At 51.0% G+C, this 69049-nt stretch overlaps 3 protein-coding genes and 1 long non-coding RNA gene across 9 annotated transcripts; 2 read left to right on the top strand and 2 right to left on the bottom strand.

Annotated features, from left to right (window-relative positions):
* Nucleotides 1-20358: 20358 nt before the first annotated feature.
* Sp2 (Sp2 transcription factor) lies at nt 20359-46295 on the top strand. 3 transcript variants are annotated; one of them, XM_036195845.1, is made up of 7 exons: nt 20359-20420; nt 35318-35394; nt 36688-37662; nt 41603-41915; nt 43128-43302; nt 43490-43683; nt 45055-46295. In XM_036195845.1, exons 1-7 carry the CDS (start codon nt 20414-20416, stop codon nt 45153-45155), a joined length of 1842 nt encoding a protein of 613 aa, XP_036051738.1. In that variant the 5' UTR covers nt 20359-20413; the 3' UTR covers nt 45156-46295. The 3 variants fall into 3 exon arrangements, with proteins under 3 accessions (XP_036051738.1, XP_036051740.1, XP_036051739.1); XM_036195847.1 differs by lacking the exon at nt 20359-20420 and adding an exon at nt 20501-20669; XM_036195846.1 differs by lacking the exon at nt 20359-20420 and adding an exon at nt 30483-31296.
* Nucleotides 22597-53524, bottom strand: LOC118589026. Of its 4 annotated transcripts, none has more exons than XR_004945633.1 (5): nt 53256-53524; nt 52726-52780; nt 47171-47275; nt 37709-37843; nt 22597-23760 (listed from the first exon to the last, which is right to left on the bottom strand). It is a non-coding gene; the product is annotated as an uncharacterized LOC118589026 (long non-coding RNA). The 4 variants fall into 4 exon arrangements; XR_004945632.1 differs by lacking the exon at nt 22597-23760 and adding an exon at nt 36094-36598; XR_004945634.1 differs by lacking the exon at nt 37709-37843.
* Nucleotides 53525-53725: 201 nt separating this feature from the next.
* On the top strand, nt 53726-59236 carry Pnpo (pyridoxamine 5'-phosphate oxidase). The gene is made up of 7 exons (XM_036198204.1): nt 53726-54005; nt 55548-55672; nt 56746-56845; nt 57672-57725; nt 57981-58109; nt 58421-58491; nt 58666-59236. Exons 1-7 carry the CDS (start codon nt 53871-53873, stop codon nt 58832-58834), a joined length of 783 nt encoding a protein of 260 aa, XP_036054097.1. The 5' UTR covers nt 53726-53870; the 3' UTR covers nt 58835-59236.
* Nucleotides 59237-63206: 3970 nt separating this feature from the next.
* Prr15l (proline rich 15 like) lies at nt 63207-63509 on the bottom strand. Its single transcript, XM_036195133.1, has one exon. The coding sequence runs from the start codon at nt 63507-63509 to the stop codon at nt 63207-63209; it is 303 nt and encodes a 100-aa protein (XP_036051026.1).
* Nucleotides 63510-69049: the final 5540 nt, after the last annotated feature.

Raw genomic sequence — 69049 nt, 5'->3', positions numbered from 1 at the left:
AGGGCCTCCCGGGACTCCCCCTGGGTTGTTCCTCCAAGGAGTCTAGGGAAAGTCGGAGGAGGCCTCCGCCCGCGGAGTTCCAGGCCAGCCCAAGAACCAGCACGGAGCTCCCCACCAGGCCTGGCCTGGGGAGGCCTCCTGCACGCCGGGCTGGGAAGTGAGGAAGGCCGCGGACCCAGGCCCACGAAGGGCCTAAGGAATTTGCTTGGTCTTGGGGAAGCCAGCGGCCAATTTATGAACCCACTTTCTCCAGCCATGGCCACACAACGGGCAACTAGGAGGCTCTCAGGCAGGTGGGGAACCACAGCCGAGGAAGCAGGAGCCAGGGAGATTCCAGAGCACGTGGCCTGGAATTCACACAATTGACATGTAAATCACATGTAAATTTACCTTCGCTTTTCCCTCACCCCTAATCCTTAGATCAAGGTCTTTCGTGAGAAGTCCCTCTTCCTCTCTGGGCCCTGCTGGTTTCCTTCCCTGTTGTCCGTCCCATCCATCCATTCATCCATCCATCCATCCATCCATCCATCCATCCATCCATCCATCCCTACCAGAGAACTAAGCAAATCCTGCCAGCAGCACGGCTTCCTGAAAAGGACTTTCCCCTCTTTAGATGAAAGCCCAAAGTACAGATGGGGAAAAAGAGGCCTTCAGAGATGAAGGTACTTTCCCCGTGCTCTAACAGCCCACCCTGGGGATGACAGGCTCCAGGAACCTTCTCACAACAGCCCAAGGTTATCAAAGCATATGCCAGCTGGAGGGGGAACAGCCCTGGCAGTCTTGAAGTCTGGTTTCTGGTTTCCGCTTTGTGGTGAGCTGCGAGGTGATGTTGAGCACGTCTCTTGTCTTCTTTGAACCTGTTTCTCTAAAGGCCAAGTGGACATCTCCGAGGGAGGTGCCGGGCAGGGGCTCTTCCTACGTGAAGTCCTCTTCTGTGTCACTGCCTTCCAACATTGCTGCCCCTTGAGCCTCCCCCTAACTCCCCATCCCCTCCACCCCCCACCCCCGCTTTATGCTCCCTGCTGCAGAGGACGAGCCCCAACCCCTCCGGAGTCCTGCCTTTATCTTCAAAACCACGCTCAAGCTGTCTCATGGTGACTCAAATCCATAACTGCAGTGCTCTGGAGACTGAGGCAGGAGCATCCCTACATTTTTGGCCAGCCTGCCTTACAGATGACCTGGTGGGTAAGAACAAGGTAGGCTCTTCTTCCAGGGGCGGAGCCCAGCCCCCACAGGGCAGCCCACAACTGCCTGTAACTCCAGTTCCAGGGAATCCCACAACTTCTTCTGGCAGCTTTGGAGACCAGGCACACACATGGTGCGCAAACATACACGGAGGCAAAATACTCATAACATAGAAATAAAAACTTTGGCCAGGCGGTGGTGGCGCACCGCCTTTAATCCCAGCTCTTGAGAGGCAGAGCCAGAAGGATCTCTGTGAGTTCGAGGCCAGCCTGATCTACAGAGTGAGATCCAGGACAGGCACCAAAACTACACAGAGAAACCCTGTCTCAAAAAACCAAAGAGAGAGAGAGAGAGAGAGAGAGAGAAACTTATTTTGTTTGCTTGTTTGTGTGTTCAGATTGTCGGCTGGGCATCTCCTCTGCTACCCCTGTGGATTCTGGTTACTCCTATATGTCAAGTCCCCTCTATGTAAAAAATTCACAGAGTTGGGGATTTAGCTCAGTGGTAGAGCGCTTGCCTAGCAAGCACAAGGCCCTGGGTTCGGTCCTCAGCTCCGACAAAAAGGAAAAAAAAAATTCACTAGTTTTCAGTGCTTGCCTTGGAGCACCTATCATGTTGGCAGCATCCATTCCACCCCAGCAGGAGTGTAACCCATTGCAACCCAGCTGGAGGCAGGCCTGTCTTGCCCATTCAACTCTGGTCCTCCCAAAGATGCAGGCTATAACTTTTCCAAACCCTAGAGCTCTCTGAGAGCAGAGTTCCCACCAGAAGAGGATTGTGCCTCCATCATCAGATCAGGACTTCTCCCCGGGGTGAAGGCTCTCTCTCCTCCACCTGTTCCAAGCAGGTTCCATGGAAGCCGCTCCACAGGCCAAGGGATCTGACAGCTCGCCTCTCTGCCTTTCCCAGGTCCTTCACTGACCCTGACAGTTTCCTCAGCTTCCCTCCCAAGTCCCCTTGTCAGGCCTCTGTCACTGCTGAAGGGACAGCTTTTTGCCATCTTTCTCCCCTGCCCAGGGGCGATGCTGTCCTTTCCTTCTTCAGGAAACTCTCTTAGCATCTACCTCCTCCATTTCCTCTTCTCCTAGCCTCTTACCACTCTCATCCCTCTCCAGGGCCTCAAGGCAAGCATTTACCATCTGCCATGTAGGTGCCTTTCTGGGCTTGGCTCCCAGGCTCCCTGCTGTCCCATGGGACCTGAGAATCCTGTTTGTCCTCCCACACCACCCCAGAGCGCTTAGGTCCTTTGCTTCCCAGCCCCCACCCCGGCCCTCCTGGGGCCTATGGTGCTGGGACTCCAGATACTGTCTGTGTACTGTCCTTTCTGCCCTGGAGACTGAAGACCTACTCCAGCTGAAGGCAGCTCCCAGGGTTTCCCCGCCTCCACCTCTTCTCTGTCTTGCCTCAGGGAGACTCCTTACCTAAATTCGCTTTATACTCATTTACATTTGTTGGTCCAGCCCAAGCAAATTAATGTAAATGCAATGCAAACAAAATGCATAACCTTAAGTGGCTCTGACCCAGAAGAGGATTCCTCGTAGGAAAAAGCTCTTTTCCTCCTTTGTGGGAATACCCATCCAACACTCACGGGAACCAGAGCTTAGAGGGAAAAGCGACTTGCTTATGCGGTCCTGGCTGGGATGTCTGGTCCTTTGGGAAATTTCAAAGCCACGGGCCTGAGTTGTGCAACAGCTATGCTCTCTTGACCTTTGACCTTGTTCAACTCAACTCTTCCTTCACAAAGTTTCAGTACTTTCCTTGAAGATTTTCACCTTCCCTGCCTCTGGCCTTTGTGTCCAGCCCAGCGTAGGGCCCTCCTGAGGATGGGTAAAGGAGGTGATCCTTGTGAAATCTGTAAGTGGCTGAGGTATCCTGCCTAGTTTACTGAGTGCTCCCCTATTGGTTTGCCTTAGCACCCCAAATCCCTACCACCAGAGTGTTTCTGTGAATGCCATCTTCTGTGGATAGACATGTGACCCTGGGTCCTGGCTGGCACATTCTGATGCTAACACAGATCAGAAAGCAAGAACTTGGGGATCTTTGGTAGATTTAGGGGTTCTTAGAAAAGCTGGGGTGTGAGTGGAAAGACTAGAAACTACCTAGAAAGGCACTTAATTGCACTAGGGAGGCTGAGGCCGAAGGAGCATGACTTTGAAGCTTTGGATTATATTGTAAGACCTTGTTTCAAAAAGTCTAATGGAGGGGCTGGAGAGATGCTCAGCAGTTAAGAGCACTTGTTCTTACTGAGGGGCCAAGATGAGTAACTCCAGCTCTGGGGGATCCCATTGTCCTCTTCTGGCCTCCTTGGGCACTCTCATGCATGCACATACAGGCACGCATACACATAAAATTATTCTTTTTAAAATGGACGTTTAATAAACATCTACTGTGTCTTAGACACTGCACAGGGCTGTTGGAGGTGAGACATGTGGTTGCCCTCATCTAGGGCAATTGGCCCTTCTGAGCTTAACTTATACCAGTATGCACTGGGGTGCTCATCAAAACCTGAGTTCCCAAATCCCTCTTGATTCAGTAGGTCTCTGAGGCTCAGGAATCTGCACTTCAGTGAGTGAGCATCTCCCTTCCATTTTCCAGTGCGGTCGGGGCCAGGGAGGCAGAGAACAGAGGTAGGGTCATACATACATAGTAAGAGGGGTCATTTGGAGTGGGAGGTGGCATAGGAGGTCTTCATAGATTTGCCTTGTACTCAGGCCTCCTGGCACCCAGTTGACTCCTGTATCGGGTGGGACACAGCAGAGCACCTTCTCCCGAGTTCAGAAAGGCTGAGCAGCAGTGGGAAGAAATGGCGGAGGTTCCAGGTCACCCTTTCCTGGTGGCATCCCTTCTCCCCCAGGGCCCAGAAACCTCCTGGAGCCAGTGTTTAAGCTGAGAGACGCTTCTTCAAGAAAAGGGCTCCATAGAAACAGAACTGAAGATGCAGGAGGAGGGAGGGGAGGGAGGCCAGCCCTCCTTCCAGCGCCTGGCGTTTGATGCTGGGGCTGCTAGACATCTCCTCCACCGGAAACTCGAGGCCAGACAGATAAACACAGATGGCAGGAGAGACTCAGCTGCTTTATTTATGGGCTGGTGACAGGCCCTCTCCTGTCTCGGAGTCCCTAATCTACCAAGCGGAAGAGACACCCTTTTCTCTCCTGCCCGGGACGGGGGCTCAGACAGGCTCCAGGCCTTCCCGATGTGGGCCTTCAGAGCCAGCTCTTTTGGTCTGCCTGTCTAGGGGCTCAGGAGGTCCCCCCACTCTCCTCCCCACAGAAGAGACAGCCGGCCAGGTCTCCCCTGTTCCACATGGACTCTCAGTACTGCTGGGGAGGCTCACCCCTTAAATGTGTGTCTAGAGACCAGGCGCCTCAGGTCCTGGTTCAAGATCCTTCCAGAAGTTGCCTTCCCTTGAAAAGTCCCTGCGGAACCCCTCTGGGCTGTCCTGGCTTGGGGCCACACAAAGGAAGGAGCACGGAGTGGTGCTGTCCTAGATATGAAGGACCCCACCTCTGGGTGCTTCCTTCTCTTTTATATCCTGCTTAGCACCGAGTGGAGGGATCTCTGGGGACTCAGGTTCATTCCCCTTCACTCCACCTTCGCGTTTCTCCCTGAACCTCACACACTGCTCCTGGCTCTTTCTGGGTGGCTGGGGGAGGAGCCCCTGTGGGAGCCATGCCTTCCGCCAGGGGCAGATGAGCTTCTCAGATCTCTGTGTTCTTCTGGTTCCCTCTCCTCTGCCCTGCACCCATCCACATAGGTCCTTCATGCTGCCTCTTATACAGACTTATCCTCAAATCTCTAGAGTTGGGGGGGGGGGCTCCACTCTGCCTTATGGAAAGAATGGGTCCCTCGGGCTCCAAGATCAGAGGTCAGAGGGCACCCAAAGGGCAGGAAAAAGAAGAGGTCAGAGAAGGGGCAGATCTGTACCTGTCAGTGGCTTTGAGGCTGGACATTTGGAGTCTTTAAGAGATTCCCTGGAGATTCGGGGATTTGGCTCATGGGATCAGACTGCCTGGCTCCCTGACTCACTGTGGCCAGACCCAGACTAGGACCTGCTCAACTTGCCTCTCTCTCTTTCCTAGTTAAGCGACTTTGGGTTATCTATGGGCCAGGGAGGATCTTCACCAATATGGCAGGAACCTCCCTCCAGTTCTTACTTTTCTCCCTCCCTCCCTCCCTCCCTTCTTCCCTCCCTCCCTCCTTCCTTCCCACCATGTCCAACACAGAAGCCCATGTCTAGGAAGAGGGATGATTTGGAATCCTAGATCAGAAGTCTCAAGCAGTTTCTTTTTTGGAGACTGTCCTCATTTGGGGGTAACTGGCATTCACAAGCCTCTCCTCTCTAAATCCGTTCCATAGCTTTCTCTGGGAAGCTCTCCCCAAGTAAATGTCTTGGTTTCTTCCCTGTATTTTTTCCCTTGAGCATTCTGCTCAGCTGCTGTCTGCCCTGTTCTAGTTTCTCAGCAGATGAATCAGGCATGTGCTTGAGTCCTCTCCTTAGACTGTATCTTGATCCCTACAAGGATCTCCTTAGAACATCCAAGAGCCTGGCCCAGGACTCTGCCTGCTGGCTGCGAAGCCAACAGAAACCCCATGGGAAGTCCACTCACTTCTTCACTTGGGTTTGGTACGTTAAGTATCACTCCAAAAGCATTCTAGGTAAGGCCAGCCTGGGCAACTTAGCCAGCTTGATGCAATGTAAAAGGCAGGCTGAGAACAGTTCAATCCTGAGAAGCCAGCACAGGTGAGGTAGTCAGGAAGATCCTGGAGCTCACTGCACAGCTGTCTAGCTGAACTGACGAGCTCCGGGTTCAATAAGAGCTCTTGTCTTAGAAAAAATAAGGTAGCGAATGATTGAGGGAGATACCATCATTGACCTCTGACCTCCACATGCATGACCAATGGCTCAGTGGGTAAGAGTCTGAGTCCTAAGAACCCATGTAAACCAAGAATCCACGCACTCATGTGTGGAGGGTAGGACAGGAAAGCTGTAACTGTCGCTCAGTATAGTGTGTTTGCCTAACATGTATGAGATCTTGGGTTCAATCCTTGGGACCACAATAAAAATAAACTTTAAAAAATAGGCCCCTTGTGATGGCTCATCTGGTAAAAGGACCCAGTACATGAGCCTAATGTCCTGAGTTTGACTCCTGGATTCCACAGTTGAAGAAAAGAACTCTTCAAAGTTGTCTTCTGACCTCCATGTGAGTATGGTGACATTCAGGTGCCCAAACACACACACACACACACACACACACACACACACACACAAAATGAAAACTTTAAAACAACATTTGGGAGGACCTGGTTATCTCCTTCTACCATGGGAACAGGCTTGTGCCAACTTGTGCACCAAGGTTATCCTCAGCTATGTATCAAGTTTAAGGCTAGCCTGGGCTATATGAACCCCTGGCTCAAAAATAAAAATAAAACCAGGCATGGTGTTGCACACCTTTAATCCCAGCACTCAGGAGGAAGAGGCAGGAGGATATCCGTGAGTCCAAGGCTGGCCTGGTCTACATAGCAAGTTCCCAGACAGTCAGGACTATGTAGAGAGACCAGTTTCAAAAAAACAAAAATAAAAACACTTTCCTGTCCCACTTTCCTAATCTTTTGTTTGTTGAAACAGGGTTTTCTGTGTAATAGCCCATGCTGTAGTGGAACTCACTTTGTAGACGTGGCTGGCCTCAAATTCACAGAGACCCATCTGCTTTCGCCTCCTGAGTGCTGGAATGAAAGGCATGAGCCACCTCACCCCAGCACACTTTCTAATCTTATTTACTTTTTCTTTAACGGCCTAAAACCTTGGATGAGGAGAGGGTACTGCCCGTCTTTAAGAAAAAAAATGCCACTTTGCTGGGCAGTGGAGGTGCACACCTTTAACCCCAGCACCTAGGAGGCAGAGGCAGGTGGATCTCTGAGACTGAGGCCAGCCTGGTCTACAGAGAGAGATCCAGAACTTCCAGAGCTACACAGGCAAACTCTATCTTGAAAAACCAACCAACCAACAAAGCTCTGGTGTCGCCTCTCCTCTCACCTGCTTGTCAGGCTGCCTGAGGACCCTGGCTCCATGCCAAGTGTCAACCCGTTCAGCCCTATCCTGTCCTTACTGTGTGCTGAACTAGCTGGAGAGGCAGTCCCTCTCCTTCCTCAGGGCAGCCACCAGCTTCCAGCCACACCTACCCCCTTCCATACTGTCTAGCCTCTCCACTATCTAGGGGGAAAACAATGGTATTGAACCAGCTTGTGGACCACTCTGAACTCATCCAGACCAAGTCTACTTGTGATAGGGAAGGTGAGTGGGTGCTTATCCCAGGTGTAATATTTTTAATGATTTATGTATTTTTATTTTATGTGCATTGGTGTTTTGCCTGCATGTATGTCTGTGTGAGTGTGTTGGGTCCCCTGGAAATGGAGTTAAAGACAGTTGTGAGCTGCCATGTGGGTGTAGGAATTGAACCTGAGTCTTCTGGAAGAGCAGCCAGTGTGCTTAACCACTAAGCCATCTTTTCAGCCCCACCCAGGTGTATTTTTACCTCCTTGTCCCCTCCCCTCCTTCAGATGACTTTGGAATCCACAGTGTGAGACAGATCATGGCCTCCACAGGTCTTCCTGTGCCCCAATCCCTACAACAAACTATCACTCTGCTGGTTTGAGAATGTCACATCACCCTAGAACCCCACTCCCATGCTTGCCCTGTCTTCTGAAGCAGAGAACCTCAGAACCACTTGCCCTGCTCTGTTCTGCCTCAGGAGCTGTGTGTGTCTGAACTCCAAGACCTTGTGAGGGTGCCTGGGCTGCTCACAGGCCCCCCTGACAGCTCCTGGAATTGATGGACTTGGCCTGGCCACAGGGTTCTCAAACCGAACCAAACCAGTCAGTCCGATGGAGAAGACAAGGGACAGCCTGTGGGGGTGTGGTGGCACATGCCTGTGACCCAGGACTTGGGAGGCTGAGGCAGAAGGATCACAAGTTCTAAGCTAGTCTGGGCTACACAGTGAAACCTGAAAACCAAGGTCTAAGGACGTAGCTCCTAGGAAACGCACTTGTGGTAGGTTCGAGGCCTTGGGTTTGATTCCCGTCACTGGAGGGTATCACCAACCTTTGGGAGCTGCTGGTCTGCAAGGACGAAGTTTGAAAAATCAGTATTCACTCATATTTTCTCTCTCTCTCTCTCTCTCTCTCTCTCTCTCTCTCTCTCTCTCTGTGTGTGTGTGTGTGTGTGTGTGTGTGTGTGTGTGTGTGTGTGTGTGTTAGGATCTCATGAAACCCAGCTTTCATAGAACTCACTGTGTAGCCAAGGATGATCTTGGTTTTTGATTTTTTTTTTTTCGAGACAGACATGGTTTTTCTGTATAGTTTTGGTGCCCATCCTGGAGCTCGCTCTGTAGACCAGGCTGACCTCGAACTCACAGAGATCCTGCCTGGCTCTGCCTCCTGAGTGCTGGGATTAAAGATAGGCATCACCACTGCCTGGTTTAGAGGCCGTGTGTGTGAGTGTGTGTGTGTGTGTGTGTGTGTGTGTGTGTGTGTGTGTGTGTGTTTTCCAGACAGGGTTTCTCTGTGTAGTTTTGGAGCCTGTCATGGATCTCACTCTGTAGCCCAGGCTGGCCTCGAACTCATAGAGATGCTGTGATTAAAGGCCTGTGCCACCACCTCTTTAACTGTGATTCTAACTGTCCCAGCCCTATCCTGGAAATAAATTGAGACAATTCTTCCTGGGTTGCAAAGGACACCGCAGAGCTCTTCCATGCAGTATGTGCCAAGGCCTATGGACCTCTAGAACCCAGCTCTCTCTCTGAGACCTTCTTGTGAATGGCATCTGGGCTGCCTGGCCCAGCAGCAGGAGAGTGGCTGGGACAAACTGGAAGGTATCTTGGAATTCCGTCCTATCCCATTTCCTCTTGTTCCTCCCAGCCAAGCTCCGAGGATTATGACAGCGTGGGCAATAAAAAGTGCCTAATTGGTTGTTGTCCAGCCGAGGCTGCTCCCCGTTTCCCTGGGCGGGGGCGGAAACCGGCTGAGTCAGCTTCACTTTTGCTCTTGCGGGGTCCCTGCTGGTGGCTGGGCACTAGCGGAAGCGCCAGAGAGGTGGGAAGCTCCCCGGATGCTCAAAGAGCACAGGTTGGCAGGCTTCTCAAATGCCCAGGGCCGCCCCTGTTGGCTTCTGTAGGAGGTGAGAAGAGGTATGCAGTGGAAGCTCTTTCCCGAGAGCTTGTAGAACTTCGTGCAGTGAAGGGCGGAAGGCCGGAGCAGGCTCTGGAGCCGGCTGACTGCTGGGAGTCCTGACTTCTGTGATGTGATCCTTACTCAAAGTCACCGCGCCTCAGCCTCCCCTGTGACCTGAGGGTGAGTGGGACTGAGAAGGTAGATGCACGTGGAATCTTTGGAGCAGGTGTCTCACATGCCGCAGGCGCTCAGCAATAAATGGCGGACCCTGGCTCCACGGAGCTACTGCTGCAGCCCTCATCTGCGCTGACTTGAGCTGCCGTGGGAGTGAGGCACCAGGATGTAGGTCAACTGAGCAGGGCATGGCAGGGGTGGTGTGGTGGTGAGGTGTGAGATGACTTCCGGCTCAGAGACTGGAGTTTCCCAGCATCCTCTCTTCTGACAGGGAGCCCCTGGGGCCACATCTGCCTCCTGTCCCTTCGCCTGCGGAACCCTCTTTTCCACAGACTACTCTATCTCTCCTGGCCTTCAGCATATAAAGCACTCTTGCCTTTCCATCCCTGGTTCCAGGAAGGGCAGAGCCAGGCACCAGCCACCTTCTTACCTCTCCTGTCCAGGTTGCATCTTCTTCCCTTTGAACACAGTGTTCCCAACTCTGGAGACGCCCGGCTCTCCTCTCTGCTTCTCTCCCTGCCTTCCCCAGAATGGCACTGGGGTGCAACCCCATTTCTCTCATGCCTGCACTGGCCTGGGGTTAAACCCAGCACTTGACCCCTGCCCCATCCAGGGTGAGTGTCCCGTCTTCCCCATCAGACTGGGAAGTTAAGAACCGTGCTTCTGACAGGTGTGGTGGTACTCACCTTGTAACCTGGCACTTGGGAGGCTGAGGCTAGATTGACACAAGATTGAAGCCAGCCTGGGCTACATAAAAGGTGGGCTCAAAACAAAACACGAAGAACTGTTTCATCGCTGAGCCTATTATGAGAACATGCCTCATTTGGGGCTGCCGTCTCAGTTCCCCCCTAAAGCGCCCCCCCTTACTGTCTTCCCCACTCTTTGGGTTCCCTTCTTGGATCCAGAAAAGCAGCCTAGTCTCTGGGCTGTTGGCCACCCTCCACTGCACCTGGGGGCTTGGCAGGCAGAATACCACCTGTCTCAGGAGGCTCAGGTGGATGCTGGCACCTCGCCGCTAGAGACCCCCAGAAGCCCCTCCAACGCTGGCGGGTGGAAACAAACCAGCATCAGTCACAGGTCCGAAGGCCAGTGTGGCAGTGGCAGAGACCAAAGGAGCTGGGCAGAGAGGGTCTCTCCTCAAAGTCCTCGGGCCTCTGTTCCCTACCACTGCTCTGTAGGATCTTGGGGGGACGAAGCCTTGCCGGTGGAGTATGGAGTGGGAGGGATCCAGCGTGGCCCTCAGAGGGGCAGCGAAGATTTATGGGGCTGGATTTTTACTGGCTGGGGAGAGGCCCCAGGCAGGAGCCATGGAGCCTGCCAGAAGTAACACATGCATAAAACCTCCCTGACATGAAAGTCTGCAGCAGAGGATCAGCACCACCCCCCAGCCTGTGGGTGGTGAGAGATTTACAGATCTGGCTTGCACAAGGCCTGGAGAGGCCAAGGAGCTGCAGGGCCACTTCAGAGTCAGAACAGCTCCCCACCAAGGCCTTCACCTTTCTCCTCTAGGAAAAAAAACTTACTCACCTGATAGAACAGGTTGGAGCTGCCAGAAAGATAGCTATCACTCTATTTGGGATCCCGCCCCCTGGAGACTAGGTGGCTCCCAACTTCCTCCATTCCCTGGACTCTCTTCTCTGCCCCCAGGTCAGGGAGAGGTACTTAGGGCAAGGTGGAGGAGAGCATAGAGGGGCCACTTTCAGAGGGGTCTGTGGCCAGGCAGGTAACCCGAGCTTCTGGGCTCATGTTTACCCGACAGTCACGGCCCTGTTCCCCACATGTCCCCAGATTGTGTGTGTGAGGCAGTACACACCGGTCTAGACAATCCTAGGAGAGTCCCCAATATTTAGGCAACAAAGGGGGAAGGGGGGACTCTCTTAGAAGTCTGGACTCAGATGCAGATGGCAAAATATGGTCACGAAAATGTACAAAACTCCTGGTGTTGAGTGTCAGGGTCAAAACGCTGCAAAAGGATTCTCCCTGGTCCCTTACTTTTAACTCTTATTCAATTAAACTGGGCTGCCGGGCTTCTCCTAGGATGACCCCTACTCTTTCCACACTTAAGGAGGCTATCCACTGTCCGCCCTTGTCTGTCCTGCAGGCAACTGAACTGGTAGAGAGCTTTGCCACCTTCCAGGCTCCGTCCGTACCTGCATTGAGAAGCCCAGGACCTCAGCTGGGGATGGAGGATGCACACACACTGCTAACCACTTAAAAAGGCAGGTGAGCATCTTTCCAACAGGTGAGGACCGAGAGCTTTGAACAGAAAAGGGTGGGGCCTCTGTCTGAGGATGACGGAAACTGTGGGCCAGGGCTTGCAGCCTGGGGTGGGGTGGGGTGGGGGGGGTGCCACTATGAAGCTGGTCCCTCCTTTTCCCAGCTTGACTTTTTCTTCCTATCTGAGTCCAGACTTCTAAGAGAGTCCCACTGCTGTGGGGACAGCGACCTGAGTCACGTCTCAAGTGCTCACCTGATTGGGTGGACTTGCCCACTGTCAGGCCCCACCCTGTGTGGTCAGTGGCCACTCCCCGGGGACAGGTCAGGGGGACTGTAGGGAAAAGACAGAGAGGTTCAGTAGTAACCCAGCCCAGCAGGGTGCAATGGGGAAAAGCCCAGTGTGGGGACAAGGTGCTGAAGGCACCTACCTGGGCTTTCCTCCTGCTGTAAGTGGGTCTGCACTCTGACAGAAAAGGAAGGTAGGGAGGAAAGGTGGCTTTGCTCCCATGGCCCCCACCCCTGCCACCAGCTTCTCACTAGAGTGGACCGGGCTGGTCAGGACCTGCCTCCAGCCTGCCTTCCTCCCCAGCAGGTCGAGGGAAAATTACTCTCCTGTTAGGGCTCTTGATTTTTTGAAGCCAGATCAAAGGTGGGACCCAGCTGGGAGCCCTAGTAAAATCTCAGCAATGTGGAGCCTTGGCGTTTCAGAGGTGAAACTAGGAACCAGGAGAGAGCCCATCCCAGGCTGGGGCTGCAGGGGTCAGAAGCCAGAGGGAGAGTGGAAGCCTGGGGCAGGTGTGGGCTGGTGGGGGAGGCGCGTGGGGGTTGGGGGTGGACTAGGCCAGGAACATCAATTTAAAGGCTACTCTGATTGGTGCTGCTGTTCTTTTAATACAGAGACCCCAACAACCTTAGTGGCCAAAGCCAAACAGGAGCCTCTCTCCAGGCCAGAGTGTGACAGACAAATGCCACCCTGCTCTTACATCACTGTCCCTTTCGGTTATCAGAACTCCTTTTCATGACAGCCAGTTCTTAGCTCAGGTGACCTTTGTTCTCTCTGCTGCAAACAACACCATGATCCTGCTTCCCAGGCCTGGGGAAAAAAGTTCTCCCTTTATTTCCCAGGCCCAGCGTCCTTTCTCACTTTTGAGATCGGTCTCCTTATGTAGCACAGGTTAGCCTGAAACTCATGGTCCTTTGGCCTCAGTTGCCTGAGTATTGGGATGTTAGGTGTGCACCACCATGTGGGACTTTCCTATTTCTTCTCCACTTTTAAGATGAAAACCTAAAGCTGAAGTTCAGGCCTGGGTCCCAGCCCTGCCCCTCATTCTTTCTTGTGCTTGGAGCCCTCCCAGGTAGGCCACGTGATTGCTCTTAGCCTTCAAAAGGTCAACTTTAAAATATTCTACTTTTTTTTTTTTTTTTTGAGCTGAGGATCAAACCCAGGGCCTTGTGCTTGCTAGGCAAGTGCTCTACCACTGAGCTAAATATTCAACCAGAAATTTTCTTATTTTATTTCCTTTCCGTGCATTGGTGTCTTGCCTATGTATCTGTGCCTCACACGTGTGAGTTACAGGTGACTGTCCAGCCCTCTCAAGAGGTATTCTTGCTTCCCCTACCTTCACCTCTCTAAGGTCTGCCTGTCTCTCCCCTTCCTTCTTAGGAATGGCCTCGCTGTCTTCTAGTACTGTGGCATGGAAGATTTGACTGGAGTGTCAGGGTGGACATCTGCTCTTAAGGACGTATCACTGGGGGCCTGGGAGATGACTTGTCTGATGAAATGGTTGCTACACAAGCATGAGGACCCAGGTTCAAATCCCCGGCCCCCAAGCCAAACACCGAGTGCAGTGGTTGCACCTCTGTAGTCCAGGTGTGGGGAGCTGGAGACAGGAGAATCCCTGGGTTTGCAGGCCCCAGTCTAGCTGAATCTCCAGATTCCAGGTTCAGTGAGACACTCGGTGTCAAGAACTGGGGGTGGGGGGTGGGCTGGAGGGATGGCTCAGCAGTTGGGAGCACTGGCGGCTCTTCCAGAGGACCTGCGTTCAATTCCCAGCACCCACATGGTAGCTCACTACTCTCTGTAACTCCAGTTCCAGGGGATCCAACATCCTTACACAGATGCACCAACGCAAATAAATAAATAAATCATAAAAAATCATAAAAAGAAGGAGAAGAAGAAGGAGAAGAAGAAATGAGGTGGAAGCCAGGTGGTGGTGCGCCCACTTTTAGTCCCAGCACTTGGGAAGTGGATCTCTGATGTCAAGGCCAGTGTGGTCTACAGATCGAGTTCCAGGACAGCCAGGACTGTTGTACAGAGAAACCCTGTCTCTAAAAAAAGAACCGATGGAACGACCAAGGAGTCAACTTCTTGTCGCCACACACAAACATATGCATAGGATATGCATGTGCCAGTGCTCACACCACACATATGCCCACAGAAAAGCATATCCTTGTGCCTTTTTTTGTAGGGAGATGCTGTGTGGGGGCATCCCAAGACCCTAGCTTCCTTTTCTCAACAGTCTTGACTGGGGCCATGAAAGACTGGGAGGCATGCCCGTCAGAAATGAGCATGTCTTCAGAGCCCCCACTGCCCCTGGCCAAGCCCTCTTTAACTAAGGCCGCTGTGCTCATCACTGCAAGCAGCTATCCTTTGCCCAAGTCCTGAGTTTTCCCAGGCATTGAGATGCCCGGCTAGGCAGAGCTGGTATGGGTAGTGAGTACATGTATGTGCGTGCGTGTGGGTCTGGGTACAGAGAAAAGGACAAGCGTGCTACTCTAGAAATTCTTCTATCGCCAATTCACTGTGACCTCAGCCAACTCCAGCACCTTCTCAGGCCTCGGTTTCCCCTGGTCATAAAATATGGTATTAATTGTCCCTTCTAGGGAAGCTGGGAGGGTTAATTGGGCAATGGCTCTGAAGAGAAGGAGATCTATAAATACAAGGGATCATTAGAGGGTATTTCACAGCCATTTTGTGGCCCCGATGGTATTATTAATATGATTATTATTATTGTTATCACTATCATCGCCCACTTCCCGAGTCTCTGCCAGCTGGGTCGTGCTTCCAGGTGAAGGAACTCTGCCAATGGCCTCTGTGACCCCCCCCCCACTCTCCACACTCAAGAGTCTCAGGGGACCCCTTGGGAGGCTATTCCAGTGTGGCTTTATGGAGAGGGCAAGAGGTCCAGGTGAGAGGGGCCGGGGAGGATGCCAAGCTTGCTCATTGTATGCCTAAGTCCTTTCTATCCTGGGGACGCCTCCAGTCTGCTATGGGAAGTCGGGAAAAGACTAGCAGCTCTGTGGAGATATGTATGGCCATGGTTAAGAGAGGGCCAGTAGGAGGTGAAGTGTAGGAGCCCCGAGGTGGACTGGGATGCTGTTCTCTGGGACACTGAGAGGCTGTTGGTGACAATGTGCTTTCCTGAGGAGGCAAGTGACTCTTCTTACAGAGTCTCTTTGTAGGGGGCCCGAATACTCTCACAGCAGGGGTTGGGATGGATGGGGGTCAAGCAGGGCCTAGGCTGGCCAACAGTAGGTCCTAATAATACCAGGTTACCTGGGCCTCCTGTGGCTGTCAGGTTAAACCATGGTCACGGGCTTCTGGAAATGCCTTGGGCGCCCTCTGGTGGCAAGAACATGAAGGGCTGCAGGGGACCAATACCCGTCCAGAGAGCATCTTCTCTCTGCCCTTCGGGAAGTTGTGCAGATCCCACCCAGGAGGGCTAGCAAAGAGGAAGAACCCTATGGGAGGATGGCTGGAATGTCTTTGCTGGGAGATTCTGTGGCAGTTGGCCAGCAGCCATCACCTGGGCAGGAAAGCCAAGAGGAGTTGGGGAGTCAGGGCATGGGGCAGACAGGAGTGGTATCCCTGGGTCTGTGACAGGGCGGTTGGTGGCTGTATGTATGCACTAGGATGCAGAGTGGGGACAGCTAAAACATAACAGGGAATCTACTTTTAGCATTCCTGGAAGACTGGAGTGGCTGAGACCACAGAAATCATGGAGGAACCTATGTGGGGGAACCATGGTTCACTCAAACCAAGAGTTTTCCCATCAGGCCACTGTCAGGGTTTGTGTATCACGGAAGCAGGGCAGGCTGGGAAAGTCTTCATTCCCACAGACAGAGAGAGGATGCAGAGAGAGAAAACCAGAGGAGGAAAAGGCAGAGGCTATGGGGAGATCCTTAAGGCAAAAGTCAGCACCCTCAGAAGGCTGAGGCACCTGTAATTGAACAACTATCCTGTCAAGCTTGGGCTATAGGAGGGGGTGTGAACCAGTGTGGAGCCCAAGGCTGCCCTCTTACAAAGGCTATGCTTCTTCTAGACTGAAGGCCACAAGCATTGTCGAGCCTTGTGGATCTCTCTAGAAGCTGCCCCTGAAGCTGTCGGCAGCTTCCTGGGGACAGAGACTGTGACTCCGTGTACCTCCTTCAGTGTGTTTGGCATCCTTGGGGACCCTGGATAGACCAAGGCAGCCACATGCAGAGGCGAACAAGGAGGGCTGGGAAGTAGGAAAAGCATAAAGGGGGCTTAACAGGAGGCTGAAAGGGGGTTATGGGGGGGCAGGGGAATGTGAAAGTGGACATAGAGGAAGCTGAGCCTGAATGAGAATCGGGTAAGGCTGTGAGATGTGCAGTGACACCTGTGCACCTGCCACAGGCACTATGCTGGGAGTGGGGAGTGTGCAGTGGAGATGGAGATGAACATGGGACTGGAAGCAGGGAGAGCGAGTAACTTTGTACACTAAAAATGGGGACAGAGTGACAACTTGGACTGGGAAGAGGCTGAAAGCAGCTGGAGTCAAGAAGGGAACCAGCACTGATACCACTTGCCTCCAGGCCCATCAGGGACAAGATGGCGCCCTGGGTGACCTGGGAAGACCCGACGGGAACCAGCTGAGCACCTTTGCTCTTCAAATACCACTGCAGGTAGGGTGGGCCAAGGAGCTAGTCAGGGATGGAAGGGTCGGAGTGGGTTGGCTGACGGTCTTTGGTGAAGGAGTGTGTGCCTTGCACACACACACACACACACACACACACACACACACACACACACACACGAATGATCTGAGTATCTTCTTCATACAGACGCCTGGCTCCATCCTAGGGACTGACTTCCTGGGACAGGACAGGAGCCCAACTTCAGAACTGGAGAAAGGCTTTCTGCTGAGTCTGAAGTATGCTCAGGAGACCGGAGCTGTAGCTCAGAGGTAGAGCACTTACCCAGCATGCACAAGGCTCTGTGTTTGCTCCCATGCATGGCAAAAATAAACCGTGGCCAGGGAGAAATCCAGCACTTTGGAGCCTAGCCTCTTCCCTCACTTGGAAGAGAGGGGACAGCTTGGAAAAAGAGATCTGCGAGAAAAGAATTTGTGTGGTAGTCTGGGGGGGCTTATGAGTGAATTTTTCAAAGACTCCATTGATATGGTTCAGTGGAGCACTGGTCTAGCATGCATGAAGCCCTGGATTCAATCTCCAGTACAAGGGACACACACTCAAAAGTGTTCCCGTCTTTGCGCCTTTTTAGTAAGAGTAATAAGCCCCAAATGAAACAAACAATCAACAGGCTTTAAAAGGGCAGAATCCTTCAGTTCAAAACTACAGGTGCACCAGGCAGCGGTGGCACACACCTTTAATCCCAGCACTCAGGAGGCAGAGGCAGGCAGATCTCTGTGAGTTCAGGCCAGCCTGGGCTACAGAGTGAGTTCCAGGACAGCCAGGGCTACACAGAGAAACCTTGTCTCCAAAACCAAACAATCAACAACAAAAAAACCACTGCTGGTGCAAGTTGTGTCTGGTGGCCCATGCCTATAATCCCAGCTCTTGGGAGATGGGGGCTGGAGCATCATGAGTTTCAGGCAAGGCTGAGCTACTTGAGACCCTGTCTCAGAAAGAAAACACCAACCAACCAACCACTGGTGAATTCTAGGTTTTCTCACTGTCCCTCACCCACATGTCTCACAGGCTCTTCGTAGGGCCTCTAGGTAGGACATAGGTGACTACCTTCAATTTTTGTCCCAGAAGTGGCCTGACAGCCACCCAGCAGGATAGTCAACCCCACCTCCCCACCAAAACCCCTGTACCCTAATGCAGCTGACTCACAGAACCCGGGTGGAGTCCTCAGCTACTCCATGAAGCAAGCCAAACTGGAAACTGGCCTGGGAACAGAACATTGGGCTAAACAGGTCGTATGCAGATGTGAGTGCATGCGGACGGTCCTTCCTGAACTCTGAATTAATTTCCTGATCGTCTTGTTTGGGAGCTTCAGCCCTTCCACTATAGCTCAGTGTCTTAGGGCCGTCATGAGGGAGAGTGGAGCTCTGTGGTAAAGACTGCCTCGCATGTGGGAGGCCCTGAGTTTAATCCCTAGCACCAAAACAGACAGACAGACAGCAGCAGACAGTGTGAGAGGGATGCCCTTTACATGAGCCTGATGAAGAGTGGTTTTTTTTTGTTTTGTTTTGTTTTGTTTTTTTGAGACAGGGTTTCTCTGTATAGTCTTGGCTGTCCTGGATCTCACTCGGTAGCCCAGGCTGGCCTCGAACTCATAGAGATCCGCCCGCCTCTGCCTCCTGAGTGCTGGGATCAAAGGCGTGTGCCATCACTGCCCGGCTTGAGAAGAGATTTTGATCAGGGCCTTTAAACCTGAGCTTACCAGGCTTACCTAAGGGGAAAGGGGACTAGTTAGGAAGAGACCTATGTGTTTAGGGACTGTGACACCTTTCCTTGAGAGAAAAGACTACACAAAGTAGGAGGTATAGAGTGTGGAGGGCGTTGGTGGTCCAGGTGTGAAGGACCTGCTGGTTTAGGTAGAAAGCTTTGACTTTGTACATGGCGGAGTTCCAGTGAAGGCACGGTGTATGGGATACACGTGACTCAGAGGCCAGAGCAGGATGTTGGGGGTCTTGCTCTGCTCCTGCTGTGTCTCACAAAGCCTGGAGCTAGGGGGGCAGCCAGCAAAGCACCGTCATCCTCTAGTCTGTGCCGAACCTCGCAGTGAATGACGGCGTTTCAGATGCTGGGCTCCAGCTTTTTACATGAGTTCTGGGAATATGAACTCACATCTCTAATGCTTGAGCAGGAAGTGACACCTGCCTAGCCCCCAGTGAAGGCTTTTAGCTACAGGAGTGACAGCATCCAGTGTTTTGTTTTTCAAAAGCTAACCAGAGAGAGGGGTAGACTGGTAATTCAAAAGTATTTGGCTCTTTATTTTTCTATCACTGTATCTCAGCAACCTCTCCTTCACAGTGACAGGAAGAAGGAAGGGAAAGGAAGACAGAAGAGGCTAAGAGAAATTGTATTGAGAGCTGGGGGCATAACTCAACGATAAAGTTCATGCTCAGTGTTTGGGGTTCATCCTCAGCATCACAAAAGGTCTGTATGAGACCCCAGCAAAAGTGTATGTATGTTATATCTACCTATGATCAGAGTCTCTCTCAAGCAATGATTTTGTAAGCCTTGTTATATACTCACGTATGTTAGTTTACAGGAGGTAAAACATTTTTCTCACTGTGGGTGAAAAAAAAAAAAAAGGCACTCCCTTGAGGTGTAGGTGTGAGCAGTCTGGCTTCAACAGGAGTCTAAGGTTCCACAGCAGATGGGGTGTGTATGTTTCCGGCCCACGCTGGTAATCTTAAGCCAACGTGAATTCCCTCTCGATGCCATGCCGCCTGCCCAAGTTAGCCGTTCCCAGAGGAGGGCTTGGGAGAGGAAGATACACCTACCTGGGATGCCTACCAAGAGCAGTACCTCCTTCAGGAGGAAATGAGGCAAGGACCAAGCAGGGGCGCTCGGATTCCAGTGTGCAATTCTGCCCACCACGGGCGCAGGGCTAAAATGCAGATTCTGGGCATGCCTGGGGAGTAGCAAATGTGATTAGGGACGACCCTGGGAATCTGCTTTTGGAAACGGCTCAGACGATTCCGGTGAGCCCGTCTGGAGCCGCGTGGATCAGGGCGGCTCTGCAACACAGGGCAGAAAACGAACAGGGCCTTGACATGAGATAATGACAGTCCCCCGCTAGGAAGTGCTAAGTAACCAACCCCCGCCAGGGCATCGAATCTCCACAGGCGACAGCGGCCGAGGGGCCGAGGGGCTGAGGCGAAGGCCGTACGCTCACACGGCACCGGAGAGCGAGCGCTACACTGGAGCTCCCCACGCCACCTGTACTAAGACTGATGTACAAGCTCTTTACGGGGCATTGCTCGGCCTCACACTACGCACTTCTGATTGGCTTTAGGGCAGATCTATCACTCATCTTCTGGGCTAGAGGTGGGTGGAAGGTCAACCACGACCAATACAGAATCACTTCTCGGCTAAACCCCTCCCCATCCCGCTTCCTGTTGCTGTCCATCAACCTCCTAAGCAGGCGGGACTTTGCTTCCCGCCAGTTGGCTAATGGAAACGTCGTTCATTCCTCAGTTGATTTCCGGTTGGTGACTACTACCGTCTATCAGTGACATTTCGCAGCTCTATTGGCCAGACCAACGTCACTCTAGATGCTTCCCGACGATTGGTTGAAAATGCTGTCGGTCCCCAATGTACCGAGCGTTTATTGGTGAGCGCCGCCGTCGCTCGGGCGGTGGCGGGCTCCGGGATTGGCGGGTGCTAGGCGGGCGGTGTCAGGCTCTCGGTGGCGGCGGAGGCGGCGGAGGCCAGGGAGGAAGATGTCGTAATGAGCGGTGGGTCCTGGCCTCTGCCGGCGGGGTCTTCCCGGCCCTCAAGGGTCGGGAAGACGGGCAGAGACCTCGGGGAGGGGAAGCCGGAGCCGGGGGTGCCCCCCTGGGACTGGGCCTAGCGCCGGGGCCCGGCTACGGGAGGGGCGGGGGAGGAAGGATTCCCGCCCGGAGGAGGAGCGCGGCTGGCCGGCCGGGCGGAGGCACCCGGAAGGGGGCGTTAGACTCCCCGCCCCTCGGAGCCCCGGGCGGGAGGTAGGCGCTTCCGGGGCTGGCAGGCGGTGCGGGCAGCTAGGCGGTCCTGGAACCCCCTACGCCCTCTTGGCCCAGGGGGCGCCGGGCCCTCAGACTGCGCCCGAGTCTGTTCCACGCAGGCGGCCGAAGCCCGCTCGGGCTCGCCCTGTGGGCAGGCAACGCTTGAGATCCAGGTGGTGCCAACCAGACTGGCCTAGGCTGCAGCCTGCTGCCTCCTGCAGCCTGCAGCCTCCTGCAGCCTGCTGCCTCCTGCCTCCTGCAGCCTGCTGCACCGCAGTCCCAGACGGTGCCAGGCACTCCCTAGGCAGCTAATGACTGCCGAGTGAAAACAGAATTTTACTGTTTGTACCTGCGACTAGGTATCTGCAAGCTCTTGGAATTCTGAGAAGTTTGAGAACTTGCTGACAGAGCTCCCAGACTATTGCCCTATGCCCCGTGCGGGGGGCAAAAATGCACTGAAATCCAAGAATGCGTAGGCGCTATCGTTCTTAAGAGAGCACCCGAGAAGTAAAATAGTCGCTTTCTTCCTCGTTGCTGACTTAATGGTGCTCAGCTTCTTCCCTTCCTTCTTAGGTTTCTTTCCCGGTGCCTTTCTAATTTTAGAATGAGAGGAAGTGTTTCTTCTGCCATGGGCAATTGAGAAACCTGTCCTCAAACTGCATTCCTTGGTTTGGATTCTAATAGTCTGTCATGTTTAATTGTTTCGTAATGGCTCCGTTTGGCTTTTCTCCTGAACTTTTCCCTTTTAGGGGGTTAATTGTTGCTTCATGGAGAAAGGCCAGTGATCTGTGAGCCATGAATTGGCCCAAAGTTCCCCTTATTCAGATTTCATTGCAGAAAGGCGATTGATGTTTCTGTGTGTACTGGCATGCACTGTCTACAGCTGTTTCATGCTGTGCCATAGTAGGCACCCACCCCTGTTGTGCTCTAGGTTGAATCTAGATCCTCACAAGTGTTAGACAGGCACCTCCTAACCACTGTATCTGCAGCCTGGAGCTGTCTTGGATAGGGTTTTGAAGGCTAGAAAGGTTAGGGTGTTAGCCAGCACACAGTGAATTAGAAGAGGGAATGATGGAGCCCAGATCACAGCAGCAACTTCCATTACTGACACAAAGAATCCATTGTCTATAGTGATGTATTCATCAGTGTCTTGTTTTCTTTTACATTCTTGATGACAAATGAAAGGAGCAGATCTCAAAACCAATCAGTGGGGTTGATGTTAGTTTTCCAGTGGCTTCTTTTGGGGATGAGGGGTAGGAGGGTGGGAGGGGGTGGAAACTTGGTCTTGCTATGAAGCCCTGGCTGGCTTGTAATCATACTGTAATCTGTGTGAGCCTTGAAATTGAGATACTCATGCCTCAGCCTCCCAAGTGCTGGGGTTATAGGTGTGTGCCAATTTGCTTGGTTTCCAGTGACCAAACAGACATCAGTCCCCATTAATGTGAATTCTCTTTGGCTGAGGTAGTTGGTGAGTTGTCTAATTCTAGTTCTTCTACTTGGTGGTACAGAAACTTTCTCTTTGGTCAAAAGCAACAGCAACAGGGGAAACAAGCTGGTCTGACACCAATTGTGAGCCCTGAGCTAGCTGCTAAAGACAAAGCTTCTAGCCAGAGAGAGCTATCTAGGGTTTGCTCATAACTGTGTCTTCCCCTGGCTCTGGCATCCCTGCAGACATCACAGAGACTGGTTCTCCTTAGATCTGGTTTAAAGTTTGGGCCTGGATCAGTGAGATAATGGAGTGGGTAAAAGGTAATTGCTGCCAGAGCTCATCCTTGGGTCCTTGGGTCTCACCTAGTGGAAGGAGAGAAACAACTTCTACAGCGCGCACGTGCGTGTACACACACACACACACACACACACACACACACACACACACACACACACGGGAGAGAGGGAGAGGGAGGAGTAGTGCCTCCCCCCCCCCCCCCCCCCCTGCTGAGTTTGGGCCTGTGGAAGCCTGTCAAAGAGGAGAGAAGCAGTAAAAAGATTATGGCAGATGTTTGGGTTAAAAGCCCAAGCCTTTCCAGCAGGTAGGGAAGTTAGTATTTGGGTCTTGAACATCTTAGTTGTTCTGGTGCGTAAGTGTTTAGGAGAAGTTATAGTCTCTTGTACTAAGCAGTGACCAGTCCTTGACCATAGGTATGTGGCAATCCCCAAGCTTACTTTAAGCAAGTATTGCCTAACCATGGTCCTTACAACAACTTTTAAAGCTTCTTGCAGCCAGCCAGTAGATTCTGGTATTTATGTGGGCTCAGCAGTTTTCTAGACCCTGACCCCTCCCATTTCTGTGCTAGAAATGGGCCATCTTTTTCTAAGTTACCTTTATTCCATCTCTGTTTCATCTACAGGGAAACTACTTCCAGACACTGAAAATAGTAATTGTTTGGGTCAGGTGGATAATGGCCGTAGAGTGAAAGAGGCAGAGAGACATCTCTGTAAAGATTGGCGTGTTCTAAAGTGAACACGTCTGAGTTGATAGGATTACTCGGCCTAATTTTAAGCCTATGGGCTGCAAACTTGGAGTAATCTGTTTGGAGAAGGTCATCTACTTCCTTGTGTGTTTATTGGGTGGCGTGTCTGGACTGTCTTTTTGGGTGACTTAAAGGATTTGTGAGTTTCTTCCCAGCTTATTCTAAACCCAGAACCCAGGCTGGGTGTGGTGATGCACCCCTAATCCTACCACAGGGGAGGCTGAGGTCGGAAGATTGAGAGTTTGAGTCCACCCTAGGCTACTTAGTGAGTTGCAGGCTAGCCTGGGCTATATATATAGCAAGACCTTGTCTCAAAAAAATAGAAATGAAAACAAGGAAATTTTACCTACAGGGTAGACCAAGTAAGTGTTTCTAGGTTGAGAAATGTGGCGTGTCACAAGCTCTTGGTGGCTTTTGTCATGAGTGTTCCCGCATGGCTGATCTCCCTCCCGTAGTTCTTTCTCCCCCTCCTCAGCCAGAGCTCAGGTCTTGGTTCTCAGCTGTGGCGCAGGTCTGTCTCCTAAGGTGCCGTCTCCATGACTGACAGATGTTTTCCTGAGCAGCTTTCCTGAGGGCCCCAGGGCAGAGGGGTTTCACATTTTCATCAGAACTCTTGGGACCTGGTGGGAAGGCAAAGAGGAGGTTGAGTATGACAGTAAGGCTCAGTAGGAATGGATTGGGGGGCTCATTCTTGAGGAGACGCCCCCATGTCATGGTGGATTGTTCCTGTTGACAAATGGTGAGATAGGACATTTTTCTGCTGCTTCGTGGGATCCTGAAGGGAAACACAGCCAGCATCAGAGCAAGCTGAGAGCATCTGGGGGCAGCCAGACCTTTCAGGACATGTGTGGGAAGCTCTGTCACTGTCAGTCACTGGTGTCAATGTGCCCAGGCCAGCGTGCTCTAGTGAGGTGAGCCAGTGCTTAGCACAGGGACTCTGCATGGTGCTTTGCTCCAAGCAGTGCTGAGGTGTCCAGGCTGTCACAGTACAGCACAAGCCTGCTCGTCGTAAGGCCAGCCAGTGGAGTTGGGTGACAGACGGCATCTCTTTGCCTTGCTGTGTCCAGCCAGCAGCTGCTGTGTTGTGCAGAGGTTTAGTTGGGTGGCCAAGGCTAAGTCCTCTGAGATGCCAGTTTGCCTCTTTGTGGTGATTTAGTCTCTTCAGGTGCCATTCGTCTCAGCCACAGGACAGAAGTGGCTCAGGAAGAGTCAGGAGTCAGTGCACATTTCTAAATGTCTTTCTAGAACTTTCTCATGGGGTTGTCACCTCTCCTAGGATTTGGTAAAATCCCAGAGCGGCTCCTGAGACTGTGAATAGGGATTATGAGACAGCTAGCCAGGTCATGTGATTGGAAGTGAAATATTTCTGCTTCTGGTTTATATTTAATTTGGAAATTAGAGAAAGAAAAACCAAAAATCAAATGAAGACATTTCCCAGGCTTTAGAAGAGCAAGCAGCAAGCCAACCTCCCTCTCTTCTCCAGGGAAATGAAGTCACTACTCATTTCAGAAGCTAATCCTAGCCTGGGAGAGCTCCGAGAATGACTCACAAATACATGCCAAAGCAGAGAAGGCAGCAAGCTGTGCATCAGGAAATTCTTGGGGTGTGTGTGTGTGTGGGGGGGGGTGTTGCTTGCATTTCTTCTGTTTGCTGCAACAGAGTTCTGAGATCAGTATTCTTTTGTTTTCCCCTCAAGATTTATTTATTTATCATGTATACAGTGTTCTGCTTGCATCTATGGCTGCAGGCCATAAGAGGGCACCAGATCTCATTACAGATGGTTACTGTGGTTTCTGGGAATTGAACTCAGGACCTCTGAAGAGCAGCCAGTCCTAGCCTCTGAGCCATCTCTCCAGCCTAGAGTCCTAATAATCTTAAGCAGAAAAGCTGTGCATGGTTTCCTGGGACTGCTTTCATCATGCTGAAGTGGTCCTGCCATCCCCTGTTGCCTCCACATCGATTCCCTACGACCCAGGCAATAAGCAAACTGGGAGTGACCGTAGTCCTGCATGGAGAAGAAGAATCAGAACTGGACAGACCAGGAGTGTGCATCATGGTGCCCTCATGGTCTTCACGAATGTCCATGCATGTGCTAACTGGAAAGGGTATCAGAGTGTAGCTTGGAGCTGTAATGTCATCTGTGGAGTTGACTGGCTTCCCTGAAGTGTGTGACCTGTTCCAGCTCACACGGGCACCATCACACTTGTTTTACTGGGTACTGGGGACGGAACCCGGGCTTGGAGCATGCTAGGAGAGCACTCTAGCAACTGAACCACACCCCAGTCCTCCTTTGGCTTTTCTTTTGTCTGCTTATTTTTTTGTTTTCCAGACAGGGTTTCTCTGTGTAGCCCTGGCTATCCTGGAAGTTGCTCTGTAGCCCAGGCTGGCCTTAAACTCACAGAGATCCGCCTGACTCTGCCTCCCGGGTGCTGGGATTAAAGGTGTGCACCACCACCCGGCTCCTCCTTTGGTTCTTAAACTCCACTTAGTCTCTCTTTCTCTGAATTCCTTCAGGATTCATTTAATTCATGAATTTATTAAACAAGTCTGTAAAGCTCCAACTGTGTGCTAGGTTACATAGTTACATCAGTGAGTAAAAGAAAAACCCTTGCCTTTAGGAAATTTGCATTCTTAATGAGACAGTAATTAAGTGGCTAATAAGTACTTGTTGAAAAGTGGTAAGTCTAAAGATTAAAAATAGAAGAGAGAGGGTAGGGAATATGTGTGGGAGAGGCAGTTTACACAGGGTGTTAGGAGAAAGTGACTTTATGAAACCCTAAAAGGGTGAAGAGGTTGAACTGGTTCTGTCTAGAGTGAGGGGAGGCGGTGAACTCAAGCAGAAGGAAGGACCTGGCAAGGAAGAGCACCAGGAACTTTGGGGAAGACAGTGTGGCTAAAGTGAGGGAGGGAGGAAGGGAGGGAGGAAGGGAGGGCAGGAAGTCAGGTGACACAGGCCTGTGTGAGGGCTGGAGCTTTGGCTCTCTGATGGGATGCTGCTGTTGAGGCCTCTGAACAGAAGAGTGATGTGGCTTCATTTATGTTTGATGTGTTGAGAATGGACTGACAGGGTCAAGGTTAGGACAGCTCAGTGGCCTTCTCAGTTGACTAGGTACAGACATGGCTCTAGGTGATGACAGCAGCAGGTGGTGAACGCAGTCATATTTGGAGTGTGTTCTGAAGTTAGAGCTAGGAGTGTTTGCCCTTGTGTGTGAGAAAAATGAAAGTCAAGGAGAATTCCAAGGTTTTAGGACTGGGCAGCTGCAAGGATGGAGCCAGCAGTGTTTGAAGGAAACACGGAATTAGAAGCTATCAGCAACACTATTCAGGGCCGCTTAGATTCAAGATACCCTCTAATACATCCAAGAGAAGGTGTCAGCAGTACGCAGGAGGCAAAGTCTGCAAACAAACTCAGGCGTCATCATTATCTTGGTTTTGAAAGCCATGTGAGTAGACGAAATCACCTAGAAAATAGAGAAAGAAGAAATACAAGTCCTGGAGTGGAGTCTGGGTGGCCTAACTGTTGAGAAGTCGAAGGAGACATCAGGGACTTAGAAGTAGCCTGCAAGGTAGGAGGCTGACTGGGAATCCATCAAAGAATGTTTCCAGAAGCAAGAACAGTTAGCTGTCAGATCCCAGAAGATGGGGGCTCAGGTCTAGGAGTCAGTAGTTAGATTTGGTAGCATGAGGTCTGGTAGCATTAGCAATTTTGGTAGCATGAATGGGGTGGTACAACCTGGTTCTAGTTCAAGACAAGTTCAAGAAAGACTATTGGGAGTAATTAGGAACAGCAAGTACAGACCCTCCTCGGCTTAGGATGAGGTGGTTTGTTGGATAAATATGTAGTGAGTTGAAAAGAGTGGAGGTCAAACACACATTTTTTTTAAAGATTTATTTATTTATGTATACAGAAGAGGGCATCAGAACTCATTACAGATGGTTGTGAGCCACCATGTGGTTGCTGGGAATTGAACTCAGGACCTTTGGAAGAACAGTTGGTGCTCTTAACCTCTGAGCCATCTCTCCAGCCTCCCCAAACACACATTTTAATACACTAATCTCTCTTTTTTTTTTTGAGCTGAGGATCGAACCCAGGGCCTTGTGCTTGCTAGGCAAGCGCTCTACCACTGAGCTAAATCCCCAACCCACACGCATTTTAATATACCCAACCTTCCAGATATTATAGTGGGGGTGTTGTTCCATTGGAAGAATGCTTGCCTAGTGTTAGTATTTAAGCGGCGCTATTTATTTTGGCGCTAGGAACACGTCCCGAACACGACAAGACCACGGGAGAGTTTTATTAAAAAGGACAGAGGTGACAGGCCTGCGTGAAACACACGTGGGTGAGGAGATAAGGAGAGAGGTGGGGGGGGGGGGGGGAGGCTGAGAGATTCATGCAAGATGGCACCGGCTTTTTAAAGGTTGGGCCGCGCATGTGTACAGGAACTTCACGTAAAGCCACAGAGTCCCAGTCCTGCGAGATGTCTGACCCGGAGATGGCTATTCTGAACCGGAAATAGTCAGGCGGTCTGCCGGGCAAGCCCAACCATGTGGACATGTAATTATCTATCACCTAGCATGAATGAAGCCCTGGGTTTGAAAACCTGGCGTGCAGCACGGTGGTGGCGTGTTGTATATATGGTGGGGGTTCATGTGGTTCCGTGGAAAAAAGGCATAGAGACACTCTAAGGACGAAAATTTTAGACTTTCCAGTTGCAGGGAGATCAGTCTCTTATGGACTAACTCACTGTAGCTTAGCAAAGGACCTTTTATTGTTACACAATTCGTTCCTATACCAAAACCTCTAAGCCCCCCAAAGGGACAAATCCAAATGCAAATTCCCAGTTACAAGACATACAGTTCTCCCCCAACCAAGTTTTGCATGGGCTTTGAACCCCTAGGAAACTCAGATAAGACTTCAAACAGAAGGTTCCAGAGACAGGAAGTAGCAATCGTAAAAGGCAGGTAGGTCAAAGTTAGGTGCTAACACTCCTGGAATCAAAACAACTGCAGAAATCTGCAGGAACTCCTCCAGCTGTGGTGCACGCCTTTAATCCCAGCACTGGGGAAGCAGAGGCAGGCGGATCTCTGTGAGTTCGAGGCCAGCCTGGTCTACAGAGTGAGTTCCAGGACAGCCAGGGCTACACAGAGAAACCCTGTCTACAAAACAAAGGGCAAAAAATAAAGGAAACTAGGGCGTAGTCACCACACATCCATATTCACAGCGCTCTAGAGGTGGAGACAGGAGGACCTGGAGTTCAAGGTCATCCTTGGCTCCATAGTGAATTTGAACCCGGACTACATGAGTACAACCTGTCTCAAAAAAGAAAGACCTCTTAGGTTTGCTGAGAGTTAGACAAAATCACTTACCACAGTTTTTTTGTTTTGTTTTGTTTTTTGTTGTTATATTGTTTTGTGTAGTTTTTTTTTTTTAAAGATTTATCTATCTATCTATCTATCTATCTATCTATTATGTGTACAGTGTTCTGCTTGCATGTATCCCTTTAGGCCAGAAGAGGGCACCAGATCTCATTACAGATGGTTGTGAGCCACCATGTGGTTGCTGGGAATTGAACTCAGGACCTCTGGAAGAACAGTCGGTGCTCTTAACCTCTGAGCCATCTCTCCAGCCCTTCTCTTTGTAGTTTTGCACCTTTCCTGGAACTCACTCTGTAGCCCAGGCTGGCCTCGAACTCAGAGAGATCCTCCTGACTCTGCCTCCTGAGTGCTGGGATTAAAGGTGTGTGCCACCACCTCCTGGCACAAAGTATTTTTTAATGAAATGTTGACTATCATGTAACTTATTGAGTACTGTACTAAAAGTAGAAAACATAATTATGAGTATGCTTTCATGTACTATATGACGTTGAAAAGTTGTTGGAGGCCTACAGGTTAGCTCAGTGCCTGGAGGTGTTTGCCCAGTGCCTGTCATGTCAGGGTTAGTCTGGCAACCCGAGTTCAATCCCCAGGACCCACATGATGGAAGGAGAGAACCTCCACATGTTAACCATGGCATGTGCGTAGCTATACACAAATGTGCACACATGTATATACAAATAAAATATTATTGAAATGTGGAAAAAAATGTGTTAAGTTGAACCATAGAAGTAAGGAGCTGTCTGTACACGGTGACTGAGGAGTTTTGTTTGAGAGAAGAGGTTAGGAATCCCAGCTCAGAAAGGAAGTGTAACTTCCTTTTTTTTTTACATTTTTTTTTTAAGATTTATTTATTATGTATACAGAAGAGGGCACCAGATCTCATTACAGATGGTTGTGAGCCACCATGTGGTTGCTGGGCATTGAACTCAGGACCTCTGGGAGAGCAGTCAGTGCTCTTAACCTCTGAGCCATCTCTCCAGCCCTGAAGTGTAACTTCTCGATAAAGTCGAGTGTACATCTTAGGGTCATGGCTCAGTTGGGCTCAGAGCAAGGGTGGAGAAGATCTCCGTTCTCTCCTTTGGCCTGTGGCATTAGCATCCTCTTCCCAGAGCTGCTCTGCAGTGTCAGGCATGAACGTCAGTTTCCTGTGTTGTGGCTGCTGGGTGATCAGTTGTTCTGGCAGTTTGGAGTCTGTCACAGCCCAGCTTGCTCCCTGCACCCTTTATACAGGCTAACTCTTCAGTTTTCCCGGAGGTCCAGTTCTGTTCTTGAAAACCAGCCATGGTTCGCTTTTCCCTTACCAGCTCCGAATTCTTCCAGGCTAGACAACGGGGAAAGCCTGGCCTTAGAAACTGCATTACTGGCTTCTGGCCCAGTCAGGCTGACCAAAATAGCCACCAGAGGGACTGTTTGCACAGAGTGAGATTCCTGCTGGGGAAGTGCCATAGCAGAGGGCCAAGGAAGCCATAGCTGTGAAGGTTTAAAAAAAAACAAACCAAAACCCAACAGCCTAGGGGCTGGGTGTGGACTTTGAGCCTCTTCTAGCCTGGGACAGCCTGATAACCAGGGCGCTAGGGTCCTTCCTGTTAGATCATGCTGTCCCAAGCCAGAAAAAGACAGACACCCTGACCCCAGGATAGAGCTACACTCCCTACCCTGTGGTGAGGCCAGCGTTGCCAAGGGTGCTACAGGGAGTGTACACTGGCACTCAGCAAGGTCATCTGCTTCTAGAGAGTAAGTGAGAAACAACCTCTAGAGATTAGAAATGGCCAAAGGAGAGCTCAGGCTTCAGGCTCCCAGGAAGAGAAAGAATGGGAGAGAGGAGGGAGGGACAGGGAGGAGGGAGGGACAGGGAGGAGGCTCAGTGCTTGGTTCCTCTAAACTTACCAAAAGAGCTTTTGGAAACCATGGGAGGGTGTAGCCAGGGGAGGGGCTGGATAGGATTCTGGGTTCACAAAGGTAGTCTTCCAGAAGTGTACAGGCAGGGTAAAGGAAGGGGGCCAGAGGCTGGAAGCTACCCTGGAGGCTGTGGGTAGGAGTTCAGGCTGAGGGAGGGTGATTGAAGCCAGGACCAGGGCATGGGGCTAGTGAGGAGAAAGGAGAGAGACTTCAATGGAGGAGAGGAGTCAGAAGGACCTAGCTCCCCAGCAGGAGATGGATGCGCAGGGCTCTGCTGTGAATGGACCTGCCAGAAAGAAGCTACATTCCGAAGATTCCTGTGCTCTTAGCCTCTCCCCAGGAACTGCAGTGTCCCTGTACAGGACCGGTCCTGGGAGCAGCGGCTCGGTGCAGACACTGCTTACTGAAGAGCAGGGCCTTGCTACCATACCTTAGGCCCATGATCGCCATAAGGGGTGCTGCTGCTAGCAAAGAACCTGACTTCATCTCAGTCTGGAAAGGACCCCATGGACATGCTATACCTGTTACAAGATGGCTGTCAAAGCATTTGCTTGAACCGGCCCTGAGTGAGCAAGGGAAGGGCAGTGGAGATAAGCTGCCCTTAAAGGCAGGCCTGTGGAGGCTGGGGAGGACAAAGAAGGAACAAGCCTGGAGGGGATGCTCAGGTTGGGAGTGTCTGGCTGGCCTGGTGAAGGCCCATAGGGGCGGAGCTGGCCCAGACCTGCCTGTGACACTGTCTGAAGCCCTGTAAGTGGACACAGGCCCCAAGGAAGGGATCTTGGGTGAGGAGAAGGGACTCTTGTTGAAGCATGCCTGTATTTAAGTGGTGGCAAAGGAAGAGGAGCCCACGGGAATCTGCAAGGGGAGGCAACCATCGAGAGGTTTGTTGCTTCAGAAGCAAAGGGGTCTGTGGTGACCTGGGTAGAGGCAGCCCACAGAGTATGGACGGAGGTGTGGAGGGGACCAAGTTTGGCCAAGGAGGGTGGAGGCTGATGGTGAGAGTCTGGAAGTGAGGTGCTTTTCTGTCAGTCTTGGGGTTCTGTTCTGGTCCCTCTGTCACCCGATACTCCTTCTTCCGTGCTGCTTTGTCCAACCCCCTCAGGACTTCTCTCTCCTTAGAGCTAAGGTGTACTGGTCTGTGCTTGCATCATTGATCTCTGCAGACATCAGCCTAGAGACAGGGAAGTTTTAGCTGAAATGAATTAACGACAAGATCCAAACGATGTCACTGAGAGATACGTACTTTTTTCTTTCAGAATATTCAGTAAGGGTGTGTAATGTGTGGATAAGGTGATTGCTGCCATGCCTGGTGACCAAAATTCAGTCCCTGGAACCTACATGATGGAAAGAACTAATTCCCAACTTGTTCTCGAGCTTTCACATGTCACTGTGCATGTCTGCATGTGAACAAATACACACAAGATAAACCAGTATAAAAAAGGGATATGCAGTGATCCCTATTGCTCATATTGCTAAATAAATGTAGGTTTCAATGACCAAATAGAAGCTGCTGTTAGAGGGCAATGGTACTGTTAAAATGGTGGATGTGCTGGAGAGAACTCAGTGGTAGAGCATTGCCCCACATATGTGAGGCCCTGGGCCCAACCCCTAGCACAAAAAGAAAAATGTGTCCACAGTGGAAGTGGTGTGAAGCAGTTACAGAATTACCTCTGAGAGGCCCTCTGGGGCTTCGTACCCACTTAGCGGCACTTTGATTGTATGGAGGGGAAGTTAAGCATGGCTCCCTCCACATCACCCATTTTAAACACGAGCTTCCACGTTCAGTGAGGCTGCCCAGAGAACTGCTGTTACGGATGTGCTCTCCTCCTGAACCACTTTCCTTTCCACACACCAGCTGGAAGTGCTTCTCTTTTCTCTTCCTCCTTCCAGAGTAGAATTCTGTAGTGGCAGAGAAATGGTCCTCTGTTTTGATGGACCAGGTTGCAGCCCAGGGGCCACATAAAGCTCTCGGGGACCCTAGGAGAGCACTTAGGGTGCTCTTAGACTGAAGAAGTGTTTCAGGAGCCTGCTGGGGAGGAGAATGAAACCGAGCTGAGGTAGGGCAGCCAGGAGCACCAGCAGCCTGCAGCTTACGTCAGTAGTAGGCTTTGTTTAACCTCTTACTCAGTGGTTCTCAACCTTCATACAGCTGCTCATGGTGTGGTGACCCCCGACCATCACATTATTTTGTTGCGAATCATAATGTAGGTAAATAAATTTTTAAAAAGTAAAAGGGCAATTACCTTGAGGAGAGCATGACAGTAAAAAGGCCTGAGATGCCTTTGGTCCCTGGTCCTGAGCCCCAGTCTGCGTTGGAGATACCTTGGCTCATACCTCCCCAACCCTTAGCCCCCAAACTGTATTAACACCCTGCCTTCATTTCCCTCCTTGTTCACGAAACTGTTGTGAGCATTTCGATGTTAGCGGTGGGTCTCCATCTGGAACCTTTAAAGCACTGAGCAGTGATCATAGGACTGGTTTCTGCAACTGCATGCTTGTGTTTGTGGTTGTTCCTCGGTAGCTGCAATGACTCTGCAGACATCTGTGTCTGTAATGGCCTGGGGTCTACATGGCCACTTTGCCCAGAGCTGTCCTTGGTCCTTCACAGTTGACAGCATCTGCAGCATTCTCGTGGACTTGGGGCCTGGTGACCACCGAAGGTCCTTGGGTTGCCTTCCGACCAGCCAGTCCGTTTCTCTTTACCCTTTATCTTTTCCCATCCGAGAAGCATGTTCCCTCAGAGGACTGAAAAAAAGTGTGTCCTCTCCCTGACCTCTGTCCTCACTAGATTCCTGACAAGGACTCAGTGACTGAGCCCTGTCCCTTGAGTCTTCTAAGCAGTCTCCCCGTCTCTCTGTCCCCTGGAACATCCTTTCCAAATTCTGTCTGGGATACATACCTGACTCGGCCCAGCGTGCTTTGCCTTAGTGACTGGGGAACACTCTGTGATGGCAGGCAATCTCTCACCCTATACTCTAGGGACTTCCGTTTCCTTTTATTTTTGGAAATAGTCCTAGTGTGTAGCCCTTGGCTGACCTGGAGTTCCAGACTGTGTAGACAGACCAGGTTGGCTTCATAGAAATCCACTTGCCTCTGCCTCCCATGTGCTAAGATTAAAGGTCTGCACTACCACATGCAGCCTCTTGTTTACCTTTATTTACTAAAAATTTTCTGTATGTGAGTGTCTTTCCTGCACATATATTTTACACAGCATGAGTGTGTACGATGCCCATGGAGGCCAGAAGTCGTCATCATATTCCTTGAAACTGGAGTTATAGAGGATTATGTGCCACCATGTGGGTGCTGGGAACCCTGGGTCTTCTGGAAGAATAGCCAGTGTGCTCTTAACCACTGAGCCATCTCACCAGCTTCCAGTCTTGTTTACCTTTTAAATCAAACTTAAGTTCAAGATAGATATTTCCTTTATTATTTCCTCCTTTATTGAAAGGAAGTGGCTGGGCCTGGTGGCACATACCTGTAATCCCAGCCTGGGAGAGGCTGAAGAATGAGTTCCAGGCCAATCTGAGATACGGTGTAAGACCCCTCCCTGTCTCAAATAAAGTAAAAATAAAATTTAAAAATGACAAGAGGTACAATGGTCCCTTAGCACTCACAGGGGATTGGTTCCAGGAGCCCCTGGAGATAACGATTCCATAGATGTTCAAGAGTTTTGTATAAAGTGTACAGTTTGCATATAAGCTACACACTGTCTATATACTTTAAATCATCTGAGTGTTATGTAGAATCAGCATTTTTTGGTGCATGATTGGTTGAATCTGTGGATATAGAACCTATGGCTATGGAGGCCAACTCTAATCATTGTGGGAAAATGAGAAAATACGGTACAATGGAGATATAACTACATATACACAAAAATAGGATTTATTTGGTGTTCATTCTTCTTTTTTCTATTTTTTTTTATTTTTTTATTTTTTTTTTGGTTTTTATAGACAGGGTTTCTCTGTGTAGCTTTGGAGCCTGTCCTGGAACTCACTCTGTAGCCCAGGTTGGCCTCCAACTCCACCTGCCTCTGCCTCTGCCTCCTGAGTGCTGGGATTAAAGGTGTGTGCCACCACCGCCGCCGCCACCACCACCACCACCACCCCTGCTCAGTGTTCATTCTTTTTTTTCTTTTTTTTTTTTTAAAGATTTATTTATTTATTATGTATACAGAAGAGAGTGCCAGATCTCATTACAGATGGTTGTGAGCCACCATGTGGTTGCTGGGAATTGAACTCAGGACCTCTGGAAGAGCAGTCAGTGCTCTTAACCTCTCAGCCATCTCTCCAGCCCTCAGTGTTCATTCTTATATGTAGTTCTTAGCTCTGTCTAGTTTATGACCTAGGGGTCATATAGATGTGTAAATTCACGTAAAGGAATTACCCAGATGCCATCTACTGATTCATGGGCCCCTTGTGTCTTTGTCTGGTCTGAGCATACAGCTTTTAGAAAAGGACAGGTTTGGCCTACTCAGGGTGCTGCTGGCTTAGCCTTTCCTCACTCCCAGACTGGTTTGCTTCAGCTAGATTGAGCTGCTAGCTTCAGATGGAGCAGGCCTTGGCTAGAGATCCTTTGCCCCTAATAGAGAGAGTCAGAGAGCCATCAGTGTCCACCAGGGGGTGCTCCAAACTCACCTCAGCCAGTCTTGCTCCAGGACTGCCTTCTGTCCTGGAGTCTCCCAGTCTTCCGCGCTGTGGAGACAATGTGGTGAAGGCAGGCCTGACCCAAATAGATTGAGTTTGAGCAAAGGAGATGGTCACCCCTGACAAGCCCGGGCTGTGATGCTCCAGCTGGGGCCAAACTTCTCGGAGAAGCAGCAAGAGGGGCAAACAGAAAGGCCTAGGCAAGGGGCCTGGGGTTCTCTTCAGGGGTCTTACGGACTGCTCCATCTTCCTCCCACAGATCCACAGATGAGCATGGCTGCTACCGCTGCTGTCAGTCCCAGCGACTACCTGCAGCCTGCTGCCGCTGCTACCCAGGCAAGTGCCCAGTGGGCCCCCGGGGCCAGAGCTGCGCTCATCTCTGAAGTGCCTTGTCCACCTCACTCAGAAGCCTCGCACTGTCACTGCAGACACCCAGAAGGTTCCCTTGGCCTCAGTCTCTGAACTAAGACAGCCGCTGGGCTAAGGCCCTGAGGCCAGGGCTGTTAGTAAAGTCCCTGCTGCACAGGCATGGTTCCAGGCACCCATGTAAAAAGCTGGGCCTGGTGGTACATGCCTGTAGTTCTAGCTCTGCAGAGGCAGCGACAGAGGATCCACTGGGCTTCACTGGCCAACTAGTCTTGCTCAGCAGTGAGTTCCAGATTCAGTGAGAGACTCTGTCGCAAAAAATAAGGTAAGCTGGAGAGATGTCTCAGCAGTTAAGAGCACTGGGTTCAATTCCCAGCACCCACACGGCAGCTCACAACTGTCTGTAACTCCAGTTCCAGGGGATCCGACACCCTCACACAGATGTACATGCAGGCAAAACACCAATGTATGTAAAATAAAAATAAATGAATCGTTTAAAAATTAGAAAAAGTTAAGGTGAAGGGGCTAGAGAGATGCTCGGTGGTAAAGAGCTCTGGCTGTTCTTCCAGAGGACCCAGATTAATTTCTAGAACCCATATGGCAGCTCATAACTCTCCATACTCCAGTCCAAAGGGATCTGACACCCTTTCTGGCCTCTGAGAGCATCAGGCACTTGAGTGATACACTGACATACATGAGGTAAAGCACTCAAAGACAAAAGATAATGAAGAACAAGGTAGAGAGTAGAGTAGGAATTTAACAGTAATCCCTGACCTCCACATACAGACTCAAGTGTACCTACATACCCGTTCACACACATAAACACGCATGCATGTACATAACACACCAGAACCAAACCAGAAACTCGGAGTTTCCTGTCCAAGCCTGCTGCCCTTGAGAGAACGGCGCCTGTATTGTCGCCTTCTCCAGTCAGGAAGCACTTCACCACGCGTGACCTCCCCTCCCCATCCCCTCTCCTCTCCTGTGCCTGCTCTGTGCTAAGTCCATAGAACACCCCCAGAGCTGGGCTCTGTCACTGTCCCTGCTAACACTAGGCCAGCCAGGCCGGTGGGAAAGCAGTGTCCAGGGCTGCCTCTGGGGATCTCCTGAGAGGCCTTCCCTGTCTTTTTCCTTCACTCCATGGAGCAGGAAGCACTGTGAGAGGGAGCTGGTCCTGTCAGGAGGGTGGGGAGGAGAGAAGGTCACTATGACAGGGTCTAGCCAGTCTCCCATCTCACTCCTGTCCTCTGCTGATCTTTGCAGGACTCCCAGCCGTCTCCCTTGGCCCTGCTCGCTGCGACATGTAGCAAAATTGGCCCCCCAGCTGTTGAAGCTGCAGTGACACCTCCTGCCCCCCCCCAGCCCACCCCACGGAAACTGGTTCCCATCAAACCAGCCCCTCTCCCGCTCAGTCCCAGCAAGAATAGCTTTGGCCTCTTGTCATCTAAAGGAAATATACTTCAGATTCAGGGCTCGCAGCTGGGTGCCTCCTATCCTGGAGGGCAGTTGGTGTTTGCTATCCAGAACCCCACCGTGATCAACAAAGGGAGCCGGTCAAGTGCAAGTATACAGTACCAAGGGGTCTCTCAGATTCAAGGGAACAGTTCCCAGACCATCCAGGTGCAGCCCAATCTCACCAACCAGATCCAGATCATCCCAGGTACCAACCAAGCTATCATCACCCCCTCGCCATCCGGCCATAAGCCTGTCCCCATCAAGCCAGCTCCTGTCCAGAAGCCAAATACGACTACCACCTCCACGCAGAGTGGGGCCAACGTGGTGAAGCTGACAGGTGGGGGCGGCAACGTGACGCTCACCCTGCCGGTCAACAACCTGGTGAACACCAGTGATGCTGGGACCCCCACTCAGCTCCTCACTGAGAGCCCCCCCACCCCATTGTCTAAGACTAACAAAAAGGCCAGGAAGAAGAGCCTTCCTGTCTCACAGCCATCAGTGGCTGTGGCCGAGCAAGTGGAGACGGTGCTGATTGAGACCACAGCAGACAACATCATCCAGGCAGGAAACAACCTGCTGATTGTCCAGAGCCCTGGTGGGGGCCAGCCAGCTGTGGTCCAGCAAGTCCAAGTGGTGCCCCCGAAGGCTGAGCAACAGCAGGTGGTGCAGATCCCCCAGCAGGCACTTCGAGTGGTGCAGGCTGCCTCTGCCACCCTCCCCACCGTTCCCCAGAAGCCCTCCCAGAACTTTCAGATCCAGACAACTGAATCAGCACCAACCCAGGTAGGCACCACGGTCCCTGTGCCTGGCTTCCCTCTCCTCTGCTTACCCTCTAGCTTGCTTTTGAAACTGAGGCAGATCATCACCAGATCTGATGGGAAGTCGGAATCACCATCATTTGGGGCAGGCAGGAGATGGCTTCTGCCCTGGGGTCTCTTGCGGTCTTAGGCCAAGTAGTCCTGATCTGTAGAAATCAGATGGAGCAGAGATAGCTAGCCTGTTTGAGTCTTTCATTACGGGGTAGCTCTGGGTATAACTAGGGTAGATGGAGTACTTTCAGAATAAAGTGTTCCTGTCGTAAGGTTAGAGCAGCAAGAATGATTCCAGTCAGCACCGTAGAATTTGGTATGAAGGAGGGGTGGTCGTGAGGAAAAGCTGCTGCTGCCGCCTCCTGTTACTGACAAGAAAGATAGCAGGCTAGGAGCAGCTGGCCTTTCCCTTTGTGAGGCAGGATCTCCCTAGACATCTCAGGTTGGCTCCACTTCACTGTGGGGCCCAGACTGGGCTCCAACTTACAATCCTCCTGCTTCAACCTCAGTGCTGGGATTACAGTGCTAGCCACCGTACTTGCTTCTTCCCACCCGTGCTCAGCCTCTTCCCCCCAACCCCAGGAATGGTTCCCTTCTGCTCTGCTCACCTGTGTGAGTGCGAGCCTTCTCCCTCCAGTCTAGATCCCACATAAGGGAGATGGCGTGTTGTTTTCCCGAGTCTGCCTGCCTGCCGTGCCTCACTTCACGATGACCTCTCCTTCCTAGCTGCTCTCTGACCACACTGCCCTGGCCTCTGTCCAGGCCACCCTTCGGAAGGTGCTTTCCCAGCTGCTCTCAAGTCTGGTCCTCCACCGACTCTCTCTGCCTTCGCTGCCAAGCCCCGGTCACTGTACTTTTGCAGACACCCTGCCCACCACTTTTCAGCCTCTTCTGCTCCTTTCTTGTGTTGCGCTGCTCTAAAAGCAGACAGGAGCAGACGACTCAAAGAGACCCTCTCTTGGAGCCTAATGTTGCTGGAGGCAGCCCAGACAGTAAAGGAGACTCCAGCAGCCATGGGGCATCAAAGTGCCCCATTCCCCAGGGTCCTGCTATGTACAGGGAAAGGATCATGAGAAGGAGTGCTCAAAATAAGTTAAACAGTGGTTCAGTCATGTAATCTCAGCATTCAGGAGGCTGAGGCAGGGGAGTGATGTGAGTTCAAATCTAGCCTGGACTACAGTGTGAGATTCTGTCTTAAAACACCAAAAAACAAACAAAAACTTAAAATCATAACACCAATTAAGAATTTAGCAGAATTTGTTTTGAAACAGTGTTATGTAGCAGGCTGGCTTTTGAGTTTGCTATGCAGCTGATTATGGTCTTGAACTTCTGACTTTCCTGCCTTCACCTCCTGAGTGCTGGGATTACAGAGGAGTCCACCAGGCCCAATGATTTTAGCAGACTTTAGCAGTGTTCAGCATGGGCTGGAGAGATAGGTTAGTGGTTGAGAGACTGGCTGGTTTTTTCCAGAGGACTCAGCACCCATGTACTGGCTTACAATCACCTGTAACTCCACTCCCAGAGGATCCCACAACCTCCATCTGCACCAGGCATACATACACATGATAAACAGACATGCATGTCGACAAAACACCCACACAGTACGATGATAATAATAAAAATCAAACCGTGCTTAGCATCCACTTGGTACCATCCAAGGGAGAAGAGAGCCCCTCACCTGACTCAGTACCAGAAACTAGAGAAGAGAATAACAGAAGGTGGGCAGGTTCTCTTCAGTGACTCAGTCAACCTGTTTACTTCCCAAAAGAAAGAACCAAATACAAAAGATTCTAAAAAGGGATACATACTAGAAAACCGGGACTGGGACATGACATTCATGTATTTATTAAGGGATGGCAGGTTTATGTGTTATCATCCAGCTGAAAACATCTTCAGTGATCCAGGAATTAAAAATAACCCCAGTTAAAATCACAGCTGATCCAGATGTGGTGGTGCACACCTTTAATCCCAGCACTCAGGAAGCAGAGCCTGGTCTACAGAGCGAGTTCCAGGACAGCCAGGGATACACAGACAAAACAACAAAAACAAATATACAGACACACACACACACACACACACACGCACGCACGCACGCACGCTGAATTTTTTTACAAAGAAACTTTGTCATAAATTGTCACCATGATCCTCTTCCTCACTTCCAAATGCTTTAATTCTCCCACACAAGCACATTTTCTGTACACACTACAGCGACCTCATTGTGAAATCAGTGAAATGCTGGTATAACTGGGAGACTCCATTAGGTCTCACTGTGTGTTCCGGTCGGTAATTCCTAAGGACTTGGCCTGAGGACTGTGTCCACCTTCCACCTAGTTGTCAACAGTCCTTTTCCTCTGAAACACCTCCTCACGCTCAGCTCCATGGGGCCAGGAATGAACCCAGGACTTGGTGGGTCCTAGCCTCTGCCCTGGAACTGCATCCCCAGCTCGCTTGCTTTTTAACTTGACTCTCAGGACCTTGCTTACATTCCAAGGCTGCAGGCTGGTTACTCTGTAGAGCGTCCTCCAGTTTGTGTTTGTGTGCTTTTTCTTCCCCAGGAGTGGATGCAGGCTGCCATGCTTTTGCTCAGGTGTCACAAAGTGGATGTGTGCTCTGTTCTGAGGCAGCGCCGGCTTTCCGTTTGTGGCATTGCTAGGGATGGTTACAGTGTCAATACCTGACAGATTTCCGCACTTCAGTAGTTACTTGTGTGTGTGTGTGTGTGACTGGAGACATCTCTACCACTTAGTGGGCGAAGCACAGGCCGTGCATTCTGGGGACCAGAGTGTGTGTTCCCAGAAGGCACATAAAGCTGGATTCAGTAGCTTGCATCTGCCATCGCAGTGCTCACAGGAAAGAGGTGGAAGGAGACAGGAGACCTACCAGAAGCTCTGTGAGCCAGCGGCCTGGTATGTGCAGCAGTGACAAGAGGCCCCACCTCACAGAGGTGGAAGGTATGGACTCATACCCAGGGCTGTCCTGTGACTTCCACAAGTGTGCTTTCGCACGTGTGTACCCATACTCTCATACAGGAGCACATATACCCCCCCCCCCACCCACACACATGATAAAAATTACTTTTTTCCTCTTTGTATTTCATCAGTTTTTTGAAAAGAGATAACATTTTGGGATAAGATAAATACCCTGTTTCTCTTTAAAAAATTTTTAGATTGATTATTTTATTTTTATGTGTATGAGTGGTCTTTTGTTTATTTTGTTTTGTTTTGGTTTGGTTTTGGTTTTTCAAGACAGGGTTTCTCTATGTAGCTTTGTGCCTTTCCTGGAACTCACTCGGTAGCCCAGGCTGGCCTCGAACTCACAGAGATCCGCCTGGCTCTGCCTCCCAAGTGCTGGGATTAAAGGCGTGTGCTACCACCGCCCGGCGTATATGAGTGTTTTGACTGTGTGTATGTACGTGTACTCTATGAGTGTCTGGTGCCCAAGGAGGTCAGAAGAGGGCATCAGATCCTCTAGAACTGGAGTTATAGATGATTGTGAGCTGCCATGTGGATGAGGAGAAACCTGGGTCCTCCGCAAGAGCAGCGCTGCTCCGAGCCACTGAGCGACCCCACCCCCTCTTTTAAAGATGATTTTGCTATATAGGTTAGGCTGACTTGGGTGTCACTTTGTAGCCCATACTGGTGGTGTGCTTTTTTTTTTTTTTTTTTTTTCTAATTTCCAAATTTTGAGATTTAACAGTTTATATTTTTCCTTGCTAAGCAAAGTAAAGGTTTGGTCACAGGTCAGTGACCAGCTGTGCCAGATTAGTGTCCTGTTAAACGTCAGGAGTGTCTGTGTTCATGTTTGGGCTGATGGAAAGACAGGATGATGGACGGAGGTGTCCGCTTGGACAGGGAGGGCTGTGTGGAAGTGCTGGTGCCGTGTCTCTTAGGGTACTCCTCTCTCTGGTCCCCCAGGTTTATATTCGTACACCTTCTGGTGAGGTGCAGACAGTCCTCGTCCAGGACAGCCCCCCAGCAACAGCTGCAACCACCTCCACCTCCACCTGTAACAGCCCTGCACCCCGAGCTCCCCATCTGAGTGGTACCAGCAAAAAGCATTCAGCTGCAATTCTCCGAAAAGAGCGACCCCTGCCAAAGATTGCACCTGCTGGGAGCATCATCAGCCTGAATGCTGCACAGCTGGCAGCAGCTGCTCAGGCCATGCAGACCATCAACATCAATGGAGTCCAAGTCCAGGGTGTGCCTGTCACCATCACCAACACCGGCGGTGAGGGAAAGTCCTGCAGCCAGGGTGTCGGCAGCAGGACTTTGTATTCAGCTTGTGGGAATCCTGAGCCAGGCCCCTGGGATTCTCAGTATCAACCATGATGAGGTGGATGCTGTCCATCCAAGGTGATGCCCAGTGTTTGCCTGGTCCGCTCCAGCCTCAGGGCACGCTCATGTATATCTTCACACCTGATCCTTACAGTGGTATTGTGAGATAATAAGTCACATGTCCACATACAGTAACTGAAGATGTTGAATAATGATGGGAGAAAATAGATTGTGTTTAAGTAATATTCAAACTCAGATTAATTTGGATGGTCACCTGTCCAGGTCAGGTGACTGTGCCATACCATGTAAAGGAAGTGAAGGAATGATTCCCTTTTTTTTGGTGTGTGTGTGTGGTGGGGGGAATGAACATTTTGAGATGGGGTATCTCTGTGTAGCTCTGGCTGCCCTGGAACTCACTCTGTAGACCAGGCTGGCCTTGAACTCAGAGATCTGCCTGCCTCTGCCTCCTAAGTGCTGGGTTCAAAGGCGTGTGCCATCACTGCCCAGCTAAGGAAGACTTCTTAAAGAGCAAGCAGCAGAGAGAGAAGGGTATCCTGGACAGTAGGACCAGTTTGTACTGCACATGAGTTCAGTGACGGTGCATGCTGTAAATGTGTCTTGAAAATAAGAGGGAAAGGACGGGGAGATGGCTCCTTGGTTAAGAGCACTGGCTGCTCTTCCAGAGCCTGGGTTCGATTCCCAGCACCCACATGGTGGCTCATAATAGTCTAAAATTAGTTCATAGCATCTGATACCCTCTTCTGGTATATAGATATACATGCATACAGAACACCTATATATATAAAATACGGAAATAAATCTTTAAAAACATAGGGAAGGGGGAGAGCGGAGGCGGTTTTCATTCTGCACCTGGGAGTAGGCAGCTTCAAGGTAGTGAGAGTTCATGGCTTTCTTCCTCCCTAATGAATTGTATGCATTTAGTTTGTCCACTTTCAGGGGACACCAAGAGCCTAGAGTGATTTCCCATAACATTTCCCATAAATGTTCTTGGGAGAGTGTGCTGCCGGTATCTCAGAGAGACCTCTCTGGCTCTCACTCCTCTCCAGCATATTAGCTGCCATGACTCATCCTTAACCTGTGCAGGAGGGAGAGAAGGTCCGGCCTGGGCTTTCTTTCCTGAACCACGTCCTTCTCTTTTTCACAGGGCAGCAGCAGCTGACAGTGCAGAACGTTTCTGGAAACAACCTGACCATTAGTGGCCTGAGCCCCACCCAGATCCAGCTGCAGATGGAGCAGGCCCTAGCAGGAGAGGCCCAGCCCGGGGAGAAGAGGCGGCGCATGGCCTGCACATGTCCCAACTGCAAGGATGGGGAGAAGAGGTAATACACGGCGGGGGCCAGACCGCAGCCCGGCAGATGCCCTGCTCCACAGCTGCTCTTGGTCAAGTGGCAGCTGCCAGCTCCTGCCCCACCTTTCCTGAGTGCTGACCGACCTCCCACCGCTTCTGTCCATTCTCTCCCTTCTTCCTTCCCATTTCCTCTCCCTACTCTGAACCCAACCCCTCAGGTCTGGGGAGCAGGGCAAGAAGAAGCACGTGTGCCACATCCCAGACTGCGGCAAGACCTTCCGGAAGACATCCTTGCTTCGGGCCCATGTCCGCCTACACACCGGCGAGAGACCCTTTGTCTGCAACTGGTTCTTCTGTGGAAAGAGGTTCACAAGGAGTGATGAGCTCCAGCGACATGCTCGAACCCACACAGGTCAGTTCCCCCACACCCTTCAGCTGGCCTTGAGCGCCATCCCCCTGCCGGGGCAGGAGCACTACAGCCATGCAGATCACTCCAGGAGCTGTTGCACGTCCAGTGTCAGGCGCTGCATTACACAGCAGTGACAACCTCTTGTCATTTCTGCGGAGCTGGTTACCAAGCACTGAGCTGGGCAACTGTCCTATCAGTAGAGAGGTAGAGGCAGGAGGATCAGCTTGAGTAACCTGAGAGATGGTGTCACAAGTAAAAATAAATCAGAAAAACCCATGGAGCACTGATGAGGTTTACCAGGCACTGTGTTTTACAGTTTCCGATAACTTCAGTTAATCCCGGTACAGCCTTGGAGAAGTGGCGTGTGGTAGACTCGATGCGTTCCAATCCAAACCCACTTTTTTTTTTGTTTGTTTTGTTTTGTTTTTTTTGAGATGGGTTCTGGTGATGTACCAGTTTGTCTTAGGGCTCGGCCTTCTGTGCTTGGGGTACAGGCGTGAATCTTCGTGAACTAAAGCACCTGGCTTCCCAACCCTCTTTTTTTTTTTTTTTTTTTTTTTTTGGCTGTGGAGCAGGGATGATAAGATTTACTTTGTGCTCCAGGCTGCCCTTGAACTTGCAGGGGTATTGCCTCAGCCTTCCAAGTGTGGGATTATAGGTGTGAATCACCACACCTAGCTCTCTTTTCCCTTAAAGACAGGATGTTGTTGTGTAGTCTAGGCTTACCTTAAGCTCATGGCACCGCCCGTGTCTCCTAACTGCTGGGGTTACTGGCTTGTCCCCACACTACTGAAGGCCTGCCTGCCTTGAGAGAGCACAGGTTTGGTACCAGGATCGCTACCACCACAGGCCAAACTATAGAAAAGTGTCCCAAAGTTGTCCTGGGCATGCCCGGTGTCCATAGGGTCCAGTGCAGATACAGCTGTAGTGAAGAATGATGCCCTGTTGAGCTGAGACTGGAGGTAGTGGACGTGTGACCCAAAGTTAGAGCTTCCGGCTAGATCATACCCCCTCAGAGGCAGGAGTATAATACCCTGACAGCGTGGTCCAGGATGTCCTCCTGTGAGGAGGAAGGTGTTGATCAGAGTTTGAAGGCCAAGGCCCACAGCCCAGGATGAACCAGGTGTACAGAGGCTCCAGGACAAGGCACAAGGACCTGACTGGAGGCAGGTAGGTTAGAAGGGACGGCTGGGGCAGAGAGGTGAGGTCCATAGAGAGCAGGAAGGTACTCCATTAGCGGAATATGCAGCTACGGCCCAGTGGCTTTCCCAGGACCTCTCATGTGTGGGGCCTCTCTCTCACGTGTGCTTCTCCTTGTGGGGCCGTGGTGTGCTGTACGTAGACTCTTTCCTAACAGTTCTTTCCTCTTCCCAGGGGACAAGCGCTTTGAGTGTGCCCAGTGTCAGAAGCGCTTCATGAGGAGTGACCACCTCACCAAGCATTACAAGACCCACCTTGTCACGAAGAACCTGTAAGGCCGACTGAGGCAGGAGGCCCTGAAGATGGAATCCCCCGTCTGACTGGCCTGGGTCGATGGTGGACAGGTGCCCACAACTGCCCTGGGCGGCCCTTACCCCACTCCTGTTCTGTGGCTGTGTCCCCACAGGGAGGGGCTCTTCTCCTGTGCTCTCTTCCTTCCAAAGGCCTTTCCCTTCTCATCATGAGCTCCTGGCCTGCCCAGGCTATGCACACTGGCCATGCCCAATGAGACGTTCTAAATCAGGACGCGTGGGGACCCTTATTTCCAAAGGAAAAACATGCATTTCACTCCGTCGAGGAGCAAAGTGAGCCCCTATCCCAACCCATTCCCTGCCCTAACACTGCCGGAGTCCCATTGTGCCCCCCAATCCTGTGCCTCCTTGTCCCCCTCAATTACCTCCTCCCCTAGCCCCTAGGGACACCCTGGGACCCTGTACCCAGCCTCCCATGGGCACCCACCTCTGCGGAGGCTTGGGAGGCTGCCTCCACTCCACTGCCCACCCTGCCACGGCTCTCCTCCAGACATTCCAACTTCCTATTCGAAAGGTCAGACGCCGGCGGACTCCCCCACTCCTTTTTCTATGGAGAACGTTGCCTTATACTCAGACTTCAGAGGATGAACACTGTGTATGTGTGTGCTTTAAAGACGTTTTATTTAATTGCGCCCTTCTTCCTTTCTTTACTAGCCGCCTCCCCCTCGCTGCGTTCAGTTTAGGATTTTGGGGGGCAATGCTGAGCATAGGAGTTTTTTCTCACTAACAATACTTTTCTAAATAACACGGCATTTCAACTCTGATCTGGACTCACATGAAAACCCCTTCCATTCTGACCCCTCCACACCCTCATCTCACCAGCCTACCTGCCCAAGCTCTACTGTGTACAGTGTATATTGTATAATAGACGATTGTGTCTACGACATGTTTTAAAAAAAACATATTGCTTGTTATTTTTGAGGCTTTTAAATTAAACAAAAATCCAACTTTATTTTTCGTTGTAACTGCTTGAGGATGTTTTATTAATTAAGTGACAGATTTGTTATCCTTTATTAACAATGTATTTTGTTGGTCAGTGCTGGGCTGACAAAAATTTTTCTTGCTAATAAATTTAGTTGCCCGAGGCAAAGTCTGCTCTTGGCAGTTGGGCTCCTTCTGACCCTTTATTACTTCCGAGGTCTCCTAGGGGACTCCTGAGGAGGGGGCCATGCGCTCTCAACTTACCCTCCTGGCGCAAAGCAGAGGAGTGCTCAGAGAACCTCTGGGGACCTCCGGAGCCTGCAGACTGACGCAAATGTCTCTGGGTCTCCTTCCACTAACCAGTCTTGCTTCAGCCAGACACAACTAGAAAGGACTTCCTGAGCTGGCAGACCAACTACTCTATGCCCCAGGCCTGGAGGAAGGCGTTTGCCTCCCAGTCCCTAAGAAGCTAGCAGAGGAATTAAGAACCTTGGCTTATGAGCCAGGCAGCAGTAGCGCACACCTTCAATCCCAGCACTCGGGAGGCAGAGACAGGCGGATCTCTGTGAGTTCGAGGCCAGCCTGGGCTACAGAGCGAGATCCAGGACAGGCTCCAAAGCTACAGAGAGACACTGTCTCACAAAACAAAACAAAATAAACAAAAAAAGAACCTTGTTTTACAAGATTGGGTTTTCACAAAACATCATTCCCATGGAGCTAGAGTTCTTCCCACAGTGGAGGACCAAGCAGGTTCTTCCGGGTCAGTAGCTAGAAGCCTGGCTTTTCCTGAGAGAGGACCCTGGCTAGCCTTGGGTTCTGTTTTTCTTCTCTCCCCTCACCCAGCCCCTCAGAGAGGACAGCTGGTTGGCCATGTCTCTGGGTTTCAGTAGTGCTGCAGATCTGAAATTGTGTTGGGGACATTTTCATTTTGACAGAACTACAGAGAAGTCAGATTTAAAACTGGAGTTAGTAAGCCTTGGGGCCTGAAGAGTAGCAGCCAGCCTAGAGGAAGAGGCCCGTTTGCCTCAGACAAGTAGAAAACTGGACACTGTACTTACCCTCCGACCAGCCAGGACTGCAGCTCTGCTGAGTGCCCAGAAGTCTTCCTTTGTAGCCTGCACTGGCCAACAGCTTTTTCCCAGAGCCAGTCAACTCCCACATACCTGAAAAATAAAAAGGCCATGGATCTCAGTTGGATCTGGGCTCTCTGCTCTCCCCTCTCCCCCCAAAGACAGGGTTTCTCTGTGCTGGGATTAAATTCCGAGTGCTGGAATTAAAGGCATGTGCCACCGCTGCCCAGCAGGCTCTCTGCCCTTAATCGCTTCTCTGTCAGCAAAGAGAGACCCTTGCTGTCTATTGTCAAGTCCTTTGGGCATTATTAGACTGATAGCTGGATCAACCCTGGCATAGAAGCCTCATTAGCCCATCAGCCTGCATTTCAGTGTAGCCCTGGCAGCTGGGGAAGGAATCCTGGGTCCTGAGTCCTAGCTAGTGCAAAGGGGAACATTAACCAACTGACTTCTTTCTACCACACATTGCCACAGGCACAAGGATTACCTGGGGGCTGACTCCAAGGCCTGTACTTTATGTTGAGCTGATTCCTTGGCCTCCTTTGTGAACAAAATGGTGCCAACCCCCAGCTAGAAGGAGCAGGCTGGCATACAGGAGTTCCTTTCTTGGAAAGACATGAAGATATAAGGGCTGTGACATTCTACCCATGCCTCTTGTGGGATGCCTGAGAGTGTTTTGTTTGTTCAAGATTTATTGTTTTAAATTATGTGTAGGGGTGTGTGTCTGCATGAGGGCATGTGCACTTAGAGGCCAGAGGCATCGGATCCCCTGGAGCTTGAGTTACAGACAAGTTGGGAGCCTGGAAACTGAATCCATGTCCTCTGGAAGAGCAGCAGGCACTCTAAACCCCTGGGCCACCTCTGCAGCCCCTGGATGCCTGAGTTTTACAAGGAGGAAAACATGTTCTACCCAGCACTGATGAGATCAAGGAATAGAAAGACTCCTACCTGGGAAGAGGGCTCAGTGGGTAAAGTGTTTGCTGTGTAAGCCTAAGGACCTGAGTTCGGTCCCACATAAAAAGCCAGCCTGGGAGGGCTGGAGAGATGGCTCAATGGTTAAGACCCATGGCAGCTCACAACTGTCTAGAACTCTAGTTCCAGAGGACCTGACACCCTCATACAGACATACATATAAACAAGATATTAAGGCACATAAATTAAAAATAAATCATTAGTCGGGCAGTGATTTCTCTGTGTAGCTTTGGAGCCTGTCCTGGAACTCACTTGGTAGCCCAGGCTGGCCTCGAACTCACAGAGATCCACCTGGCTCTGCCTCCCAAGTGCTGGGATTAAAGGTGTGTGCTACCACTGCCACCCAGTTTGAAGGGGCTCTGGATGACTAGGTTCAAGCCACACCCAGAGGTTTAAGGGGCCCCTCAACCCTTGGTTGTTCCTTTGCCGGGTTCCTTCGTAGGTCATCTTACCAAAGCTCTCCCTTGAGTTCTGGCCTCTGCTCCCCTCCCGTCAACACTGCGGTTCTTTAGCCCAGACACTAGGACTGGAGAAGTGGCAGGAAAGACCTACTTCCTGAGGGCAAACCCCAGCAATGGACCACTTTGTTTTGTTTCCTTTGGGCTTTCTGAGACAATCTTAGACAGTACTCAAGGGGTCCCTGAACTCAAGATCCTCCAACCTCAGCCTCCTGAGTGTGGGGACTCTAGACATGAGCCACCACACACAGGGGGTTTTGTTTTTCTTCTTTTTTTTCTTCTCCTTTTTTATTTATTTTTTATTTTTCAAGACAAGGTTTCTCTGTGTAACAGCCCTGACTCTCCTGGAACTAGCTCTGTAGACCAGGCTGGTCTTGAACTCATAGAGATCCTCCTGCTACCCCTTTAATCCCAGCACTCGAGGCAGAGCCAGGTGGATCTATGTGAGTTCAAGGCCAGCCTGGTCTATAGAGTGAGATCCAGAACAGTCACCAAAACTACAGAGACAAAAAAAGGCATATGCTACCACTGTTGGGCTTCTTTTTTTTGTTCGTTTTTGGTTTTTTGGGTTTTTTTTACTCAGAGCTGAGGACTGAACCCAGGGCCTTGCACTTGCTAGGCAAGCACTCCACCACTGAGCTAAATCCCCAACCCCGGGCTTCTTTTTAAAAAACATTTATTTATTTTATGTGCATAAGCATTTTGTCTGCATATATGTATCTGTGCCACATGCATGCAGTGCCCACAAAAGCCAGAAGAGGGCATTGGATCCCCAGAACTGGAGTTCCGGCTGACAGTTGTGAGCCACCAGGTAGGTGTTGGGAACTAAACCCTGGTTCTATGCAAGAGCAGCCACTGCTCTCCAGCACCTTTTGGCTCAGGATTTGAGAGGACAGAGTATGGTAGGGAGGCCATGGTGGTGGGTGTGTGAGATGCTGGTCATGCGGAACCTATAGTTAGGAAGCAGAAAGAGATGAACCTCAGTGCTCCGCTGGCTTTCCTTCCCCACTTTTAGTCAGTCGAGGACCCCAGCCCAGGATTAGTCTTCGTCAGTTCCACCTCTCTGGGAACATGATTCTTAATCTAGCCAAGTTAGCAAAGGTTGACTACCACCCTTATCAACTGTGATCAAACATCACTTTATAGCATCCTACCTCTATAATATAAGATGCATCTAATCCACCTCTAGAAGACTGCCAAGTCTTAACAGTTCTCATAAAGGTCAATGCAGTCCCTATGGAAGCTCAGGAAACCTTTCACTGTGAGCATCTGCTGAGGGCCGCAGGAATATGTAAGAACTCAGCTGGTTATGGCAAAGTCACTACCTGAAGGGATCAAAGAATTCCCTCAGAGGAAGCCAAATTCCAAGGAGCTTTTGGTGTTATTTGGCTTGTTATGTATCAGCTGTATTCTGTTATGAAAATCATGTGTGCCTTCATAGTTTTCCCAATTGATTTTTCCCTAAGAAGGTCTAACAGTGTGGGCTGATCACTCTCTGGACATACACATTCGAAGTATTTTTGGAGAACAGCCTCAGGAAAGGCTTCCCCTGAAATTAGATATCTTCCTTAGCCACTTTCAAGGACTAACAGTAATAACAGTCCACATGCAACTCTCCTGATTTAAGGTAAATTCCACAAGGAGACACCGCCTAGGTCAGGTGGACGTTAAGTAATAGCTTTACACAATTTAGCTTGAACCCTCCTTTCTTACAGCCTTACTAACTTTATAGACCTCTAACTCCTTACCTAACCACTTCTAGGAATATTTAGATAACTTTCTGTCCACTGACAGCTATGCTCAGCCAGAACCCCAGTTCAAGCCTCCCTGCAATTATCGTCATTGGCAGCACCTGGCCAGGTGCATCCCCAGATCGAGGAAAGCACCTTATCAGAGATACCTCTGTACTCCCTAAGAACAGACTTAAGCATCCAGGCCACCTGTTTGAGAAGGCCTGGCAGATGTGCCAATTAAGCTTTACTTCCTCCTTTCCCAAATCTTACCTCTAGTTCCAGATCTCCCTTTAACTATCACCAGAGGCATCTAGCTGTACACAGGTTGCCTAGCGACTGAACAAACCTTCCCCCACCCTGCAGAAAAACACCAGATAGCTTGGACAGATAGGAGCCACAGGAAAAAAGAAGGCAGTTTTATTTTCTCCCATTGACCTAGCAACTTAGATTTTTAACAGAAAAGCACAACACAGGCCTGTTTAGTTAACTTCAAGACAAAGGGAAAACATAGAAAAGGAGTCAACAGCAAACTTCTTAGATGACTGTCAAGGAAGGGAGAGGCCATCAAACAGCGATTTTTTTCCCCCATCTTCTCTGGGAAATTTGTTTTTATGGTGCTGGCGATGGAATCCAGAGCCTGGTGCATGAGACCAGTGCTCTGCCACTGAGCTGCATCCCTAACCCTTAATGAAGACTTTCTTTCCTTTTTCTCCCCCACCCCCTTGGTTTTTTGAGACAGGCTTTCTCTGTGTAGCTCTGGCTGTCCTGGAACTCGCTCTGTAGACCAGGCTGGGAATGCTGGGATTAAAGGTGTGCTCCACCACTGCCCAGCTTGAAATCTTCCTTTGGGACAAATTCTTGCTAAGCCCCTCAGGCCGGCCTCAAACTCATGATCCTCCTGCCTCAGCCTCCCAGGTAGCTGGCTCCCAGGCACATTTCATCACACCTGCCCCTCTCAGAGTGGTCTCAAACAAACAAACAAAAGCCTACCATGAAATTAGCCTCTTGGCTCCATAATGTTGTAAGATAAAAAATTAGAACCAATGGATCTAAAAGGCGGCCCTCACTTCCTTCACAGTGGGTCTTCAGCCAGGAGCTCAAGTCTCTGCCAGCTCATCTCTCCTGTTCTCATTCTCTGGCTCCCGTAGCATCGCATCGCTCCAAGGTCCTGGGTGCATCTGCGGTTAGCGGCCACCTCCCCTCTTCCTGAACACCTGTCCCACTGCCCATCTGGCAAATACTCCTTAAGGCAAATCTGTTGTCGGCTCCCTTGATGAAGCCTTTCCGGACCAACTGTCCCTCTGGTTCTGTTTTCCTTTGCCTAACCCGAAACAGGTTAACCACCCACAATTCTCTCTGGCCCATAGATCTGCCGCTGTGAACAGCAACCATGCTGTTGCCTGCACTTTGGTATTGTAAGACCTGCTGGCTCCATGCCCGATCCAAAGGCAGTCTTCAGCAAACGTTTATCGATTGGATAGGCTGCATAAATGCACATCTCAAGGTACTTTTTGTTGGTTAAGCGGCGGCGCTCCTGGCTCCATGACGACGGAGGAGAGTACTGGAGGAGAGTCACGAGCCATAGTTACCTTTCTAGAGCTTAATTGAGAGGGCAGAGAGGGGGGGAGGGGGAAGAGAGGGGGGGGAAGAGAGAGAGAGAGAGGGGGAGAGAGAGAGAGAGAGAACCTCGAAGAAGGGGGGATATGGAAGGACAGAAAGTGGGGGGGAGGGAAGAGAAGAGAACACAGAGAGGACATGCCCGCTTTTTAGGCTGGGACACCGTCGCAGGCTGATGAGGTAATTAAGGACATAATTACACTTTTTCCTTTTTTTTTTTTCTTTTTTTAAAGGCAGGGGTCACTATGTAACAGAGTTGGATCTCAGGATCCTTTCACCTCAGTCTCCCAAGTGCTCAAGTCACAGGTGTTTAGCACCATATGCAGCTGACCTCTTGTCTTTAAAGTCTTAGTACCTATGAGACCCCAGCTCCAATGTAACAGTAGGCCAGAGTGGAAGGGGATAAAGAGCATGGATGATTACTTAGGACACCTGCAAGGGCCAGAAAACTGTCTCCATCACGTTCATGGGAGAAAACAAGAATGGTACCAAACCTTCCAACTGGCAAAGAACCCGCAGACCCATACATTAAGGTTTATCTTTTTTTTTGAGACAGGGTTTTATGGGAGTCCAGGCTAGCCTCACACCTGCTATGTAGCTAAGGCTGGCCTTAACAAGTGCTGAGATTACCTGTAGGCATGCACCACTAATGCCCAGCAAGCTTCATCTTATTTCTGTGTAGCAGACTCCATTGGCTCAAGCTATGAACACACAGTGACAGGTCCCCACTGCAGACAGTAGGCAGGCCAAGAAGTTCCCTTACCTGGCACAGTCCTAGGTGCCTGACTAGATGGCTCTTGTGGCTCCCGTTCCAGAGGCTGGCAGACACCAGGGCTATAGTCATCTCCACCACACCTGCTTCTCAGCCCTACATCCACAGCCTAAAATCATTTTGCGGGACCGTTCCCCTGTATCCTCGGCTGGCTATTGCTGGCGTTGACTAAGAACTATGCCTCTCCACTACTTGGGAAGGGAAAAAACGTGACAGGGGGAAATAACCAAGGCACAAGAGGCCTGGGAAAGGGACAACCCTTCCATCTGTTAGAGCAGTAGCTAGTAAAACTCCATTGCCCAGGGATAGGATGCTCTGAGCCCTGCCCACCCCTCGGGAAAATGAGGCAAGAGTGGGCTCCAAGTCACAACGGAAGACCATTCTGGTCTGGGGTAGCCCGGTCCCAGTTTTCCCTCTTCTTTCTATTCAGCTGCCTCCCTTCTCACGTCAGAGTCTCCTCCATGACCCCAGAGCATCTTCCCAGCCCCCAGAGTACCACCCATCCTCGGGGCCCTCAGCACCTGTCCTGCGTGGTCCACAAGCCGTTTCAACTTGTCCTTCTCTTAAGCCACAATCTTCAGCCAGACTAACCCCTCTTTCTCTGTGTCCCCATCACCTTGCTTCCGAGTCCGGGCCCCAATGCCATGTTTCCTTCCACAGTCTACCAACCTCCGCTTCCAGGAGGTTGCTTCCTGCCCTATGCTCTTCAGTAGCCCAGCCACTTAATGCAGACCACTCCTCCCCAGCTCCCGGGACTTCGCCCTGCCCCCTGCCTCGGCTGCAGCGGTCCCTATACCTTTAACAAACCTCCACGTGCGTGCTAACGGCGTGACAGCATTTCCTCCTCTCCGCGCCTCCCGTCCCTGGAGGCGCAGCCCATTGGCTGCTGGCTTCCTCTGTCCCGGTTCGAATTGGTCTCGCTTCTGGAACCTCAAACCAATGAGCTCTCCGCGTCGGTCTCCCTGCTCCGATCCTGGACAGCTATTGGCTGTCCTGGCACCTTGGCTCCGAGAATTTAGGACTTGTGAGCTTGTCTGGGCCACTAGCAAATTCTTCCCAGGCTAGACACCCAGGCTAAGCAATTGGTTCCGAACCCGGAGGAACCCAGGGGCCGGGTCACGTGGCTGGCTGCCTACATGACGTGCGGGCTGCTGAGCGTCACTGTGACGTTCAGGCGACCGTCGAAGTGGCCAGGTTACCTCCGTCACCTGTGTTGGGGTGCTGTCATGGACCTGGGACCGATGCGCAAGAGTTACCGCGGGGACCGAGAGGTGCAGCCGCTGCCGCCGGGGCTCGAAAAGGGGGTGCCCCTGAGTCAACTACCAAGGGGTTGGAGGAGCGCCTTGGGGCCTCAGGGGCCACTTATAGGGCAACCGGGTTTAGGGATCACCCTGATGGGGAAAAGGAGGTTTCAGAGACAGCAACTGGGGAGGAAAGCTTTGGATAAAGGTGTGCTCATAGGCTCCTGTTGCAGTGGTAAAGGGTATTGACTTCAGAACCCACCCATGTTGGAACCCAGCCTTTTTCTGATGTTACCTTGGGCAATTTATCTTCTTTGGGCCTCAGTTTACTAACCTGTAAAGTGATAATATCTACTTTATAATGCAGCGGATTTAGGATTTTTCTTTCTTTTTTGGTTTTTTTGTTTTTGTTTGTTTGGTTTTTTGTTATTGTTTTGTTTTGGAGACAGGGTTTCTCCGTGTAGTTTTGGTGCCTGTCCTGGATCTGACTCTGTAGACCAGGCTGGCCTTAAACTCATAGAGATCCGCCTGCCTCCCGAGTGTTGGGATTAAAGGTGTGTGCCACCACCGCCAGGTGATTTAGGGTTTCTCTAATTTTTACATTTTTATTCAGTGTGTGTGTGTGTGTGTGTGTGTGTGTGTGTGTGTGTGGTGTATAGGTCAGAGGACAATTTTTTCAGTTGTTTTTTTCTTCCACTATGTGGGTAACCCAGGATTGAACTCAGGTCCTCAGGCTTGGTGGCAGATGCCTTTACCTGCTGAGCCATCTCAACAGCCTGTATTTAGGCATTTGTAAAGTACTTAAAACAGTCACAAAATACGATATAAAATAATAAAGAAGGTGGGGTGTGGTAGCACATGCCTTTAATCCTAGTACTCAGAAGGCAGAGGCCAACCTGTTCTACAAATCAAGTTCCAGGCCAGCTAGGGCTGTTACAGAGAGATACCCTGTATCAAAAACCAATAATAATAAAAATAAAAAAGAAATGGAGGATGGGTCTGTCGCTCAGTTGGTAGAGTTCTTTCCTGGGGTGCACAAAGGTTCTGGATTTTAGCCTTAGTGCAAAATAAACTAGGCATGGTGGGTCCAAAGTTCAGGGTCATTCATTCTTCTGTTGTTACCCAGTGAGTTCAAGGCTAACCTGGAAGTTCTTAGTTTTTACCGCCCTCAGCACCTCCTGGGTCTTTTCCTGTTCCCTCCTCAGGTCAGAGAGATTAAATCTGTTTTGGAATTGAGATCTAGAGCTACAGCCGCTAAGTGTGATTGTATATGAAGTGCTTGTCTAAAATGTAGGTTTTCGGGAACCTTAGAACTAATGGTGAGGTGGCCTGCAGGAATTTCAGCACCCTCGAACCCTGGTTCATCCCTTTGTGATTAGGAGACGCAGAAACTTACTGGGCCGTTTTTATGCCTATAAATGGGCGCAGAACCTACTTCCTGGTGGTGCTTTTTTGTTTCAAGGTCACTGTTACAAAGACTAAATACATTTACATTTGAAAAGCACCTCAACTCATGCCAGGCACAGAGTCAGCATTATGTGTTCATTAAATGAAGTCAAACTCTCTTCCTAGGCATTTGAGGAGGCTCATCTGACCTCGCTGGACCCCATGAAGCAGTTTGCCTCCTGGTTTGAGGAGGCTGTTCAATGTCCAGACATAGGGGAAGCCAATGCTATGTGTCTGGCTACCTGCACCAGGTAGGCACAGCCATGGGCCCCTGTGTGGGTGGAGTTTAAGACTTAGGAAGAACTACCTACACAAGTGCACTCAGCTGTGTGTCTGCAGTTCTGTTATAAAGCCCAGTTGAGTTACTGATCTTCTCTGAGCCCCAGGAATCCAGTCCTCACCTGGTAAACCAAAAGCCAGCTCACTAACTACTCTTCAGTGATAAAATGAATTCCTCATACATCTTGATCCTTGATGTATCCTCCACTCACAACTCATGCCCCCTGGTCTCCCTCATGCTCAAGCCCTTTCCCTCTCCTGAAACCCGGCATAGGATTGCCAATCAGTCCTACCCTTGAAGATCTCTCTCTCTCTCTCTCTCTCTCTCTCTCTCTCTCTCTCTCTGTCTCTCTGTCTCTCTTTGGCCTCAAACTCCGAGATTCTTGCCTGCCTCTGCCTCTGAGTGCTGGAATTAAAGAGGTGCGCTACCACTGCCCAGCAAGAGATCTCTTATATTATCCTCTTATCAGTTGTTCACGTTCCGTCTTATTAAAGCACCAGGGTTCACCACAGGACTTTGACACCATCCTCCGAGTATTACCCAGAACTCTGAGCAGAGGACTGTCATCATCGTCCCTTTTGAGTGATCAGTTGGTTCAGTGTTTTGATGTTGGCCCATTCTCTTCCAGTCTTACATGCTTTTTCAGAGTTGTTACAGCAAAGTACTATGGACGGGGTGGCTCAGGCAAGAAAAGTTTACTTTTTACACTTCTGGAGGCTGGAAGTCCAAAAGCGAGTGGCCGTCAGGGATGCTGTGTGCTGTACATCCCTTTGGGGGATACTGTTTGATCTACAAGGAGCCCCCAGACAGTGACACCACATTTCTGCCTCCAGCGCAAATTCCCAAGGGCACTGTGTGATGGTGTTGAACCCCAAAACTTGACTCTCTGCCTCCCCTGCTCCCCCCAGTTCGTGACTATGCATTTGTTTATGTGATCACACGATTGATATTTGCCTCACTAAGGGCATGGCTGAAGGAAGGGGTTGCTCAGGGGTGAGAACACTGGAGTGGGTTCTGACCTGGCGCTCTGCTGTGTGTCCCTAGAGATGGAAAACCCTCTGCCCGCATGCTGCTGCTGAAGGGCTTTGGCAAGGATGGTTTCCGCTTCTTCACTAACTACGAGAGCCGCAAGGGAAAAGAGCTGGTGAGGGTTGAGTCCTTCCCAGGGATGACAGGGCTAGCCTCCACCCTGGCTTACGTGATCTGCTCTAGATTCCCCTGCTGCGTCCATTTCTTTCTCTGCTTAGACTCCCTTCTGCCTCAGGGCCTTGGCACTACGAATGAACGAACCACACCCACCTCCATCGTCTGCTCCCCAATCAGCTGCCATTCCTTTAGGTCTCAACCACGTGGTCTCTCTTTAGGAAAGCCTGCCTTACCTAACCCCGGGTCAGCTCCCTGGCACATGGCACTGTTGGCCTGCAGTACGCTTCACAGCTTTACTTTTGTCTTTTTTTTTTTTAACCCCCAACACCTGTTCTAACGTGCACAGGGGTTGGCATTTCATTTGTATTTGATCATGCCACCCTGAGGTGCATTCCACATCACCTCAAAGCTCCCTGAGTGAGCTGGGTGTGGTGGCTCACACCTCCCAGTGTTCAGGAGGCTGAGGCAGGAGGATTATGGCACATTTAAGCCACCCTGGGCTACAGAGTAGGACCCTGTCTCAAAAACAACAAGACCAAAACAAACACTAATGAACGTATGTAAAACCACTACTCTGGTGATTGGAATGGCCAGGCCTCACACTTCACTCTGGAGTTAAACCAGCTCTACCACTGCCTGTGTGTGTGGACTTGAGCATGTCACTCTGCCCCTTAGAGCCTGTCTCCAGATCTGTCACAGGAGGCTCACCTTTGAGAGTTTAAATGCATCTGCGGAAAGCTGCCTCTGTCCCCTGCCTTCCTCCTACATGCAGGAGCAGCATTTTCCTGTCCCACTGGTACCCATGGCTTCTCTCTTGTTTCCAGGACTCTAATCCCTTTGCTTCTCTTGTCTTCTACTGGGAGCCCCTGAACCGGCAGGTGAGTGGGCATCCCCAAGATCACGTCCAGTGGACTGTGTGGGCAGGGGATGAATTTATAAATGTGGGGAGGGTATTCCCAGACCAGGCACATATTCTGCCCAGGCCTGGGTACTCTGCCTCTCACACAGCTCTCAGTCTGGTTGGAGCCAAGGGTGGCGGGGCAGCAGGGAGAGAACAGGGAGATACAGGGCCCGTGCTGGTGAGAGAGGTTGGCAGAATCAAGCATCACCCAGCCAGGGTCGTCCATGAGCAGGTGCGTGTGGAGGGTCCTGTGAAGAAACTGCCCAAGAAGGAGGCTGAGAACTACTTCCATTCCCGCCCCAAGAGCAGCCAGATTGGGGCTGTGGTCAGTCGCCAAAGTTCTGTGATCCCCGATCGGGAGGTAAGTGGGGCTCCTGCATGATCTTCCTGAGTAGTGAGGCCCTGGGCTCCTCCCCAGAAGCTGTCTCCAGGAGATGCCAGAGTCCTGTCAATCTAGCAGAGAGAAAAGGATGATGATGTCCCTAGGGAAGAAGAGAAGGAAGAGGAACACAGGCCTCCTCTGTCTGGCCCTCCTGTTGACCATTACCCCAGTCTACCTTGGTCACCTCTGTGCCCCATACCTGGCTTGGGTCCTGCTCCGGAGCCTATGTCCCTAAGTCCTTAAGTGAATCATCACCCATGCCTGGCTCTTTCTCTGTCTTCCCTGGACAGTACCTGAGAAAGAAAAATGAAGACCTGGAACAGCTCTACCAGGAACAAGAGGTGCCTAAACCAGAATACTGGTAAGTGATACATGTGCCTGGTGGACATCCAGAAAGGAACACGGGGGGCCCTGTCTGTGGAGTTATAGATCTCCTTCTCCAGGAAGCCCTCATCAGCTGCATCCCAGGAGCTTCCTGCCAGAGAGCTTGGGATGAGAGGGAAGAAGTACAGTAAACCTCTGCTTCTTCCCGTAGGGGTGGCTACATCCTGTACCCCCAAGTGATGGAGTTCTGGCAAGGCCAAACCAACCGCCTGCACGACCGCATTGTCTTCCGTCGAGGCCTGTCAACAGGAGACTCCCCTCTAGGACCCATGACCCACCGTGGGGAGGAAGACTGGGTATATGAGAGACTTGCACCTTGACTCTGGACTCAGAATGTTGGGGGATCATCAGCTGAAAGAGAGTGGGGGAGGGCTGCTCAGAGAGGGTGAAGGACTGGGAACGGGGTCTACCTCTCTCTGTGTGAAGGGGCACTTGGTTTAAACCTAGGACCTTGCTCATGCTAGGCAACACTCTACCGCAGAGCTATGGTGCCAGAATTTTTCTTAACCTTTTATTTTGGGACTAAGTTGCCTAGGCTGGCCTTGAACTCCCTGTGTCTGTATCCCATACAACCCTCGACCTTGAGTTCTTCTTGCTGGAACTTTTGAGTAGCAGTGATCACAGGCTTGAACCCCAGGCCCAGCTCCAGTCCTTACTTTTAAACTGAACCTATTTCCCTTCTCTCTTTTTTTTGTCGGAGCTGAGGACTGAACCCAGGGCCTTGAACTTGCTAGGCAAGTGCTCTACCACTGAGCTAAATCCCCAACTCCTATTTCCCTTCTCTAAGGGAATCTTATATCTAAGTCTCCCCAAGACTCACCCTGTGAGCTCTCTGAACTCAGCTGGCCATCTAGCAGCCTGAGTAGAGTGTGCTCGTGTCCCGGAGAGTCACAAATGGCAAAGAATCTCACAATTATCTCCCTTTGCTTTGCTTGTGATTTTTGGAACAGCCTATCTTGGGAGCAGCAGTGGGTATGCCTAGTTTCCAGCAACAGAATAATCAGGCTGCAGATGTGTGTGGTGCGTGGCATACCAGCCATGGAAAGGAGCCAGGGCCAATCTATGTTTGCTGTGACTCAGCCAGGATCAGAAAACTACTGTTTGTTCTGGTTGGCCTTGAACTCAGTACTCTGAACGCTGTACTTGTTTTGACTTGATGGGTGTGTCACTGACAAGGGCTCCCCCAAGGCAATCCTTTCTTGTGTCAATCCCCCACTTACGCCTGGGTCTAGAAGGACATTGACCCTGTGGCCACCCACCAGGTACCCCGCCCTACCTCACCCCTTTTGCTGTTGTGCCATGGACTGTGACTTTATTTGTACTTGCAAATGAGTTGAGGAGAACACCTTGTTGTATGTACCCCACACCTTGTTGTGTGTCCCCAGTTTTTAGCGTGAGCTCAGCTGTCATTTCCAACATGCAAGTAAGTGTGTAATAAAAACTTGTTGGTCGTGTGTGATATTAATGTTTAACCTGATTTCATTTTGTCGGCCCCCACAAGGAGGCATCTCCGCAGACAGGGAAGCTGGGGAGTGTGAATCTACAGGACTTTCCTCCTTCCTTGCTTCTGGCCAGACAGGTTGGGTCCAGCAGGGGGAGCCCACTGGCTAGGGTTGACCCTTACTGGGCAGTGGAGGCCAGTTCCAGGTGGCCCCTTCTGGCTCCCCCCTCTGCCTCCCCCTTCCTCCGCTTGGGTGGCTTCCCAGTGAAACTGTGGTTGATAACCTTGGCCTCTCCAGCCCTGCACATATTAGCACTCTCGGATCCTCCTCCTCCTAGCTTCCTTGCTTGGGACTTCCTGGGGCCAGCCAGGCCTCCAGTTTAGGGGGACATGCACTGTCTCCCTGAAAGATTCCTGCAGAGATCATTCTGGGGCTGTGGTGGTACCTGTAAAAGGCTTAGAGACCTGGGAAGTGCTTGGGATACAGTTTAGCAGTAGAGTGTGTTTGTCTGGCATGTGTAAATTCAATCCTCAGCACCGGGCGGGGGTAAATAAGCCAGGTGGGGTTCATGCCTGTAATCCCAGCACTTAGGAGGCTAGAGCAGGAGGATTGTAGTGAGTTTGAGGCCAGCCTGGGCTACACAGTGAGTTCCAAGCCAACTTGGGCTGCAGTGTGAGCTCCTGTCTGAAAAAAGCAAAATCAAACACAAGTCTATACCCAGTACCTATCTTCATTCCCTATCCAGGATTAGGTAAGCTCAGGATGAGCTGATGTGAGGGCAGCATGCAGTATGGGTCTTAGAGGACACCCAGCCCCTAAGCTAATGGGTTGGCTCTCTCCCATTGGTTCCAGAGCTTGCACATACATTCCCCTTGGTGGCAGTCACCTCCCAGTGGCCTAAGACCTAAACATTGTCCTGTCTCATTCCACCCCCACCCACCCCGTCCCATTCTGCAGACGATAACTGTTCCTCCCTATACTACTCCAACCCACACAGAAGAGGTTTATGAATGGAAGGTGCTGGGGGCAGGACATCATGCTTCACACACATAGGCCAGCTCTCACTTTAACGAAGAGCCTGACTAAGGGCTGGTGATTTAACCTCTCTGACCCTCAGCTAACTAGAAGATGGAGCTGACAGCAGCACCTGTCTCTGTGATGGGAAGCTGGGGCTAGGCAGACAGCCTGTTGTAAGCAGTGTGTGTGGTAGCTAACAGCAAGGTTGTAAGACCGGGGAACATCTCAACTCTTTGTAGGAGACTTTATGAACTGGGTCACTAGTGAGACCTAGAAAGTTCTGGGGAGAAAGAAGGGTGCAAAACACCGAGGCAACGGGGCGGTGGTGCATGCCTATAATCCCAGCACTCGGAGGCAGAGCCAGGCGGATCTCTGTGAGTTCCAGGCCAGCCTAGTTCCAGGAAAAAGACGCAAAGCTATGCAGAGAAGCTCTGTCTCGAAAAAACAAAACAAAACAAAACAAAAAAGCCAACAACAACAAAAAAAAGGCTGAGGCAAAGGCAGGGCCCCTGAGTCTGTTTTCCCTTCAGTCCCTGGTCTGTCTCCCTTATCCCCTGAGTTCCCCTGGCCTCGGTGAGGCATCTGACAAAGGTCTCCTTGTATAGGTCTGTTTGTTTTGGCAATAAACTTCCTTAGCAACAGCTCCCTAGGGTGGGGTGGCCCAGCCGACTTTGAAGAGCTGACCTGGAAGCTGCTGGACCACATAGCTGAGTGGCCATCTTGGTCTTTCCCACCATGAGCTCCAAGGATTTGGCTGAGTTTTTTTGTTTGTTTGTTTGTTTGGTTGGGTTTTTTTGTTTTTTTGTTTTTTTGTTTTTTCAGTTCTCAGGTCCTGTGGCTTGGGCATGAACTAGACCGACCATTACAGGTGAGAGCTCTCCCCTGGTTCTTAAACTAAAGCAGTGGACATGGTGGCATTCTGTAAGGAAAAGGAAGGAAACCCTCTGAGGTGCTTTTGTTATGTTTCCTGAAACAGGGCCTTCCTGTATACCCCCAGGCTGACCTATGAACCTGCAATCCTCCTGCCTCAGCAAGAGCTGAGATTACAGGGATTTGCCCTCAGACCTGGCTTTACAGAGAAGTCTATGAAATGTCCCCAAGCTCATCAGGCTATTAATTGGTGGCACCAGAATTTAAATCTTGGTCCCAAACTGAGCCACTGAGAATTACAGAGACTTTGCGTCTGTCACCAAAGGTCCACCCCATTCTCTTAGAGCCCCCAGCCTGTGTTGTCCAGGGGCTCTGTCTCCTTCCTTTCTCTCCTGCCATCTGAAGCCTAGCTTGGTGGTTGAATTACTGACACAGCCCCTACACCGTCACCCCTGGGGGCCCTTCCTGAAATTTGAAGAGCCCAAAGACCCACTTCACTTACATGAAGGTAGAGATGTGGCCATCCCCATACATGTGAGGTAAGAGCGTAAATACCTGTTTCTGCAGCATTGTTTATTACTAGGTAAAACCTACCATATTACTTTTCAAACAAAATTCAAGACTCCAGGATTGACTTCTGGGGCTGATCCATCTTAAATACTATCTGGGAACGAGTAGAGGAAATCTGCATCCATTCCTCCAGTTTGGACCCTTGGGCCAGTGAGGCTTCTCTTTGGGGGTGTAATTCAGCACCCACACAAGTGGTAGTCGAGGCGATAACTCAGGGATTTCTGATCTGGCCTTCTGTTGCACCCCAGGGAGTGCCGTGTCCTTTGCCCCTTCACTCTGGGGAGCAAAGTTCCAGGAAGTTTACTCTTTGAATTAAGAGGTGATCTCAAGTTCAACAACTCCGCCTCTGGCACCAAGGAAACTGCTATCACATGACTTCTGGAAACTCTGCTCTCCTAGGATTGGTCTGGGGAACAAGTCACAGGTAGAGAAAGTAGAGGGAACAGCAATGCAAGTTCACCCTTGACCCTGTGCCCAGGGAGAGGGCGGAGTCTGTCAGGCTCCCTGTCTATTCTCTGCCATGCTGCCTCCCTGTGAGCCAAGCCACTGTGCCAAGGACGGTTGTACTTCTAGGTGGCCATTTTTCATCCTGGACCAGAGTGCCTTTGTATGTGATCATGAGGAGGAGGATCCTGGGATCTCCCAGGCCCTGCATAAATCTGGGGCACATAAATACAAACCTAAGAACCAGCAGGCTTCAGCTATGACCAAAGAGGCCAGCATGGCAAGCTCCTGCCTCAGACCCCACCCGTGGCAGGGAGCAGGGAGGTGCTAGTGTCCTCCTGGGCTGCCTTCATTGTCCTTTGTCTTCCCTCTCATCAAAGAGGCTGGGGTTCTCTGCCAACATGGCCCGGACTTTTTTCTTTTCCTTAAAGCGGCCAGAGTGAGAGACTTTGACATGTTTGCCTTTGGTGTTCTTGTCCACAATCTTCTCCAGGCGGGTGTTAAAGTCGCTGTGCGGGCCTTCGGGGTCGGGGCCCTGCGACTCAGCACCTCCCTCCGTTTGGGTGTAGGTGTCAGGGATTTCATAGAGCACTTTGGGGGTAGATTTCTTTTTCCGGAGGAAAGTCAACTTCCACCAACCAACTTCAGTCATGGCGGTCCCTAAGCCCAGGCAGGGCTCTCTGCTGGACCAAGTGGGAGAGACAAAGGTCAGTAGGTGGAGTGGATGGATACTTGGACCAGCCTTCCCTAGGCTTATTCATAGTTACGTGCTGTTTTAAGAACTGGTTAACGCCTAGAATCCTAGCACTGAGCTGAGCTGGGGGGTTGGGAATTGGAGGCTAGCCTGGGCTACATAGTGAGGCCCTGCCTCAAAAACAAACAAACAAATAAATATAAAGAAAAATTTGAAGGTAGGACTGAAGGGTTGGGAAATGAGCCTTCAAAGCAGCCATTAACAGGAAAGCCACTGAGCCAGGTAAAGGACAATGTGACAACCCCACCCCATTGTCTTACAAAGCTGTAGAGAGAAATGTAAGGTCCTTCCTCCCAAGTCTTCATGCTACAGGTTAGGGAAACCCCTTACCTCGTCACACATGGCCTGGTCTTTGGCATCATGACCAAGTCTTTCCCACCTCTGCCCAGTGTGGGCAGGCCATTGACAGGTCATTGTGGGTGTTTTGCTTGGAACTCATGACAAAATTAAATAGAATTTGCAATAGTTCCAGACATTTGTAGTTCCCAACAGTGAGGAGCATGGGCCCTTCCTGGGGAGAGGGCTGGGAAGCTCTGCCTAGACTCTTGGCTTCGGCCAAGTCACTTCTCTGGGCCTCGGTGTCCTTATCCGTCCCATCTAGTCCTAACACTCAGCCCAACCGTGACTGCCTGTCTACACGGGTAGGCCAGCTTTTCAAGTAAAACTTAGGAGATAGAGTAATCATTAGCAGACTGTCTTTCCCCCACCAGCAAGCTGCCACAGCACAGCTGTTTGAAGGAGAGTTAAAAATTTGCAAGGCAGTCAGGTGGGGCCTGGGAGATGCCGTCACCACCACAGGTTGTACTGTATGCACCCTTCTCGAAGGGTGTGAGGTGGGATTTGGGGTTGAAACCCACGCTTCACAGCTCACAGGCTGTGTGCTCTGATGTGGAGCCACCTCTACCCAGGCCTCATCTTTTATTCATTTCCACAAAGGTACATATGAGCTAGAGGAAAGCCGGGGAATGGAGCGCTGTGGCCACAGAGACATCTGTAGCGTGGAGGGGACAGAAGCCTAGAGGAATTCAATTCTATGAGGGAGCTGAATGACGTACAAAGGCCCCTCTGGGCCAGGGAGGTTGGAGGTCTGGTCTTAGGACCCTAGGCATACCCTGGGACGACACTGGGGAAGGAGAGCACAGAAGCTAACAGACACCAGAAAGCTAGGTGGCCAGGCAGCCCAGACCTGCGTGTGTCACCTCCTTTAAAAGCCGATGGTGGGGCTTGTGAGGTGGCCAGCACCCACCACCAAACCTGAGCCTCAGTTCCATCTCTAGAGCCTACATGCTGGAAGAAGAGAATTGATTCTCAAAAGTCCTCTGACTTCGCCAAATAAACCATGGCATACACCCCTTTATGTACACGAAAAATATTTTTTTGTTTGTTTTTGTTTTTCAAGACAGGGTTTCTCTGTGTAGCCCTGGCTGTCCTGGAACTTGATCTGTAGACCAGGCTAGCCTCAAACTCACAGAGATCCACCTGTCTCTGCTTCCCAAGTGCTGGGATGAAAGGCATCAGAAATGAAATGTTTAAAAAGCTGATGATGGAGGGAGTCGTGAGCATAGCTAAGTGGTAGAGCCTTTGCCTAATATACCCAAAACTCTGGGTTTACTCCACAGCACCAAACCCTCCAAATCTTGATGGCCTTCATTACAGTTTCTAAAATCACCAGAAAGAAAAAAAAAAAAAAATGAATTGAGTACCAGTGGGGTTTTGTTTTTTTTAATAAGTAGAAGAAATATAGGGTGCTGCTTTCTCTCTTTCTGGCTTTCTGATTTCCATAATTTCCATGATGTGTATGGGTATTTGGGGTGAGGGGAGCATATCACATTCAGAAAAAAACAAAAGCAAGACACTGGCCTAGACTGGAAACAAGCTGAACACCTCTTGCCACTGTCCCTTGTGGTGTCTCCTACCCCTTTTACACACACTCTACCCACCCCTCCAGCCCAGGAGACAGACTCTCCCATTCCTTTGTCCATGAAGCAGACCCCCGTTACCCACTCTACCCTCTCAGCTGGGTCCAAGTAACAGAAGCTAATGGAGATCTCTAAGCTCCCACTTAGACCGCGGGGAGGGGGGAAGGGGAGGAGGGGGGAAGGTGGCGGGGGGGGGGGGGGGGAGGACGACACAGGGGCATGTGGAGGGGGGGGTGAGGGCTGGAGGGGTACTTCCTGGCACCTGGAGAGTTGAGCGCACCAAGGGACAGCCTGAGAGGTTTGCCTTGGCAGTGTGCCTCTCCTGGGCTTAGCACAGCCTTGCACAGAACTGGGTGTTCCAGAGCGGGTTACTGGAAGGAGCTGTAGGAGGGCAAGGAAGGAGGGACAGGGTGCCCGCTCAGTAGCTGCCTTGTCGACCCACCACTGCCCATCTGGAGCTGCCAGAGACTTGGGGGAATAGAGAGATGGCTGACTGGTCTAGCTCCTGCATCTAAGCACCCCATTTCCTAGCTCTATGCAGGAGAGAGGCTTCTGCCCATACCAGTTAAAATGTACCCATTTTAAGAGGTACTATCTCTCGCCAGGTCATGGTGTTGCACCCCTTTAATCCCAGCACTCGGGAGGCAGAGCCAGGTGGATCTCTGTGAGTTTGAGGCCAGCCTGGTCTACAGAGTGAGTTCCAGGGAAGGTTCCAAAGTTATACAGAGAAACCCTGTCTCAACAAACAAACAAACAAACAAAAAAGAGTACTATATCTCAAGGTGGCATTCCCAGAGCCTACCTCTCCTTGAAGTTGATGGAGCAACAGGTCACAGGCACTGCTTAGAAGATTGTTAATGGGAGTAGCTTAATGCCTGCCTTGGTGTCCTGTGTCCTGGACTTGGACCCTGGACTCTTATGGATGCTTTTGCTGGCCTTCCTGTCCTCTCTGCCCAGGACACCTAAACACCTGAACTAGTGTTTGTCCCTTGAGGCAAGCCTAATACATGGAAATCTCAATTTGTAAAACAGATTAAGTGATGAACTATTCTTTCTTTTGCATAATAACTCAGCCTCAACGGCCTTTAGTGCACATAAAAAACAGTATAGAATATACCCTGGTGTGGTGGCATCCACCTTTAATCCTAGCACTCAAGAGGTGGAGGCAGAAGGATCTTTGTGAGTTTAAAGTTAGCCCACTCTACACACGGAGCTCCAGGTCAGTCGGGACTACATAAAGATATTCTGTCTAGCCTGGCGGTGGTGGCACACGCCTTTAATCCCAGCACTAGAGAGGCAGAGGCAGGTGGATCTCTGTGAGTTTGAGGTCAGCCTAGTTTAAAGAGCAAGATCCAGGACAGCTAGCGCTACACAGCGAAATCCTGTCTTGAAAAACCAAAAAAGGAGAAAGAAAAGGAACTGTCTAAAATCAAACGGGAGCAGGTGGTATGAGCCAGGTGGAGGAGTCCACACTTGGAATCTCTGAACTCAGACAAGATACCACAGTGAATTCAAAGCCAGCCTGATCTACCCAGCAAGACTCTAGTTCAGCCTGGTCTCCACGTGAGACCCTGTCTCAAAAAATAAACAAAATGAACAAACAAACAACAGCAGCAAAAAAAGTGGGTTGGTGTACAAGCTTCCCAGATCTCCAGAGTCGTAAAAAGAGTCAAATGTTTCCAGTCACATGCCCGTGCATGATCCTGGAAAGCCAGAGGTTAGGGTGGGGGTGGGGGACCGGACACAGGATGGACGGACCTGGGAGTGGACACACAGATCTAGCATTTGGTGGGACCAGCTGTCTGCTTATACAGGGCCCCGAGATGCCGGGTTGAGGCCTGGTCTCTTGCCCTGGGCCTTGCAGGCGTGGGATGAGGGAAATCAGGCCCCAAGGATGGCAACTCCACCTCTGCTGTTTGTATAGCTTCAGGGCCCATGAAAGGCCTTGTAAGACAACTTGCCACCTCTTGCTTCGGGTGGCTAGCACCATGGCATGCACATAAGTGCCCAAGACAGGTCCCATCACCCCAGCTAGAACACTATCTGAAGGGTTTTGCCCAGAGTGGGCCAAGCTCCTTCTGAGCAGGACAAGTTAACCATTGACTGAGTTAGAGGTGGAGGTGCAGGAAGGAAGGGTATCAGTTCTGCATCGTGGAACCTGCTCCCCCTCCTCTGCAGGGTTCTGAATGGCCCTTGACCAGCCTGAAGGAGACTGGGTAGGAAGTGGGAGATGTTTCTACCAGATGGTCAGACACACATAGGTTGTGGGCCCGAGGGGATGGTCTTGAGTGGCATAAGAGTTAATAGTGAAACTTTCTCAGCAGGAATTCTGTTGGAGGCCTGGGCATTCTCCCAGAGGCCCTTGGGGGTGAGGCTGGATGAAGACAGGGTCTGCTGGGCTTGTCCACCGTGGAGGCAGGAGCGGGAGGGAACCCTGGTCGGGGTCTCTGTCACAGTTTCCCCACCCACCAGTCTCTGCTGCCTGTACCTGTAATCCGGACTGCTCTGTGCTGGAGGAGAGACTTTCCCTAGAGGAGTGTAGGAGCTGCAGGTGAGCCTGGAGGAGGAGAGGGTGTCTCCAGGGTGTCACGCTGGCCAGACTCAGCCTGGAGAGGTGGGTAGGAGCAGCTGCAGGGCAGGTGTGAGAGAAACAGGTGCAGAAGCAGGTACCTGCCGGCTGTGCAGGAGCTCCTGGAGTCAAGGTGAACCTGAAACCCGGCCCCTCCCAGCTAAGTAAACAGAAGCAGAGGCTGGCTCAGGCTGATGAATATTCATCACCCCAGAAATCCAATCCCAGTGCCCCTGCATCCACCCAGAAGCCAGTGTCCTCCTGGGATCACCAGGATGGAGGACCGAATCTCAAGGGACATCTGGGATGGGGGAGCCCGGGAGCCTGCCTCCTCCATTTGCTAGCTTCTCAGGGTCTGGTTGTACTCTGAAGCCATGGCCAAAGCCACCCCTACCCATTTTATCTTCCAAAGGGGTTCAGACCCCTCTCCAGCACGGGCCACCCCCTGGATATTGCCAGGGCACTACAGAGAAAGGGTTAAGGGCCCGCTGCTCCCAGAGCGGGCTGGGCATCCCAGCTTCCTTTGAACTCCCTGAGTTGAAACCAGTCTCTTGTTGAACTGGTTGGCAGACCGGTTCCCAGGCTGTCGGCTGGCTCTCCCCCACCCAGAGCTCATCTACAGGCAGGGAGACTGGGATTCCCCCCTAACCTGAAGGACCCCTGAAGACCTCACTGGAGGAAAAAGGGGCAGTCTGGTGTGTGGGCAAGGCTCTTTAGACTCCTCACATAGCCTCCTCCTGCTCAGAGGTGATTTAGGAGGAGGGGGCTTAAAATAATATGCCAAAGCCAGGTACAGTGTAGCCCTAGCGCTCAGGAGGCTGAAGTAGGAAAATCATGAGTTTGAGGCTAGCCTGGGCTACATAGAGAAGTTTTTCTCAGAATGCTGAAATTACGAAAAGAATCCCCTATGGGCAGAGGGTTTCTGCATAAGCATCAACTTTTCTCAGACT

Source organism: Onychomys torridus, chromosome 8 (genome assembly GCF_903995425.1).
Source record: "Onychomys torridus chromosome 8, mOncTor1.1, whole genome shotgun sequence".
NCBI lineage: Eukaryota > Metazoa > Chordata > Mammalia > Rodentia > Cricetidae > Onychomys > Onychomys torridus.
The sequence above is the reverse complement of the archived record's forward strand: the minus strand, read 5'-3'. Positions and strand labels throughout refer to the sequence as shown.

Coding starts and splice junctions, on each gene's coding strand:
- Pnpo (XM_036198204.1), top strand. CDS start 53,871: ATGACGTGCGGGCTGCTGAGCGTCACTGTGACGTTCAGGCGACCGTCG. Junction 58,110..58,420: donor CTGTGATCCCCGATCGGGAG/GTAAGTGGGGCT, acceptor TTCCCTGGACAG/TACCTGAGAAAGAAAAATGA. Junction 58,492..58,665: donor GTGCCTAAACCAGAATACTG/GTAAGTGATACA, acceptor TTCTTCCCGTAG/GGGTGGCTACATCCTGTACC.
- Prr15l (XM_036195133.1), bottom strand. CDS start 63,509: ATGACTGAAGTTGGTTGGTGGAAGTTGACTTTCCTCCGGAAAAAGAAA.
- Sp2 (XM_036195845.1), top strand. Junction 43,303..43,489: donor TGCAAGGATGGGGAGAAGAG/GTAATACACGGC, acceptor CCAACCCCTCAG/GTCTGGGGAGCAGGGCAAGA. Junction 43,684..45,054: donor ACATGCTCGAACCCACACAG/GTCAGTTCCCCC, acceptor TCCTCTTCCCAG/GGGACAAGCGCTTTGAGTGT.